The 72089-nt window shown below is 47.7% G+C and overlaps 1 protein-coding gene across 1 annotated transcript; it reads right to left on the bottom strand.

Moving 5' to 3' along the window:
• Positions 1-40011: 40011 nt before the first annotated feature.
• SNRPC (small nuclear ribonucleoprotein polypeptide C) lies at positions 40012-69684 on the bottom strand. Its single transcript, XM_086923212.1, has 6 exons — positions 69515-69684; positions 56290-56332; positions 47395-47503; positions 43513-43614; positions 43007-43111; positions 40012-40547 (listed from the first exon to the last, which is right to left on the bottom strand). The coding sequence occupies exons 1-6, from the start codon at positions 69520-69522 to the stop codon at positions 40423-40425; spliced, it is 492 nt and encodes a 163-aa protein (XP_086779338.1). The 5' UTR covers positions 69523-69684; the 3' UTR covers positions 40012-40422.
• Between the last annotated feature and the right edge of the window lie 2405 nt (positions 69685-72089).

The raw sequence follows: 72089 nt of genomic DNA, 5'->3' as shown, positions 1-72089 counted from the left end.
GATAGAGAACCAAACGAGAACCGCCCCCTTTCTTCTCGACCAGAAAGATATTGCTGGCGAAACCCTGCGGATGATGGGAAGTCTGAACTATGGCTCCTTTGGCTAGAAGAGAAACGATTTCCACGGAAATGACCTATTGATCTCGTTGGGAAAAAACAAGGGGCGAAGGAGGGTGGGTCTGATGCGGACAACTGTAAAATTCTATCTTGTAACCGAGGACAGTCTCCAACATCCATGCATCGCTCGAGATCAGACGCCAATTTGGTAGAAAAAATTATTTCCTGTCCCCCCAGAACAACCTCTGAGACTGGTATCAAGCTCACCTGAATTGGAGGAGTCCTGACGTTCTCCCTGGTTTCCACCCTACCGGCCTTTAGAGAACTGTCCTCGTTCTTTGCGGGAGGGGTAAAAGTTGGGCTTATTACCGGTGTATGCGGTATCCTGACCACCTCCCCTCTGGGACTGATAGCCACGTTGATTGTGCTCGCCGGATCCACTGCTGAACGAGCGTCCCCTGGAACGTCCGGCCCTTCCAAAAACCGGGGAATGCCAGACGGAGAGATGACTGAGCTTTGTCAAGCCCACTGAAAGTGGCGACAAATGTGGTCAACTCCTTAAGGAAGGGTTGGCCAAACAACAAACCCTGAGCTAGGGATCCTGATTCCGATGTAGCCAACTCAGCCAACTTGGGATCCAACTTCAATAGACTAGTGCGATGGCGCTCACCTGAAATTGCACAGTTAGTATTACCTAACTGGCAAATAGCTCTTTGGGACTATCCAATTAACTCGTCAGGATCTATGAAGGCGGCAGACTCTTTGGCCCGAAAGCCTAGATCTAGAATTTTCGTAAGGGGTCCCAGGAGGTCCAAAAGTTTATCTTCACACAGACGCCAAGACCTGTCTATACCTTTTTTGGGATCCTTGGTACATTTTTTAAGATAAGTAACCATAGTGGGATCTACTTCAGGGGTTTCTGCGAACTTGTCCGACAAGTCAGGGTGCGGGCACTCCGACCTAAGACGGGCCCGTACTTCCTGGTCGAATGGTTGGTGTATGTGCGCTTGAACATACTCCGCCACTTTCGAAGAAGGGAGCCAAGACTTCGAATTAGGGTGAATAATATCAGATGGATCAAAGGTAAGTACTTGGGGATGGGAAGGAGTATCCACAAAATGCTCTTTACAAGCCTTCTTTGCAGGAGGAGGGACTTGAGGACCAGACGAGGAGGAGGAAGAAGAAGAATCGTCATCCTCAGAGGACGTGTGAGCAACCTTGGACGCCTTCCCAGAAGAGTTTCCTGAAGACAGCGTGTCTTGGCCAAATTGGCAAAGTCAGAGTGGTGTGGATTCTTTGGAGACTTGGAAGAGCGTTTGGAAGAGGAAGAAGAAGGCAGCCAGCCTTGCTGTGAAGCATATTCAGACAGATGACGCTTTAAGGGCGCAATTTCGCGGACCAGCGCCTTATTAACTGAGTGCTGGACACCCTGCTCCAGAGCTTTCACCAAGTCCTGCTCCATGGAACCAGAGGGTTCCTCATCATAGTAATATTCTTCCTCGTCACAGTAATCACCCATAATTACACAGAGCGTAAAAGATATATGCCCACAAGAGGAAGAGACAAAAAATATTCAAGGAGTCGTGAAAGACAATATCAGGGGGAGTGACCACCCCAAAGCAAGCCAGGAAAGGTAGGTAGCCACCTGACCTCAAAGATATAAAGATGTGGAGGGAGGGCTTGCTTAAGTCAGGCCACTCTAGGCAATGCCTATGTAAATTATACAGCCCAAACACGTAAATAAAGTATTTTGGGCGTAATGTGGGGACTCTCTGCGCAGGCTGTGGGCATGAGCACTAGAAAATGCTGCTCTGACGTGTACACTCCGTGAGAAAACACGGAAAGAACAACAAAATGGCAGCCGCGCATGCGCGGTAACAGCCGCCTACTTAATATGCAGATTTGAGGTCCGCGCTACAAGCAGCGCGCGCAACCTCAGAGTCCCCGGCTCCCACTCCACCAAAGTAACGGTGCGGGCACAAAGCGCCCGATACCAAGGAGGCAAACACGCGCTCCTAATCAGAAGCGGCACCAACACGGGCCAAAACACAACTTAAACTCGGCGAGAAACTGGCACAAATCGGGAAAAGCACAATCGAAAAGCGCAAGCAGCAGGCAGCACAACGCCAATGAAACAGAAGCTTGACAAAGCCAATTAGCATAAATACAATGCAAATAAGGTAAGCAAGTGCAGTAATAGTAGAGAAAAGGCACTTAACTGGCTGCGGAGAAGCAAAGAAAGAGGATTGCCTATTCTCTATGGTCCCTTATATACTGTATATACTCTATGGTTACCCAGAGTATTCATGGGATATGTAGTTCGATTTTTCTTTTCTTCATTGTGATTGGCTGCTGAGTATTTCTTAGTAAAGAAATGAGACCGCATAATCGGAGCCTCCGGTCCTGCCATAGAATTAGTTAACTATGTTTATAGATTAGATTCATTTTTTGCCCCAACAGCATTCAGGAACTTTCTCTCTCCACTCTTCTTTGAAACCAGTTTACAGGTCTACTGGGTGACAAGTGAACAAATTACAAAACAAGTTCAAGAGTAAACTGCAGAGGGGCGTGACCAGCAACATGGCCGGCTAGCTGCATCGATCACCAGCTTTGCAGATTAAAGCGAATCCTGACCTTCCAAAGCCATTCAGTACCCATGTGAGGGCTCTGTCCTACCTGGACCCGTTCCCGCTCTGACCGAAGCACGAAGAAGCGATCTCGGGCCTGACTAGACTGTGGAAAGAGTATTGGGAACTGTGGTGTTGGGTGCCTGTCGCTCACAAAGGAGGGGATCTGGGTGCTGGTGGGTGAGAAATCAAACTAAATGGGCGACGAAGACCCAGCGGGAATCCCTCCCCAGCGAAGCTGCGGGACAACCAGGGCTGTTGTCATTCGTCGGTTGTCTGAAGGAGATCCTTCTGGAAGAGTCTTAAAAATAAGACCCAACACGGATGCCAAGTGATCAAGTTCTACAATGGCTAGAGATAAGAAGTCCAAATCTACGAGGCAGGGAAACTCGACAGGCATACCAAAGTAATGCCCCCACCACAGGAAGTAGAGAGTGGGGCCTCACCTTACCGGACAATGCAGCTAGACTCCAGGCCATCCACGCCTCAAGAGAGGTACTGGAGGAGAAGATGACAGAGGTGCGTGTAGAGGTGAACCTGTTGCGCCAAGACGTATATAAGGTCTGAGAACGAGTAACCCACACCGAGCAATGTATTTCAGAAGTGGAGGATATCTCCCATAGCATGCAGAACAAGCATTAACAATGCAATGGCCTCGTCATTGTTAAAGTTAGAGCTATTGGCATTGCTCATGACATTTTTTTTCTTCAAACCATATAAATAAATGGCATTGTCATTTACAATGCCAATAGCTTAATCTCTCGCAAATTGGAGACCTATTGCATTTGCACCCATACACACAGAGCCACACACAGAGCCACAGAGACAGAGCCACACACACACACACACAGAGCCAGCCACACACACACACAGAGCCAGCCACACACACACACAGAGCCACACACACACACACACAGAGCCCAACACATGCACACACAGAGCCACCCAGTACGTTATATAGACTATACGTGTTTGAGCTAGTTGCTCAATCTAACGTGGTATTTGCACTAAATGAAAGGCAAAGTTTACCAATCCAGAACTGGCCTAAGCATTACCTATGTAGTTAAGTGACTAAGGCACCAAGCGCTAGTATTTGCGCATAAGCAAAGCTAAAATCCAAAAGATGAGGAAAGAGAAATCCGTTATGTGTAAGGTGACCAGACGTCCAGAATTGGCCTGGACACTCCGTACTTAATGATTTTGGCTTCTGAAGAGAATGGCTTGAACCACACAGCTTGTTCCATGTTCAAGGAAGGATTTTAGACAGGTCAGAGCCTGTTATTCTACGCTAATGTGGACACGGCGTTGAATCAGGATCTCATGTGAGTTAGTGTCAAGTTACACTGAGTGGTCCAAAATAATGTGCTTTTCCACTTAGCCGGTACAATGCCCTATTGCAGGGAGAAGAGCGCCTGATAAATGGGAGCAAGAGTGGTCCCTAGCGCCCCCCTAACTTGGGGCGGAAGGGGATCCCACGGGGATCTGGATTTAATTTTGGAGAAAGTTCTTCAGTTCCAGATTGGTGCGGGCTATGACTTGAATTAGTCTGCCCCGTGCAATAGGCAGGGGGGGGGGGACAAAAGTCGTTCTGGGGCACTGTATTATGCATGGAGTTTGGGGGCCCAGTACTTTTTACTACTTTGTCCTAAAAAAAAACTCCGGTAAGAACACAGGGATGCACCTGTCTCAAGTGGAGGTGCGAAATATTTTGGATCTGTGAAATAAGAAGCAATTAAAAAAAAATCCTTTGCATTGTTGGCTTTTGCAACAGCAATAGTCAAATAAAAAAAAACCAGCACAACGAGGGGGCAGAAAGGCAAGCACAACAAGGGGGCAGAAAAGCAAGCACAACGAGGGGGCAGAAAAGCAAGCACAACGAGGGAGCAGAAAAGCAAGCACAACGAGGGAGCAGGGGGCAGAAAAGCAAGCACAACGAGGGGCAGGGGGAAGAAAAGCAAGCACAACGAGGGGGCAGGAAAGTAAGCACTGCGAGGAAACAGGGTGCAGGAAAGCAAGTACAACGAGGAAATACATTTTCTGCTGGTGACTTTGGTAAGCATCGGTCTACATTTTATTTGATCAAGCCAAAATCTGATGAACGTAAGACTTTTCTCCTAGGTCCCCTGCCAAGAAATGCCCCATTTACCTCAACTGAGACATGTTCAAAAATCACTTTTCCCAAATCACCGTAAAATGACGTGCAGAGAGAATGCCCAAAGTTACCAAAGTCCATGTTACATTTATTTTACTACTGTAAGATAAAGCCCAAACAAATAGTGCTAGGACTCAAACCTGTGCCCAATGTATAGACATTTTTTCAGTAACTGTGCAGGGTAAGTGTCCCCCAACGGATTGTGGGGGTTGATCAGGATTAATGCTCCGACTCCGATGCCCTGTAAAAAGAAACACCAAAAAAGTAGGAGACGCCAACAATGACGTCCAACACAGGAGCGGTAAGGGGAGATTGTGGATTCCATTTCAAAGCAGCTAGCATTGTACATTTGCAATCCTCTAAAATAAGCAACCCGTGGTTCCCAAATTTATAGGTGTTCAAGGCTAAATGTAATATATTTGAACCATTACAAACTGATCTTTTCTTTAGTATGATTTAATTGTCTAATGTATAACCGTCAAAGCTGAAGCTCTTCCAAAAAGACAAATGAATTCTGTGCATTTATGGGGACTCCAAAATAATGGATGCACTTCTATTAGTTATCAAAATGTCTTCTTTAACACAAATTACTGCTTCATATGCCCACTGTTCCGGCATCAACATTCTTTACAGCCTAAGTGTTAGGATACACAAACGATGGTAGCACAGACAGACAGAATGTTTGAATGAATAGTATAAATAAAGAGAATACAAAGCAGGTGTTCATTTCCACAAAGTGTGAATATTTTCTGTACACACTGTTTACCAATATATGCCCTGCCCCTTCAGACTCTAGAAAATCTTTAAGACTTTCATTCAATCAAAAAAGCCACAACTTCGGGCACAGAAAGAACATGACCGGTGTGGTAAGGGGCACAGATTTATGAAAATAGGCATATAATAAGAATTGGAGTGGTATTACTTGAAACATGTTTGGCTTGAGGGATCTTGCAATTTGGGATTCTGACACTCTTAAAATGTCCTTAATACTGTTATTGCTAGGTTTAAGTGGCTTTGGGAAATCTATTCATTAGGAAGGAGACATTTCAACTACTACCAGTCATTTTCCAAACTGTGGACGGATACACTGGTGCTTAGGAGTGATAATGTGAAACCTCCCGCCTTGATTATGGCAATAGCTTGTTCGCAGGCATTCCTGCCTATGAAACTCGCCGCCTTCAAGCTATCCAGAATCAGGCTGCCCGTCTCATCTTTCACTTGCCCAAAACCCATCACATCACTCCCGTCCTCAAATCCCTCCACTGGTTACCCATCCTGCAGAGATCTTTGTTCAAACTAGGGTGCCTTGTCTATCGGTCCCTTGATCACTCTGCACCGGCTTTCATCAATTCTCTGGTTTCCCTTCACACCCCTGCCCGCACTCTCCGTTCATCCTCTTCTGCCCTCCTCACTGTTCCCCATTTCCACAAATCTCGCACTGGTGGAACCCGATTCTCTGTTCTTGCACCCCGGTTCTGCAACTCTCTTCCTCTTTCTATGCGTTCGATCCCTATTTTTTCACACTTCCGTAGAGCGCTTAAAACTTTCTTGTTCGCCCTGGCCTACCCCCGCTAAACCTCCTGGCCCTGTCTGTTCTGTTCTTTAGAGCTCTCAGCGCCAGGAAGCCGTTTGGCCATCGTGCGCTCTACAAATAATTTAATTCATTCACTAATTCACAATTCAACCACATAGGTTTAGGTAATTAGGGTTTCTTGTACAATAAATATAGCAGATTGCTGGGGGATGCTCACCTGGCTAGATGGCTCACAAACGGTGCAACTGGAGTTTTAAGTAGCTTTTCTGGAGTGACACACTAATGATCTTACAGGTTCCTCTCCTAAACCACACACTGCTATCTATATATATATATAGAGAGAGAGACTTATTTTTTAACCATTCGTAAGAAATGTGTAACTTAATTCCATTGAAAACAAGTAAAAAATGACAACCAAGCACAAAGTCTGTTAAACATGACCAATTACCAACGTATTAACACCTCATGGTAAAAGGAACAGCTACTTACCATAGTAATTTCGGTATTCTATGTCCACAGTCCAGATTTCCACACATTACCAAAATATTGGAAACCTCAAGAGAGAAGACTGGAAAACGCTTGTACCGTTTTACCATTCCAAGCTTAGGAAGCAATAGTCATCTACTGCCTGCAACTCTGCTCCTTAATACAGGACCGAAATAGCTTTGTCAATTTCACCTAACAAATAATCCGAATGAAAATTGACCACTGGATAGTGAGGCAGGGCGTATTAGAAGCCTGTCAAGGTTGCTGTGGACTAAGAATCCCAGACTTGGGATGAGTAACTTTTTCTATCCTTACGCTTTTCTCTTTAAGATGCTTCAAGTACAATGAGCATCAGCGCTGAAACTACATGACAGCTTGCAGAATCAATGCAAAGTAGACACTGGCTGTATAATAGGTTTCCTATTAAGAATGGGTCTCCGGAAAGCCGCAGTCTATGCTCCTACTTTGTTCGGATATGTATCACTAGCCTACAAAGGCAACAAACTTTTAACAGTTGTAGATGGAAGATACAATGCAGAGGCAAATGGGGGCCAGAGAAAACTGCCTGCTCACTGGGTCATAAAAGCCCTACAGATGACTCTGGACTGGGACGGGTCCAAGATGTTATTGTCTTCCAGGTGGCGGGCTAATTACCTGTTAACTATTTTCTCGATGACCTTTGCCGGGAACGGGATCAGGGAGATGGGCCGAAAGTTCTTAAGGTTCTTGGGGTCCGCCTTGGGCTTCTTGAGGGGGCCTTGATTTCGGCATGCTTCCAGCTTTCCGGGAATGTAGCTGTTTCGAAGGAGATGTGGAAGACCTTCCGTAGTTTGGGTGCAATGGCTGAGTCTGCTTTGTTGAATACGTGGTGTGGGCACGGGTCTGACAAAGATCCTGAGTGGATGGAGGTTATTGTGAGAAGTTGGCCTGATATGCAGTGCTCACTATTCTAGTGATCACTATGTATGATACCAAACGACCCTTATTGATGATTGGTTGTAAGTCAAATTATAGACCAGCTATCCTAGTAGCATGGACAAGAGCAGTCTTTTGGCTAAACTCTAGAGGGCGTGTTAAGCCAGCTGTTATACCATCACATATACCCCTTGAACACCAAGTGAAAGACACCACACAAGTTGTTATGAAAAATAAAAGGATATTTATTTATAACACAACAGCCCTGGACTCTTTATGAGGACAGGGCGCTAAGCACAAAACAAAACTCAAAGAAATACTGAAAGTCACACAATTTACACAAACGCACGAGGGGCACGAAAAACCATATACTCTGGAAGTGGAATGCGAAATTACTAGCAGGTAAGTACTTCTCTCAGAGACTTTAGAAACGCTGGACCTACAATGCTGAACCCTTAGATTAGAAGCAGGAGGCCTAGGGACGTCGTGTGCAGAGTGGAAACTCTCACGCGTAATGCGGGACAAAGTCTATGGATGCTAGTAAATGCAAAGTTAGTGTTCTCGGGCGAACCCGACTAGGTAGGTCAAAAACGAAAGTGGATCTAGACACTTAGAGAGTGGATCTACGCTGGAGCACCGTGGTACTCGGTTTACCTAGCCCAGGGGCTGCGGCTGCATAGGCTTCAAGTGTCGTCGGGAATCCTCGTTGACGAACCAGGAGCCTGAAGTGGAAGTTGCTGGCAGGCGACCAGTGAAGATGTTCCGGGCTGATCCAAGGACTGGATCAGTTGAAGAAGAGTACCTGTAAGCAGAGGGGACCAAGTTCTGAATCACTAGCCAGTGATTAGGTGGGCACCAGAATGGCACCGGACGAGGTCACTCAGCCAGGCAAAGAGGTGACACTGGATTCTGCTGCTGCACGGACCAGGGCGCTGATGTCGACCAGGCTGGAGGTCTGCGAGCTGTCCCACGCCGGAGGTCTGCTGCTGGCGATGCTGGATCCGATGAAGGAGGCAACAAGCCTTGGCTACGGCAAGCCCACGTGGCGACACAAAATGGCGTCTTGAGTGGACCAGGAGGGTCCGAGGAGGGTCCCCTTCAGGAGACTAGGGCCAGTCTAGAGGAGCTAGACCAGCGGTGAAAACAACGTAGGTCATCGTCTGGAGGGTCACTAGCCAACGGGCAAGTGACCGGACAACGTAGCAGCAACCCAGGAGCAAAAGGGCCCCACGCAGATCTGGTGGATGCTGGGGGGCTGGACTTCGGTGCTCGTGCTGCTTGGGGTTGGGGCTTCTCTTACCCCAGTGCACCCACTCGAGGGTCCCTCGGTGGTCGTGCTGGTTCAGTGTTGTGCTGGTTCTGATGATCGCCGGGTCCTCTGGTCTCGTCGCACCTACGGTTCTCAGCTGTGCTGTAGAGGCAGGTTGAGGTCAGGGAGTTCGGGTCTCGTCGAGCTGGGCAGTCTGGTTCCGGAGGAAGGACGTTTCAGCAACCCGCAAGATACTTAGGTGGTGCCTGCTGCTGCAGGGTGACTACTCCTTAGTCACAAGGGAGAAATCTTAAGAAGAAGTCTTGAGTTCCTTTCGTAGAAAGTAGTTTCAGGATTCAAAGATGATCTAATTTGGAAGGGTCCCCGCTCCTATCTTTATTCTAAAGAAAGGGGCTGGTACGCGACTAGGTCCTGCCCATGGGTGGGACCAGGAAGGGGGGTGGTTACACCCCTGTCCCCTGTCCGGACTTTCCCCAGCTCAGGGGCTGGTGTGCCCCTGGAACTGGTTCAAGCGTGCATATGCACAGTGAGCACCGGGGTGCCACTTGCAGTCACCTTCCTATTCAGCCCTGCCTACCTAGGATACACAAAACCCTGTCTGGGATGGTGCTAGCACCGCCCCTGACAGGAAACCCTTTGTCCAAGCTCTCCTCGCTGGAAGGACTCCCAGCAGCAGGAGGTCAGACTTGTGTCTGTGGTGGCAGCATCCATTTTGTGATGCTGAGGCTTGAGTTAACTTTAACCGGGGTTCACAGTTACATACAAGTCGTGTCCCTCTAGAAGGGTGGAATGCTAACCCCGTCACCAGAATTGGTGAGGGGTTAGTATTCCAATTCGTATGACACCTTACTCGACATGTTTTGATAAAGCGATACCAAAGTTGGCAAATAACCGCGAGGATTATAAGGCACTTAAGAGTATATGGTACGCGTTATCATAGAACAGCTATTAGGACTTGGTTCCGCAAGCTGCAGACGGGCTCAGCTCATGCCAGAGCACCATCTCACGTAATTCCAAGCACTCTGCCTTCAGGATTGTCAAGGCCTGCCATAGGAGTGACTGATAGGAATATATGTGTCCATTTTAGGGTTAGATATAGGTATACTATATCTAAAGCAAAGGGTGATTACACCACCTTGCCCCAGCTGCCGTGAAGCCAATTGTGTAGGATTTAGATGGCCAGCCACGGGTGGCATAATTCATGCTGGAGCCCCTGGTAGGCCCTGGGTACACCTATGCCCTGAGTTACAGGGTCTGATAAGGTGGCCCAGTACCAATTGGTAAATGCACCTAAGGTACATGTGTCAATTTAGTGAGAGAACAGCTAGGCTGTGGGTCTGATTAGCAGGCCCACAGTCAGGGAAGTCGTAAACCAGTTAAGCAAAAAGCAAAAATCTGGGGTGATCATAGGATTGCAGACCCTACTCTCCTACAGTTATGACCTTGCATGTCTCGTCGTCGTTTACGTTGGACCAGGTCAGGTGGATGGCGCTGGTGGTGTTCACAGGGGAGGTGGAGTCCGGCGTCCCCACACATAGCGGACGCCTGAGCTGTATAGGGCCACACCACTTGCAGATACCGTGCAAATTGACTCTTACTTACAAATCATAGAGGTCCCCACTCTCTCACAGGAAGACCGGGACACTTTAGAACAAGAGCTGAACCTAGAGGACGTGACAGAGGCTCTAGGCAGACAAAAATCCAGGAAGACTCTGGGCCTTAACGGCCTGCCCTCAAAATGCAAGCCTGCTGGCCCCACACCTTTTATTATGTTTCAGGCTTCCCAAAAAGAGTGAGCACTCCCGCCACATCTGGGGAAAGCCACAGGTGTAGTCATACATAAACCAGGAAAACCACAAACAAACTGTAGGTCTTACTGGCCTATATAGTTACTTAACGTGGAAACCAAAATCTTGCCCACCATACTGGCTACACGCTTCTTGGCAGTGAGAGCGCCTCTCATACACTGGAACCAGTCTGGCTTCATGCCAAAACGTGCCACCCAACTCAACCTTCACCGGCTAGCCAACTGGATGGATACAGTGAAAACCAGATCTCACCCACACATGTTCCCCTCCCTGGATGCCAAGAAGGCCTTTGATAAAGTTCACTGGCCATTCCTACTGCAAACCTGATCAAACTTTGGGTTCAGCCCAGTCTTCATTGCCTGGGTGGAACTTTTATACACTGACCCAGTGGACTAAGTCTGAGTCAATGGAACAACTTTGACGATTTTCCTAACGCAGAGAGGTACTATACAGGGCTACCCCCTGTCCCCCCTGCTGTTCGCATTAGTACTAGAACTGGGGGCTTGCACAACCAGGGAACACCCAGGAATAACTGGCTTCAAAGATGATAGAGAGACCCTTCGAGACAAGCACATATAACAATGCTGATTACATCCTAATGTATGTTACTAACCCAGAAAGGGCACTCCCAGAGGTGTTACGTCTCTTTGAAGAACATGGCGGACAAGCAGGATATAATATCAACTGGGATAAATCTAGTTTGTATGCAGTGGGTAGCCCCCTGAACTCGCAGGTACTCTGAGGGTATTTTTGAGTAGCCCAGAAAAAATTCAACTATCTAGGTCTATACGTCGCCACCAATGATACTGTAAACCTAAACCAAAACAGTAGACGGGTCATCTCAGACTTTTATGATGACGTTGGGAGATGGAGGTGGCTCCCACTAACGAAAATGGGTAGAGGCGGGGGGCATGGCTTAGCGGGCGACGATGGCGGTTGCAGCTTGCTAGAGCTCCCGCCGGCCCAATATTAATCCGGCCAATTATCCTGGCCCCCGAACCCAAACTACAAACCACGCGTGGGGCAAGTGTTGCTGAAGGTGTCTGGAGTCCTCCGGTACAATCAGCGGAGCTTCTGGACTATTTGGTGAGGCTGGGTCGCAGAGAGAGACGTGCGGCCTAGTGCGAGGCGGCGAAGCCGGGGCCTCGATTTTGGCGCCTCCCGGCCGGAGGGCTTCTGCGAGGGTCAGCCGACCCGCCAATCGCCCTGGGCCTTGACTACCCCGAAGGCCGAAGGGTGGCTGGCGTTACCCCAGGAGCCTCGCTGGAGAGTGCAGGGGTGCTTGGTGCAGGGAGCTCGCCCCGAAAGAAGTAGCGGCCTATTGGATCCGGTGCAGCCGGGGCCTCGAGTTTCGTGGTCCCCGCCCATCGGGATCGACGTCGGCCTTTGACCACAGTCGGAATGCAGCGGAGCCTGGGGAGCTGAAAACCCTTGGTGTGTGGCCCCGCCCGGAAGACTGGGCTTCCACTACTGGACCTCTACAGGCGGCAGACCGAGTGTGGCTGAACGGACCTGTGTAGGTCGGGCTGGTACAGGTGCTGCCCTGAGACGGACAATAAACTGTAAGTGCCTCCCCTGGGACCCTGACATTGGAATTATTGGTCGCTGGTTCTGGGAGGCAGGCGGCTGACGCAAACAAGGTCCGCAGCACACGGAGTAGTGGGAAGGATTGGCCAGAAGCGAGTGGGACACGCGGCGGTGGGACCACAGGCCGCCGAAGACTGGGGTGTAGATCCCGGGGCCTACTTTGGATTTCACAAGCCCACGGCCTGGCCGGGGAGCGGTGCCGGATCTGGTGTAGGGGCGTCTGACCCCGCGGTGGGGAAAACTGCTGGGTTGGCCTATATTGAACGTCACAAACGGAGTAAAGATCCTGCACTGGTACACCCGCTTTTATCATTAGTGGCTCACAGGCAGACTGCTGCCATGACCAGAGGAGGCGGTGGTCCCACCAAACAGGGGACCATTGATAAATTTACAGGGCCCAGAGGGGGTCCTGGACCCTCGGGAGGAGGACAAGGAGTGGGGCCGGACAGTGCAGCGCTTATGGCAGCAATCACCCAGTCCAGAGACATGCTAGACGCCAAGATTGGTGCGGTGGGCGCAGATGTCACCCTGTTGCGCCAGGATTTACGGAATGCAGTGGCACGAATTACGGAGACGGAATCTAGAATTTCGGTGGTGGAGGACGACGTCGGTTCCCTGAAGAAGAAAATGGTGGCGATGGAAAATGTTCAAAGGGGCCTGGCGCTCTGTGTGGAAGATGCTGAAGGGCGCGCACGCAGAAATAACCTCTGTTTTATTGGCTTTCCAGAGAGATGTGAGAAGGGGAACATGGAACAGTTTCTCTCACAGTGGCTGGAGAGCTGGCTGCCCCTGGGGGTTCTCTCCAACTGTTTTGTCATTGAGTGTGCTCATCGAGCTCTGACACAGAGGCCACCGGAGGGTGAGCGGCCCAGAGCAGTGATAGCTAGACTCTTGAATTATCAGGATCGGGACGCCATTTTGAAGGAAGCGAGGACCAGGGATTCTATTCTATTCGAGAATCGAAAGATCATGATATTTCCTGACTATACTAAGCTCGTGCAGCAACAGCGCCACTCCTTCATGGCCGCCAAGGCGAAGCTGCGAGGCCTGAAACTCCAATACTCTCTGCTGTATCCGGCCCGCCTGAGGGTGATATTCCAGTCGCGAACACTCTTCTTTGACACTCCAGAAGACGTGCTTAAATGGACAGACGAAACAGTGAGGATCAGGCCGAATGCCCACCCGGGACTGAACCCGGGCTCTTCGAGAGGGTCGTCGCAGGAACGAGGAGACCAGACGGCCAAGAGCAGGAGGAATCGGAGGTCCAAATCACGGAAGCGGTCAGCTTCTGTCAGTGGGACGCAACATAGTGGTAGGACAGAGGACTCAAATCAATCTGGGAAGGATCATTGAAGGCCTTGGGAAATCTCTGCTCCTCAGTTGTTGATACAAGTTCCTGCTACTGGGAGCGGTATGGCTGGGGTTCCATAGTCTGGATGCACAATCACTGCCTCTGTGGCTGATTGAGAATGACTTATCGAACATGTGTGGGATTGTGGGGTGGGGTTTGGGGGGCTGCTTATTAGGGGCTGCCATTCTCCTACTAGTGTGGGAGTCGACTGGGGGGGGGGGGGGGGGGGATGTTTCCACTGTTTTCCGGGGGGTTGGGATCCATTGGCATGGTTGGTCCTGGGTCCTCTGTTTTGGGCCCGAGGCTGCCCATGCCGTGACAGGTACTTCAGAGTTCCATGAGGTATAGGGGAGGGGGGTGTTAGTTGAAGGAAGAGGGGGAGGTGGGTAGAGTTGGGGCTGGATGGGGTCAAGGTGTGTGTGGGTGGGGGGACTGTTGTTGAGGGGGCATTTGTGGTAAGTGGGGGAGAGCGGGAGTTGATCTTGTTGTTGTTGGGGGGTCCTGGGGTAGGTGGGGGGGGACTGCATGTGTTGTTTACAGATGTACTGAAGAAAGTGCAGAGTGGGTGGGATTGGCGCAGAGGGCCTACTTGGTGGGTCCCACTTGACTATGGCTGAAATGTCTCAGAATCCCCGGGGAGTCCCTACGGGTGATCACCTGGAATGTCAGGGGGATGCTTGACAAGATTAAACGTGGAGCGGTCTTGCGCTGGGGGAAGAGGGAGACCGCAGACGTGCTCTTGCTCCAAGAAACACACATGATGGGATCAAAGGTGCTTAGTATGCAGAGGTTTGGCTATCAACAGGTCTTTCACGCCGGATTTTCTAGGGGGTCCAGAGGTGTTGCTATCTTAGTACATCGCAGGGTGGCCTACGTCCACGAGAAGCAGTGGGCAGACCCACAGGGTCGCTATATTTTTGTTAAAGAAATGGTGGACACTGAGCCGGTGGTTTTTGGAAGTGTCTACGCCCCCCCTCTGCAGTGGGCCTAGTCCGAGAAGCTGTTTACAGTGTGGGAAGATATCCCGGAGTCCCTGGCTGTGGTTGGGGGTGATTGGAATGAGGTGATGGATGTATGTATGGACCGTCAGAGGCGTCAGGGGATGCTTGCGGCGCGGCGCCCCCCCTTTCCAAATTACATGCTATGGTTGAGGGAATGGGTTGGGTAGATGTGTGGCGACATATGCACCCCACAGTGCGTGAGTACACGTATGTATCTGCGGTGCATGGCTCCTTCTCAAGACTAGATTATGTGTTTGTGCCCAGTGTCTGCCTGAGCAGGGTGCGGGAGGCCGAGATATTACCGAGGGGGCTGTCTGATCATTCCCCAGTGTCCGTCAGGGTAGAACTCCTTAAGAAACGACAACCATTCTGATGGAGGATGTCCTCGTGGCATCTTCAGCAACCTGGCTATGTCCAACACCTGCGGGAGGCGATTGCCCATTACTGGCGGGAAAACCTGGTAGATATTGACACGGTGGTGGTATGGGAGGCAATGAAGCCCACGATACGGGGGGGTGGACATCGTGCGGTGTGCTGCGGCCCGTCGAAGAAGTCGGGAGACTATCACTGAAGCAGCCGCGCTGGTAGAAACCTTGGAACAGCGAAGCCGGGGAGGGGGAGATGACGTTGCGATACAGTTGCTTCTCCAGGCACAGCAGTCCTATGCATCTATATTGATGGATGAGGCTAAACAGGCGTGGCTGGCCACACGGAGTAGAATATACCAGTGGGGAGATAAGTCCTGTGCAATGCTCCATAGGCTATGTCAACGCAGTCTTCAACCAATCACGCTGCCAGGCCTCATTGCTGAGGACGGAGTGGCAATTACGGACCCGACCGAGCTGGCAGCGAGTTTTGCCAGCTATTCCAAGGCACAATATGCTCCGCGAGATTGTCTATCAGTGGACGAGGTAGCTAAATTCATAGATGACTTGCCGCCTAAGGCGGTCTCCGATGAGACCAGGAAGGCACTCGAAGTTCCCCTTACAGCTGATGAACTGGGGGAGGCACTGGGACAACTTAACGCAGGAAGGCACCCGGGCCGAGCGGCTACCCGTGTGAATTCTTTAAGAAATTCCAACTTCAACTAGGGTCCCATTACCGATGTGCACTTGAGACGGCGCGTGCGCGGGGCAGGTTACCTTCTGACTGGCACCATGCTAAAGTTGTGGTTTTTCAAAAGCCGGGTAGACCCCCTGACAGGCATGACTCATATCGCCCCATCTCTTTGCTCAATATAGAGGCTAAAATACTAGCAAAGGCTCTGGCGAACCGTTTACTCCCATATGTAACGGACCTGGTCCACCCGGATCAGGCCGGCTTTATGCCTCATAGGGCATCACTCCCCAGTGGTTTCGGCAGGTCAACTCTGTTTTAGGCTGCTTCCTGTGGGCTGGGGGAGCTGCCAGGGTGGCGCTGCGGACATGCTTCTTATCCACGTATTGTGGTGGCCTGGCCACCTCAGATCTACTGCCCTATTATCAAGCCTCCCAACTACTAATACTTAATGAATGGTGGTATGGCGACAGAGGGGACCCAGCATATGCCCTGGAGCGCTCACTGATGGGGACAATACGCTGCACATGATCCTTTACTCAGCCCAGCTGCGGCGGACATTGCCATGTGTCACGAAAAATTGTCTTTGCTGTGTGGCGACAGGCGTTACGTTGCATGGGCTGGTGGGGTAGACTAACAGCGGAAACGCCGCTGTGGAACAATGGACGACTCCCCGAGCTGTCCACACTGCCGGGGTTCGATGGCTGGGATGCAATTGGGATCTCGTTGTTGGGACATGTAATGTCCAGGGTTACTCTCAAATCGTTCCAGGAGCTTCGAACTGAGTTCCATATGCCCCAGACCCAGTTCTTTCGCTATCTACAGTTTCGGCATGCACTGGCACCCAGTATTGCTAACCTGGACTCGCTCCCTGAATTTAGCCCAGTTGAAGCGAAGGTCTTCATGGGAGACCTCTGAGATAAGAAGGTCTCCCGTATTTACCAAACGATGGTCACTCACTGCTCCTCCACCCTGCTTCCACTGAGGGCGGCCTGGGAGGCAGATGTTGGTCCCCTAGACGAAGATGATTGGAGGGAAGCCCTGGAATCCCCGCGGGGGACTGCCATTGCAATGCAGCTTAGGTTAATTCAATTCAAATATCTCCATAGGGCCTATTACACCCGAGAGCGGCTGTGGAAGGCAGGACTGATTGGGTCACCGGAATGTCTGCGCTGTGGGGCTGCAACAGGTACGCTACTGCATACGGTATGGTCGTGTCCTAGACTAATTGGTTTCTGGAGGGGTGTATGGAGCTGCCTGTCTGAAGTTCTGGGATGGGACCTTCCTCGCACTCATCGATTAGGGTTGCTCCACATACTTGAGGGTGTTGGTGGGAACATATAAACGCCATTTATTGTTGCTGGGGCTTGTAGTTGCCAAAAGAGACCTGGCCCGAGCATGGAAGGAAGAGCGAGCCCCCCCCCCCTGAGTGCATGGAGGGCCGGACTAGACTATTGTATGGGGCTAGTACGACCAGTGTTTGAAGCGAGAAGATGCCCCCATATGCACTTTAAGACATGGAAGCGGTGGGCAGGGGGCGTGGCTTGGGCGCCGACGGCGATGGTCGCCTGAGAGCTCGGCTCCGGGACTGAGCCCGGGATTATCCTGTAAATCGGAGGCCGTGGGGCACCCTCACCCCCGCAAACTGTTGATCGGACCGGCTGGGACCTGCCTGGGCACCTGGCGCAACCCGAACAGGAGGTGATCCGACGGAAAATCGAAGTTTGTGGATCCGCGGAGTGCGACCCAACATGGCGCCCGGACCTCTTTGTCCCCTTGGACGGGACCATTAGACTGGCGAAGCAGCGCTAGCTATAGCGTACCCTCCACCCTTTCATCTCCCTTCGTTATGAGGGTCTGGGTATCGATCCGATTGGACTCTGGCAACGGGGATCGCGCCTAGTTGGTCGGATGCCCTCACTATAGTGGATCTCGGCACACGGACACTTGGAGGCCCGGGACATGCCGCCGACCCCATAAGGTCTCACTTGGCTGCATCTCCCCGATCGACCCACTCCCATGGGAGGCACAGCCCCTTGGCGCCACAAAGTCTCCGGTGGTGTTGGTGACCCTCGCTCCAGGTCCTCATCAGCCAGACGGGCCTGCCCGACCTGGCGCCGATTGTCTCCGCCTCCGCCTCAGTGCCCTCCGACGAAGTGGTGGTGGCGCGGACCAAAGCTGTGGAGATCCAGCGGGCCCTGGAGGCGAGGACCACCGGCCCTCGACCCGAAGACCAACAACCGAGCGAGACATAGCCGACGCCCGCACTCGGTGGCGCCTCTGCCTGGGTTCTCACTGTGTGATTCCGGCGACATGGGGAAACCAAGGGGAGCCAAGGGGACTACCCCAGCCGCCTCAGACTCGGAGGCCCCGGACAAGGAGGAACGAGGAGACCAGGAGAGTTCTGGTGGTGCGCCATTGCAACAACAATTTGACCGTGTCTTAGAGGCGATTGCGACCACACGCTCGGCCCCCCAGCAGGACATTGCCCAAGTGGCGACGAGCCTGGGCCTCCTCAGAGCGGATCACGGTAAACTTTCGGACAGGGTCAAGGAAGTGGAGGGCTCGGTGAAAACCTTGGAGCCGGCGCAGAGAACCCTGGCCGCGACAATGAAGGATGCCCTCTCCCGGATTACTGCCCTGGAGCAGCGGGCGGAAGATGCGGAAGGCCGTAACAGGCGCAACAACATTCGAGTGGTGGGCCTGCCGGAGAAGATTGAGGATGGCGACATGGTGGCCTACTTGGAAGCCTGGCTCCGAGACACGGTGGCCCCAGAGGGCTTATCCTCCTTCTACACCCTGGAGCGAGCGCATAGAGTCCCAGCGAGGCCTCCACAACAGGGCCGTGCCCCGCGACCGGTGGTAGCACGGTTATTGCACTTTCGGGACAGAGACCTTGTCCTCAATGCCGCCAGGAAAAATGGCCCATTCAAGGTGGCGAACAGCCAGGTGAACATCTTCCCAGATTACACCTATGAGACCCAACGCAGGCGGTTCTCATTCTTGGCGGTCAAACGCGAGCTCCGGAGCGAGGGCATCCAATACTCGCTCCTATTTCCTGCAAGGCTCCGCATAATTGTCGATGACAAGACTCAATTCTTTGATACCCCGGAGGATGTCTGTACTTGGCTTGAACTCTATAGAGCCGGAAAAGATGGTTTTGGCTCCTCATCTCAGCTAGAGGTGGAGCCGGGACAGCGACGGCGGTCCAAGAGGATTCGGAGTCGCCGTGGCCGATCAGGTGGACCCTCAACTGCGGAGACATCGACGGAGCGGAGGGGAGTGCTGGAGGTGTTATCTGCGCTGTCTGGCTCACGGGACGGCACCATCGACGAGGAAGCGGACCCTGGTGACGAGGGGGTGTCATCGGACTCGGAGGAATCGGTGACTGATAGCGTCCACACGCCGGTGATCACACCGAAATCGGTTGAGGACCTTCTGGATGGACAGGGTTGACGGGGTGAGCTGCATCCACTTGGGTGGGGGCCCAAAGCGGGGGTGGCGGGAGCCGGCGATTGATCATGACCCCCGGGGAAGTGGGGGAGGGGTGCCACGCTCGAGCCCCGAGGGTTTCTTGTACTGTTTTGGGCTTGCTTTAGTCCTGGTAGCCAGAGCATCGAGGGCCCACTGCCAACGCCCAGCCCGCACCTGGCCCTTAAGGCCTTCCTACGGTGGCGACCGCAGGATTAGTCGGGGACAGGGTTTTTTTTGAGGGTATGGTTTGGATGGGAACTGGATGGTGCTATTTGGGTCCTGTTCTGGGGAGGGTGGGCAGGGGTTTGGGTTGAATAGGGGTTGTTGAGTTTTGGTTGGGGAAAATGGCCGCCATCAGTGCTGGGTTGATTGTTGCTCTTTCTTTGTTGAGACCCAGATGGGGAGACATTGTACGAACAATATGGGACAATGGCTAATGTGGCTAATGTGAAATGTATTACTTGGAACGTGCGGGGGCTTCACACCATGTCTAGGCGCCACAAAGTCCACGCTTATTTAGTGCGTAGAGGGGTACAAATGGCGCTGCTGCAAGAGACCCATCTGAACAAGGCGGAAGGGGCGGCGCTACAGCGTAGGTGGAGAGGGCAGGTCTTTTGCACTTCGTACTCCGCGTATGCCAGGGGTGCGCTAATTTGGATTAGAGCTGGGGTTCCCTTCCAGGTCACGAAGTCAGTGGTGGATCCAGAGGGGCGGTATGTGGCCGTTTCGGGCACTCTTGGGGGGAGGGACCTAAATGTTTGCTGTGTTTACGCACCCAATGTGGACCAGACTGCCTTCCTTTCCAGGTTATCGGGCTCGTTGGCCCACTTTTTCTCCGGGCCCCTCCTGCTTGGTGGGGATTTCAATTCGGTAGTGGATGTGGAGGCTGACCGCTCGCACCCGCCTCTCCCTGACTCTCCGGTCCGTCGTGTAGCTAAAGGTCGTAGGGACTGGCAGACGCACTGGGGCTTGACGGATATTTGGAGGGCGCAACACCCCGACACTAGAGACTATTCCTACTTCTCGGGCCTGCACGAGTTGCACGTTAGACTGGACGGATTTCTTGGCTCGACTGAACTGGTTTCAGCGGCGGTCCGTTCTGAATATTTGACCAGGACCATCTCAGATCACAATCCCCTCCTACTGGACCTTCGCTGGTTTCCTGGGGTGCCTGCGGTGCCTACCTGGAAGTTGCGTCCCGAGATCCTTGAGGACGGTGTATTCAAAGCGGACCTAGGAGATAAGATCTCAGAATACTTTGCGTCCAACAGGGGTACTGCGAGCTCGAGAGCGCTGGAATGGGACGCTTTTAAGGTGGTGGTGAGGGGTTACTGCATTTCCAAGAAGGTGGGCATGAGGCGAGTTATCCTTGACGACTTAGATACAACTGATCGGAAACTCAGTGAGATGGAACTCCGCCGCCCCGGGCGCCCTGAACTCCAGGAACGCACGGTAGAGGCGAAGGAGGCGGTAGCGGCGGAGGTCGAACGGCTGCGCTGTTTCGACTACAAGGCCTATACGGTTCGGTCCCTCGCAGAGGGGGATAGGTCGAGCGCATTGCTGGCATGGCTGGCTAATCCAACGCGCCAGGCCTCACTGACGACGTCCATGCGCATGGCGGATGGGACTGAAGTATACACTCAGCCTGAGATTCTGAGCTGTTATCTGCACTACTACGAACGTCTGTACTGCAGCCGGTCTGCCAGAGACCCTGACCTGCTCGAGGATTATCTACGACCCCTGGAGCTCCCGACAGTGGAGCCTGACGTGGCGAAAGCCCTGGGGTCCGACATAGAACTGGGGGAGATCCGCAGCGCCATTAAAAAGATGGCGAGGAATAGGACTCCGGGGCTGGACGGCCTTCCTGTTGAATTTTATGCTGCTTATGCTGATCTCCTAGCACCAAGGTTATTGATAGTGTATAGAGAGGCGAAGAGGCTTGGTCGGCTCCCCGAATCGATGCGCGAGGCCTTAGTGGTTCCCCTCCTCAAGCCAGGAAGGGACTCGTCCGACCCGGCGTCCTACCGTCCTTTATCAATGCTGACGGTCGACTATAAAATACTGAGCAGCATCTTGGCTTCGAGGTTGCTAGGTCACATGAGCTCTCTGGTACATGAAGACCAGGCTGGATTCATCCCCAAGCGAAACACGACCATGAACATCCGTAGGTTGTTCCGCTTACTGGGAGAACCGCTCGTGGACGCCCCGTGCCCAGTGGTCCTATCGGTAGACTTGGAGAAGGCTTTTGACAGCCTGGAATGGGACTACCTGCGCACAGTGTTACTGCGGTTCGGCCTCGGCGAGGGTTTCATCAGATGGACCACGGTCCTATATGCCTCGGCATCGGCCAGGGTTCGGGCAGGCCCGCTGATTTCCTCACAATACCCGGTGGAGAGAGGCACGAGACAGGGTTGTTCGTTATCCCCGCTTCTCTTTGCGTTGGCGGTGGAGCCTCTGGCGCTGCTACTCCGATCGGGAGCCCATTATAATGGCTTTTGGACACCTTCGGGCCCACACTACATTTCGCTGTACGCCGATGACCTGTTGCTCTTCCTTGAGGACCCGGTTGCTGCCCTGCATGGGGCCGCGACGGCGCTCACGGCGTTTGGGGAGGTCTCGGGACTTCGTGTGAACTGGGCCAAGACCTGTCTTTTCCCGGTTCGCAGAGGCACACCTAGTCCTGTTATCAGTAGAGAGATTAGATGGGAACCTGATTGCTTTAAGTACCCGGGGGTGTACATTTACCATGAACCATCTGACCTCCTGGATGGGAACATTGCTCGCAGCACTCGAGCGTTACGGGGTAGTATGGACTTCTGGGCTACGCTACCGCTCTCGGTGGCAGGACGGATCGCTTTGCTCAAAATGGTGGCGCTCCCCCGGTTGCTATATTATTTCCGGGCGCTACCGGTCTGGGTCCCGCCGGCCACATTTAGACTATTACGGTCAATGGTGGTCGGATTCCTCTGGGGCTCGGGCCGCAGACGAGTGGCCCTCAAGACCCTGATGAGGCCGAAAGCCGAGGGTGGGCTTGCGGTGCCAGACTTTGAAAAGTACTACTTGGCGGCGCAACTACAGACCCTCACCCAGGAGATCGCCAGGGAATTCCGGGGTCCGGTGGATAGGAGAGGCACGGGGATGGCCAGGCATGTTCTCTCCTTCATAGCGCTGCGACAGCGTTTGGCCTTACAGGACTTGTCGCTGGAGGAGAAGACCATTCGCCTGTGTTGGAACCGAGTCCACGCCCGGGGCCAATTGCGAATACCATATGCGCCCGAAATACCTTTGGGTATGCTGACGGCCTTGCCCCATGGCGGTGATTGGTCACGGTTAGCGGGCTGGGAGGACGCAGGCCTACAATTGGTGGGTGACCTCTACGAGGACGGGACGCTTTTGCCCTTTCAGGAGCTCATTGATCGCTTCGAAGTTCCTCGTGGCGACTTTCTATTGCACTCGGCCCTGGTCCGAGCGATCCAGGCGCACTGGAAGCACGGGCAGGAGGAACCCCCTACATCTCCGGTGTGCCAATACGTCATGATGTCTGCGGGAACGGTGAAGGCGGTCACTTGCCTCTATGGTAGACTGATCACTGAGGGGCTGGCCCCCCTCACTACCTTAAGAACCCGTTGGGAGGAGGACATAGGTAAGGAGATCCCGGAGACGACCTGGTCCCAGCTTGTGCGGCGAGCCTGGAAGGGCACGCGCCACGCCCGCTTTTAATTGGTCCACTACTACGTACTCCATAGAGCATATCTGACCCCGGCGAAAATCCAACAGTATTTTGCTACGGGGTCGGCGGACTGCCCCAGATGCCAGGCGCCGGAGGCAGACCTCCTCCACATGTTGTGGTCTTGCCCAGGATTGTCCTCCTACTGGATGGAAGTGGGGAAGGTGACAGGGAGGTCCTTATCGGTTGACGCGGCGGTGGGACTCCTACACTGGTTTCCACATACCCCCAAAAACAAAATTACTAGTAAATTCATTGATTTGGGGCTTCTCCTTGCTAAACGAGAGGTGACCAGGAACTGGAAGGCACGGGCTGGTCCGACGGGGGGCCGATGGCACGGCGAACTCTTGAAGTGGGCAGCGGGAGAAAGCTCGCTGAGGTACCAGTTAGCCAGGAGACAGCATAACGAGAAGGCACAGGAAGCAGCGCTGGAGTGGGAGACATTAGTGCAGGCTCTCAGGGATTATTGCGCCCCCAGCGACTCCGAAAGCGAGGAAGCAGCTCGCCCCGAGTCCCGATAGGCGATTGCACTTTACAAATCTGTTACTATCCTCATGGGTCCTCTCACACATCCTATTGCGGTTATTGCCGTGCACTGATGGCGGGGTTGGGCAGGGGTTAACTTGATTTATAGTGTTTTGAGGGAGGGGTTTTCTTTTGGTTTTGTAGGCTTGTTTAGAAAAGCAGATGACGGACAGTGGATCATCCGGACCAGCTTCAACTTCCTTCTGTGCCCCCTTTGGATCTCGCCGCCCGACCATTTGGTTGTGGGCTGAATGGCTGTGTAAGGACACATATTGCTGGGGGACGGAGGGTTGCATTCCACTGATTTTGTTGGATCTATAACGCTGGTCGAATATGTAACAATTTGCTAATTCCTGCAATAAAAATATATTAAAAGAAAAAAAAAATGGAAGCGGTGGGCAGATTATAGGGGGTTGACATTGGATCCCCCGGTAGAACAAGAGGAAGATATTTAGGTGGAAGATGCCGTACGGGCCTGTGAACCGCGTCATGCCTATCACACCACGACAGAGTACAGAATGCTTTCTATACACACGTGCACGGGGTTAGGGAGGGATAAGGGGTGGGTAGCAGGGTAGTTCGGTAATGGGAGTTGGTGGGGGTAGGGGTGGGGGAGGGGGTTACTCATTGGTTTTTCTTCTATTCTTGATTGGACATTGGTCTTGCGATGTAAACTGTACCAAGATGCTTGGTGGCGATCTCCTGACTGTGGGGAGCCACATCTCTTATTCTGCTTAAATCAATCAATAAAATTTGTTGTGAAAAAAAAATGGGTGGAGGCGCCCTATACAAAATGATTACGCTTCCAAAAAAACTCTATTAAAGAATACATACTGTTGGATACCAGAGGCCATTTTCACAGCAATAAACACCGACTTACGCACGCTTCTCTAGGATGGGGCCCACCCGAGAGTGGCACTACAAATACTCCAGCAAAACCAATATAATGGAGAACTTGCACTACCTGACATATACAGCAGCCCACCTAGTGGTGGTGAATGAGTAGGGGGATGCAAGGGGTGATCATCCCACATACGCCTAGGAATGCCTACAATTCAGACAGCATACATATCATTAATTATACAGGTGGCAAGGAATCCCGCAGACTATTGCAGGCCACTCAACTAACGATAGAGGCCGGGAGCAGAGAGGCAAATGAAGCGTGATAACTAGCTCACAAAAGAGACCACCCTTTGGGAGGGATAGAGATTGCCTGAAATTAATAGGCTCCAGGGGTTTCGACAGTGGGACCTAATGAGGATTTCAAAACTGGGAGATATCCTAGAGGGGGGGGCAGCCTAGCTTCCTTCGACACAATAAAAGCACATATCAACTATGGGATACCCAAAACTATTCATATCTTCGGCTTTTCCACGCATGGAGGGCGGCAGGGATAGACATCACAGAATTTGCACCCTTAGAAGGCAGATTACTACAAGAAGAACTCTCCGATAAAGCCATTTCATGGATTTACACAACACTAATGAATAACATTTCTGATAAGCTGGGAACCCTTAGGGCAAAATGGGAAAACACCACTGGACCAATTGAAAGAGTTTTGTAAAGCGCTCTAATACCAAGCGGTTTCTTGGCGCTATAGGAAGAAACTGAAGCTGAGGGAAAAGGGGAGAAGAGCCTAAGAGGAATATGCTAGAGAAAAGAGGTGGGCTTTTAAGGCTGCGCGAAAGTCCACATAGGAGGGAGTGGATCTAATCGCAAGTGGGAATGTATTCCAAAACAGGGGGGCGAGGATAGAAAATCTGGAGCCACCAAATTTCTTCCTTCAGAAGCGGGGAACATTCAGGAGGAACTTGGTGGATGAGCGGAGGTTTCTGGCGGGTACATAGGCATTAATCTTAGAACTAACGAAGGCAGAGGCAGTGCCAGCTAAGGACATGAAAATCAGGCAGCCCATCTTGAAAAGCGAACGTTCCCTCATGGGGAGCCAGTGGAGAGTCTTAAGCAGAGGGGTGATGTGACTGGATTTTGGGAGCCTATAGATGAGGCGAGCCGCTGGATTCTGGATGAGCTGTAGGCGGCGGCGTTCATAGGCTGGGATGCCAACATATAGGGCATTGCCATAGTCCAGGCGGGATAAGATCATCGTCAGGACAATGAGTTTGAGGTCTTCAACTGAGAAATACAGCGATATTTTAAGAATAGTCCTGAGGGACAGCAAGCAGGATGAGATCACCGTGCTGATCTGGGGGCGCATGGAGAGGTCTTGACTAATTTTGATGCCCAGGGTTTTCACAGAGGTAGAAGGAGATGGGGGAGAACCAAAAATAGGGTGCCAGAAAACAGGGGACCAAGGACTTATCACTGGTTCTAGGAAACACTCGCATATTTCCCCTGACGTAAAATCCCTGAACTGGCTCCCTTTTGAAGCCAGAATACAGCTGAAAATTGCCTGTATGACACACATGGCTATACACCACAAGTCTCCCAGCTACCTCACTCAAAAGCTGACTTTCTCAGGAGGCTCGAGAAACAACAGAAGCACAAAGAATCTCCTCCTGAAACCTCGAAGATTTCGGAAGGAAAAAACTTACAAGCGCTCCTTCTCAGGAATGGCACCCAGGATTTGGAATGCCCTCCCTCCCGAAACCAGGCTTATCTCCTCCACTGCACTCTTTAAGAAAGAAGCAAAAGCCACCCTTATGGCTAGTTGCACTTGAACACTTTTTTGGTTGTACCGAAGACTGTGCACAGACTTTGTATTATTGCTTATTCTGATTGTCTATTGTACGAAGTTGTTTATCAGATTTTTACTCTAGTTTGTTACACACCTACTACCCACTACTATCTTGTACCCAAAAGTTTGCTTTTGCCGGTCTATCTTATTGTCTATTCGTTCACAAGTTGTTTATCTGGTTACCATCCTAGTTTGCTACCCACCTACTACCCATTACTATCTTGTACCCACAAGTTTGCTTAATCTCCCGCTTGTTTCCCTTACCCCGTGTTTACTGTAAAGCGCTCTGATATCTGCAAAGATCTTGTCCGCGCTATATAAAACTTTGAAAATAAAAAAATAAAATAAATTGAGAACAAGCTCCGTTTTATCGGGATTCAACTTCAATTGGTTAAGGTTCATCCAGTTATAGATTAAAGTAAGGGTGGAATGAACTGTAGAAATTGAATCAGAAGAGGAGAGGTTGAAAATAAGCTGGAGGTCATCAGCGTAATTGAACGCCGTGACCTCCATGTCCTGTAAAGCAACAATAAGGGGATGTATGTAAAGGTTAAACAGAAGAGGGGACAGAGAAGAACCCTGGGGTACCCCACAGGAAACAGAACGGGAAGGGGCTAGAACACCCTCCAGCCGGACAGTCTGCGTACGGCCTGCTAAAAAGGAAGTAAGCCAGGCTAGGGCCGTCCCCCGCAGACCGGCACCCCTGACACGGTGGAGAAGGATGGAATGGTCGACCATGTCAAAGGCGGCGGATAGGTCGAGAAGGACTAAGGCCTGAGGTGAATTAGTATCGGCGCTACGTCTGAGCTCATCGACCACAGAGAGGACAACGGATTCCGTGGAATGTGTGGGTCGGAAGCCAGCCTGGTGGGCAGCCAAAAGGTGATTGGCCTCAATGTAGGTAGAGAGCGAAGAGGTGATGTGGCTCTCTAAGATCTTGCTCATGAGCGGGAGTAGCGAGATGGGCCTGAAATTAGAAGGAGCAGTGGGGTCGGCACCGGGTTTTTTTAGGATGGGGATTACCGTGGCTGATTTGAACGAATCAGGTACAGTACCCAGGGTGATAGAGGTATTGAGGAGAGTGGAGGTGCTGGGCAGAAAGAAAATCTCCCTCAATATGTGGGCCGGGCAAAAATCAGCGGGAGAGCCAGTTTTTACTTTGCCCAGGAGAATACAGAAAAACTCTTCAGAGATCAGAGGGAATTGGTCAAGAGAGGAGAGGGGCAAAGGGAGCGGAGGGCATGAAAAGAGAGGTGGGGCCGAGGGAATATTCTGTTTAATGGTAGTAATCTTCTCAATGAAGAAATCATTGAGAACGTTAGAGGGATTGAGAAGGAATGGGCTTGGGAGCAACTCTGTCGAGGGCAGCTAGCTCGTGCACAATCGTGAAGATCTCCTTGGGTTTATTGGCTGCCTGATGAATTTTCTGGGAAAAATATTCCAATTTGGCGGTGAGTATAGCGTTTTTATAGTCCCAAAGGAGAATCAGGTATTGAGTCTTAAGATCGGGGCAGTATCTAGCGCGCCAATGGCGCTCAGCCTGCCCGAGTGCTAATTTCTGGGATTTAAGGGCATCGGTGAACCATCTATTGGCGTCGTGGGGACGGCGCGTTCTGACCAGTCTGAATGGTGCAACTTGATTGCAGGCCTCTGAGAGCCAGTTGCTAATGGTGGCTACCTGCCTGTTGGGAGAAATGTCAGTCAGAGTAGGAGCGGAAAGAGCTAGAGAGTGGCCTAAAGCGACCAAGTCCACCCTATTCCAGTTGCGAGCCCAGATGTTCTTGGGGAGGGAGGGAGAGTTGACCTCCCTCAAAGAGGCAGAAAAGGTGATCAGGAAGTGGTCGGACCAAGCACAAGGGGATATAGTGGGGGACCAATGGAAGACATTGACTGGGAGGCAGCCCTAATGCACCCAAGGGAAGTAGCCATTAAACTGAGACGATGCCTCATACAATTTAAGATCCTCCACAGAGTATATTTTGAAAGAGCACGCAGGCATGCCATGGGTAGAGCAGAAACATCCTCTGCTTGCACAGTAAAACACAAGGTAATTGTATTCATATGCTCTGGGACTGTAGCCACATCAAAATATATTGGAATCAGATATTGGGGGGAACTAAATAGAGTAATGGAAGCGCAATTAATTATGGAGCCCAGTTATGTCCTGTTGGGCATCCCCACTGAGGTAGATCTACCATGCAGCAAACTCCTGCTATGCAATTTAGGGCTGATAGAGGCCAAGAGGGACATCGGGGAGCCCTGGATCCACCCACACTCACCGAATGGAAGACACACATGGACCTCTATATGGTGGCAGAAAGGGTGACATAAGGCCTGAGGTTGCCCCCCAAAATTCCGTAGGATCTGGACCCCTGGCTGAAACACTACGGATTAGAGATGGGAGATGGAGAGTATACACCTGGTATTGTGTGATAAGGCCTGGAGAGGAAGAGAGCCCCCCTTTACCCCATCCATGTTATTTGGCTTTTGATTTGTATTTTCCTGCAATTCACCACTTTGTAATAATGATCAATACAGAGGACGGCCCTGAGAGGGCTCAACCGGCGGTAGCCCTATTTATGTTAATGCAATCTTTTCTCAAGTTCTATGTATCATTGTAATGTCATGCTGTTATTCATGCGTCCCTGATATGTATCGCACCTGCATTTATAACAATAAAAACAATTTACAAAAAAAAAGTGTAAGCTGTCAATACTTTACTGAGCAAACCTCTTTTCTTTGAAGTTTAGAAAACATTAGTCGTTCTAAAATATTCAAAAGTGTAGGAAATACAGCTCAAGTAAACGTTAAGAACGTTCCAGTTAAAGGACAGGCAAAAACATTCACTTTCAAGTATACATAATGAAAAACCATTAGAAATAAACAATGCTTTAATAAGGGATATTCTACTACCTGACTTAGTGCACGTGTTATCAACCACCGGAAGATTGAAAGCAGTCAATTCACAGAGGATGTTCATCTTTTAGGTTAGACAGCTCTCTGCAACTAGTGCTCAACCCACCAAGTTCTCTTCCACTGCTTAAAACTGAACATTTAAGCAACACAGGGGAGTGGTGTTAAAATGGAACAGTGGAAAAGAGGGAAAATGTCAAATGAAACCAGCATACAATAAAGGGAGATGGGGAAAAACCACATGCGCTCTCTTGGAATGCTCAAGAAAAAAAAATGTCAGATATCAGCTGTGGAAGGACAATAGTCAGCCACTCAAAAAGATAGTAAATAAACTATATTCCAAGGGAAGGGCAAAGAATAAATCGAAGAGGAAGAAAAGCAGTCAAATAAGAAGCAAGCAAATGTGTGACAAAAGCAGCAACCAATGATAATCATTGGCCTGGCACAGAGCCTGCTGTACGTTTTTGGTATGGGCTAGGAGGGGTCTTTCTGAAACACAACAAGTATTTGCACTGCAATAGGCCTTCGTATTAGTGAAAGCTTGAGCTATTGGCGTTGAACATTATAATGTTTGCTAGATTTATTTAAAATATCCCAGCAGTAGCATAAATAAAAGAAATTTCACAAAGCAAGGAATGGGTGCAGTGCAACAGGCTGTTACTAGATGTCCCCGTGGAGTCGTAAAGGGACCTCTATTAGCCACATATGTACTGCACCCTTAATGTAATTAAAAAGAGAAAGATTACATCGGAGCATACGTTTCCATTTGAAGTGAAATTTTTGTTTACTTGTGTTTTAAAAATGTACCGTTGCTGTGAAGTTAGCATCTCTCTTCCAAAATTCCAACATTGATTTGCAATACCAATAGCTCAAACTGTCACTAATGCAAGACCTATTGCATCGCAAATGTTTGCTGTACTTGGGTCTTCCTACACTGCAAGGGCAGCATCTGGTGTGATGATGCATAATTAGAGCGACAGCCTAGGAAAGGACTTTGATCGTGTGTATTGATTTTCAAATACGTTATCATTCTGAATGTGATCTGAAACAGCCCATGGCTGCTTCTTCATGTGCTGGGTTTGTAATAAACAAAGACCCTGCCTCCTGTGTATCCTACAGCTGCTGCCTGTGCCTTTTGCAAAAACTAACATAGAAAGCTTGTGCAGTAATATATAGAGCAGGAAAGGCTGCCCTGGAGCCGAAGAATGCTTATTTAAATACTGCTGTATTTGGCAAGACTTTAAAACGCCATGTTTTCTTTAAATTCATAGGTTGAATTGTGTTGAGCAGAAATTATCTCGCTTGACGAAATTTTCAATGTGGAAATATTGGCAATTATAAATGCTATTATTCAGAGTGCTTCCGATTCCAAGTCTCAACATAATTGTAGTGAAAGGAAAACAAGCTGGTTTGTTTCCAACTATAAAGCTTCATGCCAGACTAAAAATATTTTCAAAGGATGTCTTTACTGCTGCCTCTGCAAAAAGAACAATTGATGGACAGAATGCAGAACAAGGTCATACATTCAACCCAGTACAGAGATCTGAAACCATCGTTTTTATGCTCACCTTTCCATTCCAGTTTGAATCCAGCCATATGCAAATCAGTCTTGACCCTGTGGCCAATGGGAACAGTCCAGCCCGAATTGCCAGGCCAGGTCCTCCCTGGACTGGAAACAAGCATCCTAGGACTGGTTTCTAACTGGAATCTCATGGGGAGCAAATAAACGATGGATTTAGGCCCAGATCTCTGTACTGGGGTGAATGTATGAGACTGTTTTGCATTCTGTCCATCAATTGTTCTTTTTGCATTTGCCACCCCTAGTGGGACGGGTATGCCCAGATGTGGGTCCCATGCTCTCAATGCCACTGGAGTCAAGCTATCCTGGCTTATATGGGATGAAACCCTGAAACCGGTCATAGGTGCTTTTTTCCAGTCCAGGGATGACCTAGCCTGGCAGTTCGGACTGGACTGCTCCCAATAGGCGCAGTTTCAAGACTGATTTGCATATGGCTGGGTTCAAACTGGAATGGCATGGGGATCAAAAAATGATGGATTTAGGCCCAGATCTCTGTTCTGGGGTGAATGGATGACATTGTTCGGCATTCTGTCGATCAATTGACTTTTTGCATTTACTGCACCCTCTGCATTTTAAGTAAGCTGTGTGCGCCCCCTCAAAGTGATTAGAACTTTGGAACTGTAATTACAGGTGACTGTCTCGGTACTAGAGATGCTCAGTTTAGTAATACTAAAAACAATGAACCGTGCTGCAAATCACTGTGCAGTTGGAAAGAGGAGGCAGGCTCATTAGTTGTCAATTACGAGCTTCATGTGAAATTGTGTATGTGTTCACAAAAATGTCTTTTTTTGGAGAAACCATAATGAAAAGTTTACTCATGTTGTGGATATCTTGACTTACTTCTTTTAGGGAATCCAAAGTGTCTGGCGCAGGCAGCATGCACCATGAGAACCGTGTCCTCAAGCCATTGAGTTCATTGGAGACAGTGCCTTTTTTGTTACCCATCCCTGTGATAGATAACAAATTGGAGAATGGCGGTCATTAATGTACTCCTTAAATTTGACCTCTTAGAGGGAGCTCTCATTCTCTGGCTCATGTTAACTTGAGCTCTTTAGAAGTACATAAAATCAAATGTCTGTGATGTTGCAATCATATTTTATCCAAAAGAACGGGAAGGTCGCTGGGGGAGGGTAGGAGCATACGAGAGGCACTCTGAGTAATGTAGTTCAGTTGCAGCCCGTGATGAAGATAGACAGATAGGGATTCAGGTGCCATAGGCATTTCATCCAGCAAGTTAGTCATGCTGATGTTGAAAAAACAAAATAGCATGTTCGCTGGACGCAATTGCGAGGGTGCAGTACCATAGGCTGACACTAGGGCGTCCCATCGGACCTCATTTGTCCATATATGGCACTGCACCCTGCAACATGGCTAGGGGAAGGATAAGGCTCAGTGTTAGGAGTTGCCGAGTGGGAAGCTGGGGATCCGTGTTACGGTCTGGTGTCGGCTCAACGTTGAGGCATGGATAGGTGCCCTATAGAAATAAAAGCACTAATTTAAAATAGCAAAAAAAGTAAAAGCAGAGATCTTAGGGCCCACAAGCAGTGTTATGCAAGGGGGTAGGGCTAGACTGCGCAAATCAACAGAACAAGCAAAACAGCAGTGGCCTCAGAGCATTAGTGGGGGCCTGTGAGCAATTTTGTGAGAGTGATGAGGGGGAGGCGCACGAGATCAGAGACTAAGTAGTGATGTGGGTGTGGCGAGGCAAGCAAATCAAACGACCAAAGTTGTACTACACAAGCAAACAAAAGAGTTCAGGAGCATAGAGGCAGGCCAACTAAGAGTTCTATCTAAGTATAAATAACCTGAACAGCAATAACATATGCTAAAGGACCAGTCTGTCCTCGTGGAATCCTCTTGGATTCAAAATTCCAAGAGGGACTACTAAGTGCATTTCTAAAGGACCGCAAGAAGAACGGATAAAAAAAGATGGGTTTTTTCAAGCCCATATCCTTGATACATGCAAAAACCACAGTTGATGGACAGAATGCAGAACAATACCATCTCCAATCCCACTTCCCCTCCTACTCTCAGCCCCTACTATCCTCCTTACACCCCCACCACGGCTACCAGTCTCCCAGCCTACACGTTGTCCCCCCCGCCTACCGCCAATGCCCCCACCCATAACACCAACTTCCTCCCTACCTCATCCACTCCCCTCCCGTCCAGAACCTCTCGCCTCCCTAACCCCATCCCGCGCTCCAACACAACGCAGACCTGCCCGAACACCAGCCCTCCCTCCCACCTGCACACGAATTCCCTGGCCAGCCACTCACCCCTGACTGCCACTCCCACCCCCACCACCTACCCTACGATGGAATACATCACGGCCACCCTCACTCAGATCAAAGAAGACATTCACGTCATCAAAGAACTACTCTCCACACGCCCCATACACCGTCCACCCACCTCCACACCCCTTCCCAACCTGTCTCCTACTCCGCCGGCGGACCCCCACCCTCATCACGCCCCACACCAGGCGTCAATCCCTGCTCATAGGCGCAGCAACTGCCCTCGTCCCCAGCATCGCCCCTGCAACGCCTCACACATCCACACCTCCCCGCCAAACTTGTCCCCCACCCCTCAGACTAACTCTCGCACTCAGCTATCCCCCAATCTGACATCAATCCCAGCTCTTAATCGCAACAACCGCCCTCGCCGCACCCACAACTCTTCTTCTGACCTCGACACACTCACCCTTCTCCGCTCCTATGACCCAGCCCCCCAAACTCACACAAGCACCCCACACCGCAACATTCCCACGATACACCCAAATCCCCTTAGACCACCCACACTAAACAGCAGATCCTCCATCCCCAATAACCTTAGAAAAGTCCCTCTCTCGCTAGAACAATCTAACACCCTCTACACACCCCGTCTCAAATGCGCTCTTCTCAACTGCAGATCGGCCACGAAACACTCAGCAGCCATTGCTGAACTCCTCTTATCGCAGGACCTTGACCTAATCATCCTGACTGAAACGTGGCTAACTGAATCCTCGACACCCATAATGGACATTCTGGTTCCTCCCAACTACCACATTATCAGGCTCGACAGAACAGGCCAAATAGGTGGCGGAATCGCATGCATATACAAGAACAACCTCTCTGTTCAGAAAGTCAATTCCACATCCCTACCATCCCCAACATCCTGGGAATACATCTGCCTCGACATTATTAGTGAGGGCAAACCGATATGCTCTCTGCACAGCATTTACCACCCACCCAGGGACAACCTCACCTTCTCCCAACAAATCATGGATATGATCTCAACCAATTCCGGACGCCAGCTCACCCAAATATACCTTGGTGACTTCAACCTCCACTGGAATGACCGCAACGACGCGGTGGTAAATAGTCTCAAAAATTTCCTCGATGCCCTGAACCTCACCCAAATATGCAACAGTCCGACCCACAAGAAAGGCTCTACCATCGACCTGATCATCTCCAAAGAGCACTCTATCCAACTCGAATCCATCCAACCCTGTGACTGGTCAGATCATCATATTATCACATTCTTTATCAACGAAAAAGTCAAAATCAACCCGGTGCAACTCTCCAAGCCCAAAGTCTGGAAAAGAGACTCGAAAAAGCTCAACCCTGGCTCTCTGCCCCCTAACAGCTGCAACTCCTACTCCCTCCTGCAGGCGCCTCGGACGTCCAAACTCTGACTGACCACTATCTCAACACTATGACCTCTATAATTAATGAGGCTGCACCTATGCAACTAAAAAGAGTCTCTACTAAAATCTCCAAACCATGGTACGACGGGAGTCTCAACGAAGATAGAAGAGACATGCGAATGGCAGAACGGACCTGGAGATCAGCCCCCTCTGCAATGCACCTAAAAGATTTGAAGAAGAAGAGAAACGCCTACTTCAGGAAAATAAAACGCTCAAAATCGGACTTCTTCCGCCTCCAACTTAACTAAGCAAAGAACCGCCCCAGAAAACTGTTTGAGCTAATCAAATCGCAATCCAAGGAGCAACCAATATAGTGGTTGCCAATGCTGCTATAAAATCCTCCAACACTGGCCACCCTTATCCTCAAACATCTGTATCTGGTAACAAATCCACCCTCTCATCCTTTCCACCGATCACTAACACAGAGCTCCTCTCACTCTGCAGCCACATTAAATCCGGGTCACCTAATGACCTTATTCCAACCAAAATGGTCGGCCCCATGATCCCTATTTTGGGTCCGCACATGTTGGATGTGATTAACATCTCCCTAACTAAAGGCCAGGTCCCTGCAGATTGGAAAAGGGCAGTGGTGAACCCGATCAGAAAAAAGGCATCCTCTCCTTGGACTGACCTCTCCAATTTACGACCGATCTCCCTCCTGCCTCACCTGGGTAAGGTTACAGAGAGACATGTGAACACCTTTCTTTCTCAACATCTGGAAGCGACGGAAGGCCTGGACCACTCACAATCTGGTTTCAGGCCTAACCACAGCACAGAATCAGCCCTTCAGACAGTGACCAACAACATCAGAATGGCACTGGATGAGGGCAGCTCCCTGATTCTGGTGCTGTTGGATCTTTCCGCCGCTTTCGATACGGTGTCTCACACGGTGCTCCTTGACCGCCTAGGTGAGGTGGGTGTGGAGGGAGAGGCTCTGACCTGGATGAAGAGCTTTCTGACTGGTCGTGTCCAAGAAGTTAGGCTGGGCTCCCACAAATCCACACTAAGGGAGCTCAATAAGGGAGTGCCACAAGGCTCATGCCTTAGTCCTACACTCTTCAACGTGTATGTGGCACCCCTAGCCAACTTGGCTAGATCTTTCGGGTTCACCCCGGTGTCGTACGCTGACGACACCCAACTCCTTTTCCCGTTTAAAACTCTCACAGCTGCAATAAAAAGAACTTTTGCAGATGGTATGAGAGCCATTGCAGACTGGATGTCAACTAACTGTCTGCAGTGCAACGTGGGGAAAACGGAGGTAATGTGTTTCGGGCAAGCAGCGACATATTGGTCATCTGACTGGTGGCCCGCGGAGCTTGGCCCTGTCCCCACCCCTAAGAGTTCCGTCAGGAACCTGGGAGTACTTTTTGACCAGCAACTTACCTTCAAGGGACATGTCAATCAGGTGGCTGGTACCTGTTTCCAGGCTATCGGGATGCTGAGACGAGTCTTCCCCTATATACCAGACCATCATAGAAAAACGCTCGTGCAGGCTCTGGTCATCAGCAGGGTGGATTACTGCAATGGACTGCTCCTCGGAGCAAACGAGGAGCAGCTCAGTAAATTGCAAGTAATCCAAAACACAGCAGCAAGGATTGTCCTGAATGTTCCAGCTAGGACTCCTTCAAACCCCCTGCTGAAGAGACTCCACTGGCTTCCAGTGAGGAAGCGAGTCCAATTTAAGACTATGCACAATCCATAAGAGCAGGATAGGAGAGGGCCCGAAGTACATGACAAAGATCTTTCAGCCCTACATCCCGGGGCGTTCTTTGCGCTCTACTCATCAGCAGCTCTTACAGACACCAAGAATAAAAAAAACCAGACAAGGTGGACGTGCATTAGCTTATGCCGGCCCAATACTCTGGAATTCTTTGCCCCCAGAACTCAGATCAATCTCCAGTCATCTGTGTTTCCGGAAGAATTTAAAGACTTACCTATATCCCGATAAATAAATTACCTTCAGTTTCGGCACTCCTTAAACTATCATGCTCTCGTAACCTGCACAATCTCGTGGCACAGCAATAGCGCAGAGATACCCCTTCGGGAGTCTAGTCTGGCGCTTTATAAGAATATAAAATAAATAAATAAATAAACCACAACCACTCAACACGGGGCGTGAGGCACCCTCATGTGAAGACTTCGCTGCTTTCTTTATCCAAAAAACTGACAAAATAAAAAGCGATCTCCTCATTGACGCAAGCCTCTACTCCAAACCCAAATGCCCAGCACCCGCTGAACCAAAAAACAATGCTACATGGTCAACCTTTGACACATATTCGGAAGAAGAAATTGGCAAATTACTCAGCACCCTGAAACCATCCAATCACCTCACGGACCCCCTCGCTGCCTTCGCAATAAAAGACTTTACCCCTCTGCTTCTCCCTCTCTGGACTAAAATCATCAACAGCTCTCTCCAACAAGGAAGCATACCTGACTCCCTCAAAGTTGGTCAGGTCACACCTCTACTAAAGAAACCAACAGCCGACCCCTCTGATCTCAACAACTACCGTCCCATCACCAATATCCCCACTCTCGCCAAACTGCTGGAAAAATGCGCACAACTACAATTGACTAAACACATTGAGCAATTCGATCTCCTCAACCCTCACCAGTCAGGCTTCAGAGCAGGACACAGCACAGAAACTGCTATGACTCACATAATTGACGACGCACTTCAAATGCTAGACCAAAATGACACCTGCCTCCTCATCCTACTTGATCTCTCCTCCGCATTCGACACCGTTAAACATGAGAATCTACTAGAACTACTTAACACAAGAATGGCCTTATCTGGAACTGTCCTCAAATGGTTCACCTCCTTTCTCCGCAACAGGTCGCAGAAATTCAAGAGCAACAACCTGATGTCCACGCCAGTACCTGTAACGCTAGGCGTCCCCCAAGGATCCTCTCTATCCCCAACTTTGTTCAACCTAGTCATGGAACCTCTCACCACCTTGCTACAAGCATCCAATGTACACTTTCACATGTATGCCGATGACACCCAACTTTACCTCAAACTGCAATCACCCAATGACATCCTGCTCCTGAACTCAACGATCAGATGCACCCAATCCTGGCTTGCCGACAATCACCTCAAACTCAATGCCCTGAAAACAGAGTTCCTTCTGATCTCACCTCCAGCGAAGATATCCACCACTCAACATTGGCTTAAACTCCTAACCGCACTCAATGTCCAACCCACCATCGTGGACTCAGCAAAATCTTTAGGCATAACACTCGACACCAATCTCAACATGCAGCAACATATCAGCAAAGCAACAAAGGGAGCGAACTTCCAGATCAATACTCTGAGGAAACTTAAACCCTACCTCCCAGCCAAAGACTTCCAAACTGCGGTGCAAGCACTAGTCATCCCACGAATTGAATACGGCAGTACCGCCCTCTGCGGACTCCCACTGACTACAACCGCACCACTAAAAGCATCTCTAAATGCTGCAGCGAGACTCATCACTGGGTCAAAAAAGCACTCCCACATTACCCCTGACTTGAAATCCCTGAATTGGTTGCCGTTTGAAGCCAGAATACATCTGAAAATCGCCTGCATGACACACAAGGCGGTACACCTAAACTCACCCGGCTACCTTGCTCAGAAACTGACAATCTCTGGGGGAATCAGAAACACGAGAGGCGCAAACAATCTTCTGCTGAAACCTCGAAGATTCCGGAAGGAAAAAACATACAAGTGCTCTTTCTCAGGAATGGCGCCTAGGATTTGGAACTCACTCCCTCCCGAAACCAGGCTTATCTCCTTCACTACACTCTTCAAAAAAGAAGTAAAAGCTATCCTCATGGCTAAATTCACTTGTACTACTATCTCGAACCCTATTAACACCCTGCAATGATCTGTATTACTTGCTTGACCCCCTTATCTATTTGTACGAGTTGTCTTATCACCCACTTGATTGCTTTGCAGTCACCCATTTGTATTATTTGTACTGTATGATCTACTGATTTACTTATTTAACTTGTTCCCTCATTTACCCTTCTGTACTGTGTGAACTATTGATTTACCTATTTGACTTTGTTCCCTCATGTACCCGTCTATGTAAAGCGCTCTGATATCTGCGAAGATCTTGTTCGCGCTATATAAAACTCTGAAATAAAATAAATAAATGTCATACATTCACCCCAGTACAGAGATCTAGGCCTAAATCCATCGTTTTTTTGCACTCTACACCACCTCAGTTCAGACATGGCCATATGCAAATCAGTCTGACCCTGTGCCTCATGGGAACAGTCCAGCCCAAACTGCCAAGCCATGCCTTCCCTGGACCGGAAACAAGCTTCAGAGGACCGGTTTCTGGCATTCCAGCCGTCTTCAGCCCAGCTTGCTTGAATCCAGTGGTGTGGAGAGCATGGGACTCACGTCTGAGTATACCCATCCCACTCGGGGTGACAAATACAAAAACCACAGTTGATGGACAGAATGCAGAACAATGTCATACATTCACCCCAGTACAGAGATCTGGGCCTAAATCCATCGTTTTTTTGCACTCCCCACTACCCCAGTTCAGAAATGGCCATAAGCAAATCAGTCTGACCCTATGCCTCATGGGAACAGTCCAGCCCGAACTGTCAAGCCATGGTGGTGTGTAGTGCAAAAAAAACGATGGATTTAGGCCCAGATCTCTGTACTGGGATGAATGTATGACCTTGTTCTGCATTCTGTCCATCTACTGTGGTTTTTGCACATATCCTTGATACAGCATGTCTCGAATAGATAGCCCATGCCTAGACGAGACCTAAAAAGAACATGCACCGAGACCTCTGGGCATTAACATATTTAGGATCAACGAAAAATTTCTGGATGTGCCAGGCTCCACAGACAGTAACTAATGATCCTTTAAAATACCCTCTCAAATTTATATACCTCAACTTTTCCCTCTTGAACATTAATTCTGTGGTGGAGGTAGTTATTCCCTCCGGAACAAGTAATTCCTTTTTAAATGTGCAGTTTCAGGATGTAGGTGCTGAGAAATGGAAAGGCGTGTACTCTAAAAAAAAAAATGCATGCTTTTGAGAGGTTTTGGACTCGACTCTGGGTAACTTCGAAGCCTTTTCAAAATGCAGGTAGTTTCGGTTAAGACACCAGTATGATGAGCATTCATTTGACTGCGTGGAACATAGCCCAAGACTAATTGGTCATTAAAAGAAACAATCTTAAAATCACAAGATTTCACCAGAGACCATGCAGTCTGTAAAAGCAGTCCATGTACAGGACAACTAAGACAAGGGCACCCTTGTCTCTGCAGACTAGAAGGACATTGTGTGATTCTAATCACCTTTAGGAGTGAAAACACAAATAGAATCTCTTGAACTTGAAGCTGAGCACAGCTCCATGGTATGGCTACTTGAGGTGACAATCTCAATCTCATGATTAATAAAGATTTTAATTCATGACACCCCAACATCGTACACTGGAATACTTTTGTCTTCATATATCAGTGTACTCCAGCTGCTAATTGATGTTCCCTCTAGTCTTATATAGAATACAACATGGAAGAGAGTGCACAGTCAATACACAAAAAATAGTTTCCAACCCGCAAGAGCAACAAGATTAAAGGTGTTTTTATTTTTAAAAAAACATATCTAATCAAGGCCATAGTTCAAAACAAATGCCTTTCATTGTTGCAAAAAAAATTGGAAAATGCATCAACTTGAATAAAAAAAAAAAAACTAAAACATCAGGACAATGTAAAATAAACACCTGTTTAAAAAACTGTTGGGGCAAGATGTAGGAAGAGCTGGCAAGATGTAGGTGGCTTCCACCAACTCCACTCTGTGGCAATTCACTTCAAAGACGCAAGAGCAGTTGTACAGATGAGGGGGCAAGACTTGCCATCATACATCAGTTCCACAGCTCTCCGAGAAGTTCTTAACTGTGACAAACTCTCCTGTCAAGAAGTAATCTTGCAGCGATTACAGCAAACGAAAACAGAAATGAGATGGAACTTTGTCTGTGACTATCTGTCGGGCCTGGCCATTCCGGGTCTGGCTTGAAGCATCATAGGCCGTGAAGGAGGACGCATCATATGAGGGCCTGGTATCATCTGCATGTGCCCTCCCATTGGCGGCCGCATTCCTGGTCCTAAGTGAGAAAGAGAACACAAAATTAGTATGACTTACATGCAATGTGCAGAATAAGAAATATTCTGGTATCCAGTAGTCATCTGAGAGCACCAGAACTGGGAGTGAATTGCAACCCTGATTACTTTAAAGGCAGACTAGCTTTAGAGAAAATGCGGATTATAATCAAAATGTCACGTAACTCCAGAAAGACTCCTTATAGACAATGGAGCCAATCGCTCATCTAAGTGATTGTAACAGGAGGTGAGACAAAAGAAAACCTTCACAGAAAGCCGAATCACACTAAAACACAGGCTAAAATAACTGGTAATATATGGACAAACTATATTTACCCTGGCTTAAAGTTCACAATGTTAGTAGCTGGGCTGCTCCTGACCCAGCAACAGTTCATAGCGGTTGAATAAAGTAAGTTATTTGATGTGATTAATTATTAAAAGTACCAGGATCACAAGAGGTGCTGACATTCTATGTCAGTCACAAATATATATATATATATTTAAGGAGCTTTGTCAGTTGTCAATTGAGAGAGGGTAGCTGTTCTATGGTCTGAAGTATTAGACCGTGAACTAATTCTGTGCAGAGTTCTAAAGGTTCATTGAAATATTTAGGAAAGACTTTAGTTCAGACAATCCTAAAAATAGAAGGATGCTGGTAAAATGAAAGGTGGTTGATGCCACTATTCTGTATGGCTCCTGTCGAGAGCCTCTATTGTTTATTCCAGTTTCTAAATCTCAAAACCCACTGCTATTTTATTTATTTATTTAAAAGGTTTTATATGGCGCTGGCAAGACCCGGAGGAATCAGAGCGCTTTACATGGGTAGCAGACAAATTGCAGGTTACAGCTTTACAAAGGTTACCCAGTTATTAGAGCATGGTAATTTTAGTTACAAGTAACGTTTAGACAAACAAAAAGGAACATATAGGTATGGAAAAAAGCTGGCAAGAGGAGATATTCTGGGTAAAGAGGGGGGGGGGGGGTAAGAGCAGGGGAAGTAGACAGAGTGGAAGAATGTAAGAGGAGGGGAGGATTAAAGACACAGCAAGGCAAGAGGAGGGGGAGGGTGACGGGGACACAAACCGGTAGGCGAGTCAAAGCTGCACACAAAGTCCAGTAAGCTGTGAACCATGGGGGAGTAGTATAATTTCCCCATCTCTGTTGCGAGAGGCTCCCTAAGCGCAGTGGACTGTCTCAGAGGGGTCTCTGAGACTCCAAGGCCTACTTTACTGGATCCTGCCCCAAAAAGGGGAGAGAGAGTGCTTTGGCAAGGGGTGCCATACAATACCTCAATTGTGAGTGGCTCCCTTGGCGCTGTGGACTCTCTCAGCGGGTATGTTGAGACTCCAGCGTATATATCTTGGATCTTTCCCCAAAAAGGGGAGAAGGAGTGCTTAGACATAGCAACAGTTGATAACAAAACCAGTTACCCACGGCTATGTCAACGGCCTTCCTAAGAGCATGTCAGTGTAGCTCTGCTTGCCTGCGTTAACTGAAAGCACATCTGAAGGAGGGGGAGGGAAGCACTGAATGTGGAAAGGGCTGGTCAAGGTTTTTTTTATTTACTTTTGGGACAGGGGTACATAACAGAGGTTTTGTTATGTATGGTTTCCCCTACTGCCACCACATAGCAGCAAAAGCAGGGGCAGGTGATTGAAGGGACATACATATAGACAGCTCAAGCATTGCTTTTGTGGTCTATTTCAGGTCACTCTGAACCCTTCGGTGAAATACATCCCTGTATTTCACTTATAGCCATCTATAATACTATGCGTTATGCATGGCTTCCATAGGAAGCCTGTATTGTTTACACCAGATTCTAAATATGGTAATTTCACTGCTATAACCTAACAGTTTACAACAAAAGAGGTTATCCCCTGTCGCTATGTCATAATGGCTTTCCAGGCTGTGTTGCCAGGCCTCTCTGAGAGCCTGTCCGTGCAGTACTGATTGTCTGCTTTCCCCGAAAGCAGAAACTCATCTCCAGGAAGGGGGAAAGGAGGTGGGGATTGACCTAGGAAAGCAGATAAGCATATTTTTTTTCTTCACATCTGGACTGTGAGCAGAAGCCAGATTATGTATGGCTCCTCCCCTACTTCTCTGCCTTGCTAGAAGTCTGAGGCAGGAAAAGATGATTTTGGGGGCTATACATAAAGTTATACATGGGTAAAAAAGGAATTATGGAAGATGTTTTTCACCTAGGGTTTCGAGTGAAAACAGAAAACCCAGGATTTCCTTTTGTTGCCTAGTTGACAGAACCTTTTGGTGAAAAACCTCGCCGTAAAAACCGTTACCCATTTATGATTCTATATTTCATAAACCATGTACAGTAAAGGCTAATCTGAAAACAAAGCACCCTCATTTTGAAGCAGCTTTCCCTTTTCAAATGATTAAATAAGATTTTTTTTTTAAACATTGTTTAATTCCTTGTAGAACTATTTTATAAAATGTGATCATGACTTACCAGGTCCGACCTGCATCATCCCATGCGGCGGCGGCCCCATCATTGGCATCATTGGAGGACCTGCCATAGGGGGTGCTGGCATCATTCCAGGCCGTGGAGGACCACCTGGCAAAACAAAATAGCAGTATAAATACAAGAATTCAAACAGCTAGGCTTGTATTGCTGGAAAAAGTCTTGGTAAGAGAAGAACTAGTGCATTCCAATTTGCTTAGGACTACAGAGCCACATTTTTACTATCCAAGAAAGAAGTGCAATGCCAAAAGGCTGTACTGGAGAGTAAGACTGAGTGCCACAGATTCAGAGAGAATCGACAATCAGTCGGCAAGAACACTTAAATATGAATTTCAATTACTTATACAATTTTTGGCAGACACTTCCCCTGAACCTCAGGCCCAAAATAGAACTACAATCACATCAGAAAAATCTGCATGAATTCACATTTACAAGTCTCTTTAAAACATATTATTGGTGGAGTAAGTAATATGGCGAGAAGAACATAACCAAACCTGGAAACTCTCGAAGATTTGGTGGTGGTGGTATAATACTTCCTGCTGGGGGAGGAGCGGCGAAGGGAGTAGGTGGGATCTTTCCTTGTTGAAAGGCAGCGGCTGAAGATGGAGAAAACAAAGAAAGTAAGATATCAGTGCACAGAAAAGTAAACAGAATCCTGAACTGAAGCCAGTACAAGCTTGATCACCTGAGTTATCGCTAATAATACACATCCCAACTACAGAACTACTTGGTAGCATATTTTACTCAACAAAAACTGACTTTTTTGTTAACTGAACCACAATGATTTAAATGCATTGAGCACACCAGTCAGTCATGATCTCCTCTACCTCCTTCCAACTAGCTGTCCTCCCAAGTCCCTGTAGTTAATTCTGTCAAAGCATGCTTTTGATGCCTACTTTTAAGAAATACAAATCATATCACTTTTAAGGTAGAGCCTACAAGCCAGAGCAGCACGTGCACTGTCTGTTGAGACATCGTGGGCATACCAAAAACATACAGGAGACTTGAACCTGCCCATTGCTTACAATTGGTTGGCTATTCGGTCACTCATTTCCCTACTTCTTATTCGTGTCCCAGCTGGTCAACCCTGTGTTTGATCCTACAATGGAGCATAGCTTGTAACATCGCTTGATTTGCTTGCATCTGTGTTACCTCTGCTTGCTTTTCAAGCACTACTTTTTTCTTTTGAAGAGCGATCCATGGGAGTGGATGTGTTTTCCAGCAATTTCCGCTGTGCAGTTCCCTCACCCTGAGTGCTACCCCACGCCATGCCTTCTTGATGTGCTTACCTGTGTGTACTCCCTGATGCTTACTCCCAAAACCACTCCACGCTGATCTCTCGTCCGTTGCCTCTGATCCCACCCCACCTTACCCCTTTGGGTTGCCTTCTCTCATCTGCATCCTTTGTCCCCAAGGTGAGAACTATTTGCCTGCCAATATTTGTTCCAATACAAACATGAGGACCAATCAAAGTCCAACAGACTAATATAGTATTTTGCCCTTTAACACTTCACTGTATACAGAATCATGTAGGGGGTAGGAAAATCCAATGTTCCAGTTTTAAAGCAGGGAATATTGCAACGTGTGCAATGAAGTCCTTGAACTTGGTATGTAATGCTTGAAACAAAATCAGAACAGCAACTATGGATATCTCGAATACTGGACTCTCCGCTTCTCTCCCTAAAACCCAAATATAAAGATAGTCTAGTGCTACAGAGGAACTGGTTCCAAATGCCAAGTAAGAGAAATAAACTAAAGAAATATGCAAAGCAATCCAAATTGGACATGTATGAAATTCCACAGATGGGGCCAGGCTCTGCATGAATACACTTTAAAGGAGCTGCTTCCATAACTGGAGAGCAAACTGTGAAGGAAAAAAGGTCTGTGTGCTCTTATTGGTCTTCAGATGTTTTTTAGCGGAATCATTCTTATGAAATAGTCCTGTAGCTCTTAAAAACAGCAAAAAAACTTACCGGAGGCCAATCAAGTAAGGGGTGGTACCGCAGAAAAAGCATTCACTACACTTAACATCCTGTAGGATGCAAGTTCTAAATCCTGTAAGCCCACTCATATGTCAAGAATTAAGGGGACACGATGATGTTGTGAAATGCCGATAACTGCCTAATGCAGTTCAACAATATAGTTATTTGCAGTAGAAATCAATTTTTAAGATAATTAAAATACAACTTCCTTCAGGTCAACTATGTGGTTTTACTTCATTGTTCGAGTCTGAAATTAAAGTTAAATAATAGTAAACTCTCTCCCGGATGAACAATACACTTTTTGTTCGAATGAGAGGTCAGCTAGCAAAAGAACAGCTTAATGATTTGCAAACGTAGGGAGAGGTGGAATAGCATGATGTGGCCAGGCTTGGATATACTAAATCTAATAGAATGCTTCTATTTATCAGCAAGAGATTTTGAAAACTGGAATAGAGCAACGCTAAACTCTCCTTGCAGAGAAGCAGTTTGAGGGAGAGACATCCTGAGGTGCAAAGGTTTCACAGGTAGACCACCTAGTGGATATATGATGAGTATTTATGGAGCACAAACTCACTCAAACAAGAGCATCCTGGTGTTATGCGAAGCTATTGCATGTTCCAGAGAAAAGGCTAAAAGAGTTAAATTAAACTACAATGTGAGTCTACAGCTCTGAAGTTTTAAGTTCATTTTTGAAAGTTGTTTCAGATCCAATGGAGTGTACATTGCTAGGAAGAAGGTTCCATGCTTTGGAGCATAAAACTGCAAATGAATTTCCACCTTGAGATGCCCATTTGTCTTTTAGTTCTCCAAGACGAAACACTATGTTTACGACAAGCTGTACCACGGAATGCAACAAAAACACCCTCCAGTTTCGGACATGTGATGGTGGAAAGGTCTGCAAGTGTTTGATTCCTCAAAGTTCTTAAAAATTTTGTATAAAAAAAAAGTCGGAGGGTAAATTGCTTTCTGCAGTGGTAAGATTACATTTAAAAAGCCAGAATCTTGACGCATGAAGCACAGTTGAGGGCCTCCCTACACTGCAGATTCCCATCTGGGTCGCAAAGGGATATGGAGCCTTCGCCTTCCAGTATTTAGATATCACTGTCAATTGAACAGAATTTGTTTGGAGAGTTAGGTTAAGATAACCACAGATTAATTCCACTAAAATGTTAAGTCCCGGTATACTACGTGTCTTTAGGGATAGTCTCAATGTGCACTCTCCTTTAATCGTGAACCCGGTTTACTATTTACCCCCGCCCCCCCCCCCCCCCCCCTTCCCCCCCACACACACACACACACACACACTTTACAAAGGATGTCACAGTTGTACAGAAGATTCTTGCTTTAGGGCATCGTAGGTACACAGTAATTCTCTGGGGCACCTACCCTATGTTTGGCCCTATCAAGGCACCAAAGCCCTGTGTGCCAAATGACAAGACATGAATATTGAAATGAAAAAAAACGGAATAGCCACCATTCTGAAAACGCTAGAAGGGAGTTGTAATGTACAACCTTTCAACAAGATTCAGACCTTGAATTTTTTTTTTTATCTGAAGCACAACCAGCAACTTTGTATAATACAATCAACAAGAATGATTAAAGCTCTTCTGGGGAATCGGAGCTAGACAGACCAAGCGTCTTCCACCTGACAATCAGTGCAAAAGTTATGAGCAAGAAACCATAAGTGCATTTCCAATGCAGGTCCAGTCTCGTTTTTATCTACTGTCCACAGTATTATGAAAATCATGGACGTAATATGCTATTAACATTTTTGAGTGTGGGAGCAAGAGCCATGTCTCAAAAGAGGTGAAGCCTCTGACTGGGCACGATTCCCCTCCCTCTCAATGGTAATGAATAGCAAAATTACAATCAGTAAGTACTGATTATGACATTCTGATTTACTAGTTGGGATAAACTAGAATCCTAGATATTTAACCTGAGGAAGAGAGCTAAATCTCTACAGTGATATTTAATCACCAAAAAATCAGGGATCTAAAAATCACATTATACAAGCTGTGCAAGTTATTGGCCCGTATCAGACAGTACTCCATGTTCACATTAGCTAGTATGGATCAATCAAATTAGTACACTTCCAGTAATTGATGCATTTATTTCCAGTGGAGAAAACAGCGATTTGCTAGTACAAAGCAGAGTCGCCAAGTCATTCTTCCACTTCTGACCACTCTTGGCCTATTTATGAATTAAGCTATGCAAGTAGGCCATGATTAGTTCAAGACTGCAGTATGAATGAGCCCCAATCTGCTCCATAAAACAACTGTTCAGTCCACATCAAGATAAAGATGAAGGCATTTTTTCCTTCTTAGGGGTTTAGATGTGGAAGATACAACCATTACCATCTCTGGCGTATCAGGGAGTGGGCAAACTGGATCTTACTTGTTTTATCAATAAGGCTCTGTGCTTGCTCCTCCATCCATTTTTGGTAGTAATCCTTCACGTTTTCCTTATGTTTTCTGCCACTGCAATGAGTCTTCCTCACCGACGGCTGAAAGAAGAAACACGGGTGAACAAAATGTGCATTACATATTTAGCTATGACTGTAGTCCTGATCGGTCGAAGAACAGTGAGTGGACATGTGCAGTGTGTATCAGCAACATAACATTTTACAATTTTACGGACTGCAAAAATGTAGAAAGTCTGAGCACAATACAATGTTAACAGACATGGACTATAACGAACCGTACACAAGTTAAGCTTTTCTCAATTGCCTGGGCGCCTGGCAGATACCCAGTAAGCATGTTAAAGCGGTGTAGAACTCTGCAGGTTAAAAAAGAACCCTTAAACCCAGTGGCACTGGAATGACATGGCAGGAGAGGAGCAAATGATGCAACAGGGTTGATCAATTAATGTGGCTAGAAAAGGCAAATGATGTGGCAAAATGCAGCACATTTAATGACCGTATTATTGTGTCACTTTTATTCATGGTAACTGTTAAACGTGGGAGTGTGACTTCTGTAACGCGCGTGCATCTTGTTTACGTTTGTATATCTAATAGTTATGAGTGGGACAACCCTGTCATGCTAGAGCCTATTTCAGAAGATGCTTGCTATCTCAAAGAGCTATGCTCGTGTTGGTTCAAGGGCTGTGGGAAATATATATATGTTACACACACATATATATGTTACACACATATAAATATATCATTGAAAAAACCATAGGTTATAGACCATATATAGTTAGAATTTTCAAGGTTTTGTAAATGCTAATTCCTAACTATATATGGTCTATAACCTATGGTTTTTTCAGTGAATTTTCAAGGTTTTGTAAATGCTAATTCCTAACTATATATGGTCTATAGCCTATGGTTTTTTCAGTGAATATATATATATATATACATACATATATAAACATATATCATCTGTATATCTATATAAATACAAACATAAATGAATGCATACATATACTTATATGCATACAGATGCATGTTATTTACATGAAAGTTGAAAAAACACTAATAAAAGCAAAGCTAAAAAGCAACCTCATTACAAACAGAATGGCTTTAACTTAAACGAGGGCGAGATCTATTGCATTTTCAATGCTTGTTTACTTTGGTTCCATCAAGAAGGCATTCAGATGTGTCACACATTTGGCATAAATTCTGAATGTTAGCACTCTAGTTGCACATTAGATCACTGTAGTAAAGCTACTGCTCACCAGGGACGTCTGCTGCTGGTATTCAAAGTGCATGTTTCAGTCTGCATGTCAGAATTTGTTTAATGAAATAGAAGAGGATTTGAGAAGTCACTCAAAATGATCCCTAATTTTTCTTTCTGAAGCACTAATCATACTTTCTATGGCAAAATAAACCCCCTCATGTTGTTCCTTTTTAAATTGAGTGTTTTCAGACTTACCACTTCATTCCAATCAAGATGGCTTCTGGTGTGCCATACTTTTGTCATAAGTAAGACTGTTAGCGCTCTAGTTGTTCATTAGAACACTCTGGGACATTCTGTCATTGGGCTATACTTGGGGTACATCTGGGTGATATTTGGGCTACATTTAGGCTCTTTTGTCTCTGGTGGCCATCTTGGGAGACTGTATGTCAGAATGTTTTAATGAAATTGAAGAGGGTTTGAGAAGTCACTCAAAATGTGCCCTAATTTTTCTTTCTGCAGCACTAATCATAATTCATATGGCAAAATATACCCCCTCATTTTGTTCCTTTTTAAATTAAATGTTTTACGAGTTACCACTTTATTCCAATCAAGATGGCTTCAGGTGTGCCATACCTTTGTAATAAGTAGGACTGTTAGCGCTTTAGTTGTTCTTTAGAACACTCTGGGACATTCTGTCATTGGGCTATACTTGGGCTACATCTGGGTGATATTTGGGCTACATTTGGGCTCTTTTGTCTCTGGTGGCCATTTTGGGAGACTGCATGTCAGAATGTTTTAATGAAATAGAAAAGGATTTGAGAAGTCACTCAAAATGTGCCCTACTTTTTCATTCTGCAGCACTAATCATACTTTCTATGGCAAAATATACCCCCTCATGTTGTTTCTTTTTAAATTAAATGTTTTAAGAGTTACCACTTTATTCCAATCAAGATGGCTTCAGGTGTGCCATACCTTTGTAATAAGTATGTATGTATGTTTGTATGTATGTTTGGATTTATATAGCGCTTATAACCCAGGGGTCTCTAAGCGCTTGCCTTGGGAACCCGTCCTGGCTTTTCCCTGTGAGATAGCCCCTACAGGGCATCCCCAAGGTGAAAGCCAGGCCTCCCGCCGCGGGGGGCCATTGTGGAGATTAAGCAAGCTTAATGCCCAGAGTTGCAGAGTGTGAACCCATGATTAGGTCAGGCACCGAAGCGAGAATTATCGAGTCCGTGGACATTTGAGCTCAAGACCCTGCCGCGTCGGGAATTGAACCCTGGTCCCGGGTCTGACCTCTGCTTCAGGGTCTGCCTGCTCTAACCAGTGAACTCTAGGAGGCTGCAGTAGAACACAAAGGAATCAACTGACAGTCTCTGTCCTTGTTGGATGTACATGTTTTACTGAGAATGTCAGACTTCATTTTCACATGACTGAGAAAGATAATGTGAATTTACAGAAAATATGCTTTCAGTTTAGCTTATAGATCCCCTTCCAAACCACAGTGGAAAAATCATGAGATATTAGTTTTCTTTCAAACAATATTCATGATATCACAGCAGAAGGTTTTTTCACATGGTAAAATCACCTTAGAACCCACCACAATTCCTACAACGAGTATGGTACCATCAACAAATGATTTATAATGTAACTAAAGTCCTGATACCCTCTATTAACTGCAATGCTTTTTATTGAGGTGCTATCATGTATATTGGTCCCAAGATGGCTGCCAACACTTCTTGGATGAAGTGCTGACAGCCAATCAGATCAGATGTGTGGTTAGGCTCCGCCCAGATATATATCTTTTTTTGAACCTAAATTACTCAAAATCCACTGGAGCACATATATTGAGACCTAGCAAAGGCACATCGGGCTAACAGTCCCTACAATTTTGCCAAGTTTCGTGCAAATCCATTCAGTCGTTCGAGCTAAAAGTGAGGCCAACCGCCCTATGGAAATTAACATGGGAAAAACGCGTTTTGGGACCCCCCCTTTTTTCTCGGCCCCCCCTTGATGAAACCCCCCCAAATTGTCAGGAGCTGCTCAGAAACAAAATGTTCCATTTTCCTGAAAATTTCAGCCAATTCCGTCCGCAAACGCCAAAGTTATTAGACATAGAATTTTTCAAAAATCCCATAGAGAAAAAATCCTAACTATATATACCTACTGGCGACCGCCAGTAGGTAATATATATATATATATATATATATATATATATATATATATATATATATATATATATATATATATATATATATATATATATATATATATATATATAGTCGATTGGCAGTTGTTGAGGCATTACAATCTTGGATCTCCTTATACATTGTTACAGCCTTCAGTGAATAAGCCTAAAGATAACTTCTCTCGGCTCCAATCGTGTTTTATTACACTTACCTACATCTCCTACAGTAACATTGTCTGGGAAAATATTTCTCCCCGTTAGTACCAGTTTGACAACCAAATACAGCAATAAGTAAATAAAACACGAGTCAACTTTGTGAAGATCCTTTAATTCACTTTTTTTGCTACATTCTGCAGATTATGCTGCAGGTGGTGAATTATGAGGCAAATGCTTCAAATCTAGGATTATGGACAAAACAGCTGTCTCAAAATTGCATAATTCCAGTGGCTCTGATTATGCCCAATTCTAGAGGTTTCTTCAATCCACCCTTCTTTCCATAGTAGGAGGATACCAAAAACATTGCTTAAGAATGCCAGTAGTAAGATGGGTCCAAGAGATTGATTGCCAAGTAATTGGCAGCAAGTGACAAAAGGGGAAAGAGGTCACATTGAGAGTAAAATGGTCTGGCCACAGAACTTAACATTTTGTCGGGAAGGCCTTAAAGCACTCATAAGTGGTCCCTGACAATTCGAATCTTGGTAGGAAAATAATCTACAATTGAATCACCAATAGGAGTATCAATATTTAGATTTCTGAAGATGGAGAGGCAATCTACAAAATTCCAGAAAACAATTGAACAAGAGACAGGCAAACATTCTGTGACTGCCTTTCAGTTAAGGTTGCAAGCAAACGTTTCAGTCAGAGAAACTCTGGGGTAAAGCAGCATGGCAAATGACGCTTTTATGTTGTTTTTTGTGGAAATTATGATTATACAACCCAATGTAAGCATTAGCTGGGTGGTGTGGTTCAAGTGTGCATGTCAGGAAATGTTTTGGCTATTGCTTTGCTAAAGGGCCATGAGGTTTTGAACCGTGCCCTGGCCCTTCTGGCACCTGTCTCTGGTGCATTGCTGATTTTGTCACTGGCGATTTGTAAGCTGGCTGTGGGCAAACATACCTTTGATGGTTTGGACCAGGCAAAGGAAGCAATTCCCTTTTTTGATCCAAATTAGCTTACGCTCTAGAACTTTACGATTACTACACAATCAGAATTTTAAAATGGTATACTACTGCCTACAGCTGGCCAATTACTTTCAACTAGCACATCGAAACATGGCTGTTCTAGAAACGTCTGTAGCTCCTCCATTGCATCCTAGCTTAGGTTTATTGCTTTCATCTTCCTCCAGCTAACTTTCGGGATAATACAATGGCAATGTCATGCAAGTCACAAAAGGAGTTATTCTAATTTATCCAGGGATAATTCCAAGGTAGCAAATCATTGATAATGTATACAGAATCAATACAAGTCCAACATGCATTCCTTCCATTCATTAGGTAGGTGATACAGAAACAATCGAACTTTCCATTGACCATTTCTCACATTATTAGTATGAAACTTTGAGGGCATTGTAGTTTACTGGCAAGGCAATAAATACAAGCATCTGGGAAGGTGGTATTTTACAAAAGATTTAAGGTGATTACACCTCCTTTGGAAAAGTGTTGGTGCGCTATCTGAATATTGAGTTTTCAATATTAACATACCAAAATAACAATAATGTATATTGTCAAGCACAGATTTACAATTATTCCCACAATATTCTTACTTTAACAATATAGAGGTAGTCAAAATTCTGCCGAGGATATTTTTGTAGAATTCTTTTTTGTAGATATTCGAATACAAGACCCTCCTAATGTCCAATTGTGTAGATGTTTTGGTTTGATGGTCTTAGAGTACAATTTCTTCCATATTTTCATTAATTTATTGGAGGTCATCATAACAAACAGCTATATGCTTTCTCATTATTAAGTAAGACTCCCATTAAGGAACTTAAAATATATTTGATTCTGCCTCATGGTATTGAATGGCCTTTCATTTTAATTATCACAATTTGCTAATATTTTACAACAAGCATTTACAATGCAATGGTCTCGTCTTAGATAAAGTTAGAGCTATTGGCATTGCAAATGTCATTTTTTCATTTGTTTTTTTAAACCGATAAATATATAGTAGTTATTTTCAATGGCTATAGGTAAGCATTAGAGAGTAGTAGAGAGGAATAGCTTAATCTCTCGCAAATGTGAGATCTATTGCATTTGCACCCCCACACACACAGAGCCCCCCCCCGACACACAGCCAGAGCCCCCCACCCACACACAGAGCCCTACACAAACACACAGAGCCCCCCCCCCACACACACACAGAGCCCTACACACACACACACACAAACACAGAGAGCCACACACACACAGAGCCACACACACACACACACACACAGAGCCCTACACACACACACAGAGCCCTACACACACACACACAGAGCCCCACACACACAGAGCCCCACACACACAGAGCCCCACACACACAGAGCCCCAAACACACACACACACACAGAGCCCCACACACACACAGAGCCCCACACACACACAGAGCCCCACACACACACAGAGCCCCACACACACACAGAGCCCCACACACACACAGAGCCCCACACACTTAAAAAGCTTAAATCATGAGAAAATGGGTAATATAATTTGCATAGAGCCGTACACAGCCTAGCACCGCCCGTTCAAGAAATCCTGAATACTTTTTATAATTTATATTATTTTTCGGATCCTATTAATCAAATAGCACGTTACTAATTTCTGAAATACCTCAACGCTTCTTCCCATTAACTGTTTCAATCAAAATACCCTAGATTTCTAGACGAACGCGAGGCGCTGACAGATACTGTCGACAAACAAAACTATGTTACTGCTCAGTGGTTGGGCATCAGTAACCTAGAAGCGGCAGATATGAATCACCACTCTGAATGATTCCACATTTCAACTAATCAGTACGTATAAGATGAATACCTTCGAGATGGATAATAACACGCATTTTACGAACGCCAAACCAGTTTGATGTGTACGCCGAAATAGGGTCAATGCTTTGCTATTAATATTCAACAGCGAGCACAATTAATTTTCATTGTCTTTAACGCCAGTGTCTGCATTTCAAGTAGTATTAAGAAACTCGTTTATCAAATTTGGAACGTAAAAAGAAACATGCATTTATAACAATCTGTTCAAGCAAACAGTAGGGAAAGCAAATATTTTGAGCGTTACACGATAAAAAAAACATGGTACGGGAATTTGTAGTAAACAATTCCTTCAAATAGGAGCCCCGCCCACATTTCCTCGATATGTTTTACAAAGCAGGATCTGATGATCTGATCATGTGATCACACCACCAGGCATTGTATCACAGCGGCCAACATGGTTACGTAGGGGTATCGCTGGTTGCACGTGTTAGGTAGGGATTGTCTGAGGAGGGGGGCTCTCCAGACGAACGCAAAACACAGAATTCTATTATTAATGGATCCCAAATGAGAAAGGGCCCCAGTCCCGGTTTGTTCCATTACTGTGTTCACCGGGCATCGGAAAACTAATCTTCCACAAATGCAATCCACAGATGCAGAGCCTTAGACGTCCGCCAGCCCCTGCAGGCTGCTCATGTGAAGTGGTCCTGACAAAGCGCACGAGGTCCGTTTACAAGAAACTGTTGAACGGAGTGATCTGGGGGGTATGACCCCCCCGACAAATGACAGCCAACCAGGCTGCACCTGACACTTGTGCAGCCTGTCACTCAAATGCAAAAACACAACAATCGTATACAACTGCCAAACACATGCTTGTGTTATTTGTCAAATACATTGGATAGGCATGCCATAAATGCATGCATGTTGATTATATTGCATTATAAAATACAGAGACCAGTGTTTTTGAAAGAGGCAAGTTTGGAGTTAATACGAATCATGTGTTTTGCGGACATTGGCAGCTGCAGCAAAGATGGAGAACCTTTGCGGCTGGGTGAAGTATCCCGGATCCCGAATGGAAACATTGTGTGCTCAGCACTTGGCATGCTGTGCATCAGCCTGGCACAGTGACATCGCCATCCCTGGAATACTGAGCTAGGCAAGGATAATAATAATGGCTGCTGTGGCGGTGGTTCTCTGGGTTTGCATGCGAGAGGTTTGGGGGTGCACAATTTATGGAACGAGCAAGTCAAGGCAACTAAGGCACTTCAGCACAATCCAAGGCCTACCTATGTATTTCCGAGCCTGCTACCCGTCTGCACTTAGTCATGGGCAGTAGGCTTTATTTGTCAATACCAACCATCAGGCACAGCTTAACACACTTCCGCGTTGGCATTGCGAATAAATACATGCAGAAGACTAAAACCGTAGTGGGTGTACAGCTATTTCCAAAACTATAAAATATGTAAAAAATGGTTGATGTTACTTTTTCCGGGGCTGATATCAGGGTTGTAAAATGCACCAAGTGGAAAAGGGGTTAAGTTCCCAAAGAGAAGGTGCACATGCCCCCTCGTGCACAATGCATTCCAGTGGACTTTCACAGGACGCCCTGCATGCTTTTGCAATGCTTTCTGAAGGGGGTTAACCAAACATGCTTGGTGATGCAGGGGGGCAGCCGCCCACCCCACGAAGGGCCGTAGAGCCCCCGTCCTGCAGCGATAGGGGCAAAGGGTGTCAAACTCACTGCCCTGGTTGCAGCCTCGGCTCGGGGAAGAAGGTGGGGTCGGAGCCAGAATCCCGACAGACTCTGACTTCCTCGACAAAGAGACGGGTCACCCGTACTGAGCCCAGAGAGCTCCGCAGTCTCACGGTTGCCACGGGCCAGGGCTCAGGTGGAATAAGTGGGACGGTGATAGTCACTCAGGCAAGAGCCACGGAGCCCCGCCCACCGACTTGACGTACAGCAGGCACACCGTGCTGGGGCACGTGCACTCTCGGTGACATCGCAGAGCAGCCAATGAACAACAGGCAAGCTCGCCTCAGCCAATCTTAGAACCGTAGCGCTCAACAGCCAATGAACAATGAGGAGTTCCAAGAAACCTCCTTGACAAGCCTTATGAAGCGATAAGGAACAAGCGCTCGCCATTTGCCCCAAGCCCCCCCCCTTTAAGCCCCGTCCTTTTCAGATTGGTGCGTGTTTTGCAATGATGACGTCACAGAGAGAAAAGGACAGGAAAAAACACGCCCTCAATCCAAAACGGACGGGCCTTAAAGTGACAGACAAAGCTCTTCTCCAATGGCTGGCCACCGTTTAGGAAGCCAGTCAACGGAGAAGAGCTGGCTTGTTTAAGCCCCATACTAGAAAACATAAAATCTCGACAGCGAGACTGCGCAAGTGCAGCCTACGTTAGCCGAGATCTAAAAAGGAGGTACCAGGAAAACCATAATTTAAAAAGAAAAATATCTTAACAGCATCATTGGCAATGAAAACATACTTGCTGGAGAAATATAAACAACAAAGAATGGTATGTACATACCGAGTCATGGGTGAGGTAGGTATCGCAGTAATCACAGTAAAATCTGTGGAGAAAGGACAATGTTAAAGGCAGCTGCAGGACTTTCCCTAAAAACACAGCCCCAAACGAATCTTAACTTTCAATCAGTGCAGCATGCGAAAATGGCAACAAAATTTGCACATTATATCAAATAGGACCCACTGCATACGGATTCTTGGTACCCGGGCTGGGGCAAAAATACTATACTTTGAGAAGACACTGCAACCTTACTTACAGTCAATACCTTGTCAAACACTAATATATGTATAGCTGCTGAGACAAACTAGGATCAACCAATGGTGAATAGTCTTTATTAATAGTGAACACTGATATGATTATAGCATTCACTATTCAGTATCATTCACAGTTTGACACTAGTTCAAATGCTCCTACATAAAAATGTACAAAAACATGTTTTTAGGTTTCTTAACATTTCAATTAGGAAAAATAAGTCAAAACAATGTGAGATGTGTACTACATTCCAACATTAAAACCATTTTGGCACATTCCTTCACTCATATCTTATCTTAATCATACAACCTCCATAGCATCAGTCACACACATACCATAATATCTCATTCACTCGGAACAATACAGACTGTTAAAACATGGGTCTTCTAATCTTTTTGTTGCATATATTGTAAGGCTTTGTTCATTACTTCAAAGCTTACATTTATACAAATTTCAAAATATGTCTTACATACACACTATACAATACGTCTGTGGCTCAATGATCACTTCAATTCAAATCTAGGAGTTTTGGTGGTTAAGGACCGCCTTCATCAGGATTGCCAAAGGAAAAGAGCCGAGGACACTTCTGCATCCACAAGAGGGAATCTGCCCAACTATGTAGCAAAACCAGCGAGTCCTCTTCAATATTTTTTAGATCTGTTGTACAAATGAGACTTATCGTACGGGCCTACTTCTTTATTTTTAATCAAATAATCCAAATTTCAGTTGGGAAGGATAACTACATTTGCAGAAACAGTTTTACTGATCACACTATACATCACGGAAATTATATGTGAAAATTGGGTTTTATATTTATAGTTGGTGCATCACCAAGTAAAACAGTCTTCCTTGAACATTTTTACTCTGAGCCCCCTGCCCCAATGCAAATGTTTTTTAAGTTGGACCACCACCACCCAAAAAAACATTTTTACTGCAAGGATTAGGGGAGCAAGAGGTGAGATTGGAGGGGATGGGATTATCAGATCAATTATGGGGTGTTTTTCTGGAACTTGTAATCGAAACTAAACATGAGACTTGTAAGCCATATGTCCCCTTCTGAAAAGGGTAAGAGCTCCCCGTCTTTTTCAGCAAGAGTGCCACCTGCCCTAATATTAGCAAAGAAAGTAAGCCTGGATTTTCACTTTTTAAATCAACACACTCATAATTGTGATACAGTGGGCCCTTAGGCACCAGTGATACTGCAACTGCTCCGCTAATGTCTTGCAAAGGAAGTGGTCTTTTTTGCCCTTCGTTAACAGCAAGGGCTCCCATCTCACGCCAGTCTTCCTCCCATTGCTAAGATGCCCAAATCGAGGAGTCTCATTGGCTTCATTTTTCCCCTCACTTGGGCCATTCCTCTGAGGGCGAAAGCAATACTGCAAGCATGACCTGACCGGGGGTTCTACCGCAATAAAGGAAGGAGAATATAACAGGCATAGGTCTACAGCACCAATGATGGCCTGCTTCTTAAGGTTGTAGGTATCTCCTCTGCCCCCTCAGTGGGGCCATCAGTTCTGGGCCAGACACGGAAATCAGACTTTCAGCTGCTTTGTTTGCATAAACAAAAAAGAAGGACATCGGGGCCTGTTCATGCGCAGCAATGGTGGACTGGGAGCTAATGCTACAAAGGAAAAAGCCACAGCCCCTTTTCATAGGGCGAGAGCCATAACTGGGGCCCAGTGGCAACTCGCTGAGTGAAAGGGGGCATCTTGCTGTGAAACAGAGAGGGACGGAGCAAAAGAAAAAAACATGTCTTTTCAACAGGGTGCCTGCCACCTGAAAGAAACGCAAATGTGTTTAACGGGTTACTCACTAAACTTGGTATTAGAGGGAAAGCATTAAAATGGTTGGAGCAATTTCTCCTGCACCGCACTTATCAGGTTTTCCCCAAAGGCAACCGGTCTGAAGTACATACGTCCCCCTATGGAGTACCCCAGGGCTCTATATTGAGCCCCCTCCTTTTCAATGTGTATGTCACGCCCCTAGCTAACATAGCAGAAGAGATGGATCTTACCATCTATTCATATGCCGACGACACACAACTTGTGTTCTCCCTCACATCTTCAGAAAAATCGGACATCTCTCCCCTTCGATCAGGACTACTCAAAATGGCCAATTGGCTCCACTCTAAAAAACTAAAACTGAATGGGGAAAAAACGGGGCTGTTTTTGGCAATCAAAAGAATCTCTGGGGCCCAACGCACTGGCCCGCGGAAATGGGCGCCACCCCTACCGCTGTTCAATCCGCACGTAATCTAGGGATTATAATTGATGACAAACTGTCCATGCAGACACATACAGCCAAAACGGCCTCCACATGTTCTCATCCTTAAATGGCTGAGAAAAATATTGTGGCAATTGCCAGAGGGGGCCCAGAGGATTGTTATACAGGCATTGATTACGTCTAGATTAGACTACGGTAATGTACTATTTTTAGGAGCTACGAAGAGAACCCTGAACCAACTACAAGTAGTACAAAATTCCGCAGCCAGAATGCTCCTCAATCTCCCAGGACGTACGAGGATGACAGACCATCTTAGAAATCTACACTGGCTGAGAGTGTCCAGCAGAACAAAATTCAAGGCACTGTGCTATATGCACAGAATTAGCTTAGGAACAGCCCAGGAGTACCTATGTAAAATGGTCCAGAAATACCTACCTGCGCGTAACCTGCGCTCAATGAACCAAGCCAAATGTATTGTGCCCAAGATAAAAAGGGCTCGACTAGGAGGTCGCTCTTTCTCCTTTTTGGCGCCGACATTATGGAATTCACTACCACTCCAACTACGGCTAGAACCATGTTATTTACACTTTCGCAAGGGAGTGAAATCATGGCTGTTCGATCAATAACTGTCCCCTGTCTCCTTTCAGTAACATTGATCCAGGGCGCCGGGAAACCCTCAAGGTAGCCGTCGCGCCATATATAAATGCAATAAATAATAATAATAATTTGACACCCAGATTTCTCAAGTTCTTTAGGCCACCAACCAAGCAACCAGATTGATTTGGTGCCACCAAAGATCAAAATCTGTATTTGTCAGAGTTTAATGCCAAAAAACTTGTTTTTATCCATTGAACAATCAATCAAAGACATTTATAGAGCGCACTACTTACCCGTAGGGTCTCAAGGCGCTTGGGGGGGGGGGGGCACCGTTACTGCTCGAACAGCCAGGTCTTGAGCTTCTTCCTGAAGGAGAGGTGGTCTTGGGTCAGGCGCAGGTCGGGAGGGGAGTTCCAGGTCTTGGCGGCCAGGTAGGAGAAGGACCTTCCTCCTGTTGTCGCTCTTCGGGTGCGGGGGACGGCGGCGAGGGCGTGGCTGGCTGATCGGAGGAGGCGTTTGGGGGCGTAGAAGTTGATTCGGTTGTTGAGGTAGCTCGGGCCTTGATCGTGTAGGGCTTTGTGTGCGTGGGTGAGGAGACGGAAGGTGATTCTTTTGTTGACGGGGAGCCAATGCAGGTCTCTCAGATGGCCGGAGATGTGGCTGTTTCGTGGGATGTCGAGGATGAGTCTGGCTGAGGCGTTCTGGATCCGCTGGAGTCTCTTCTGGAGCTTGGCGGTGGTTCCGGCGTAGAGGGCGTTGCCGTAGTCCAGTCGGCTGGTGACGAGGGCCTGGGTGACCGTCTTCCTGGTCTCGGTGGGATCCACCAGAAGATCTTCCGTAGCATGCGCAGGATGTTGAAGCACGACGAGGAGACGGCGTTGACTTGTCTGGTCATGGAGAGGGAGGAGTCCAGGATGAAGCCCAGGTTGCGTGCGTGGTCCGTCGGTTTGGGTGCGGTGCCCAGGGCGGGGGGCCACCAGGAGTCGTCCCAGGCGGAGGGCGAGGAGCCCAGGATGAGGACCTCCGTCTTGTCTGAGTTCAGTTTCAGGCGGCTGGTCGTCATCCACTCGGCTACATCTTTCATCCCTTCGTGCAGGTTGGCTCTGGCGGCGGCGGGGTCGTTGGCCAGGGAGAGGATCAGCTGGGTTTTGGCGGCGTAGGAGATGATGTTGAGGTTGTGTTGGCGTGCGATGGCCGCGAGGGGGCTCATGTAGACGTTGAAGAGGGTGGGGCTCAGCGAGGATCCTTGAGGGACGCCGCAGATGACTTCGGTGGCCTCTGACTTGTACGGTGGTAGGCGGACTCTGTGTTCTTCCGTCGAGGAAGGAGATGATCCATTCCAGTGCCTTCTCCTGGATTCCGAAGTTGCTGAGGCGCTGCACTAGGGTGCGGTGGCAGACAGTGTCGAATGCCGCGGAGAGGTCTAGGAGGATGAGGGCCGCTGTATCTCCGTTGTCCATCAGGGCTCGGATGTCGTCGGTGGCAGCGATGAGGACGGTCTCGGTGCTGTGGTTGGCTCTGAAGCCAGACTGAGGGGGTCGAGGGATCCATTCATCTCGAGGAAGGCGGCCAGCTGTTTGTTGACGGTCTTCTCGATGACTTTGGCTGGAAATGGGAGGAGCGAGATGGGGCGGTAATTCTTGAGTTCGGTGGGGTCCGCTGTAGGTTTCTTGAGTAGAGCGCTGAGTTCGGCGTGCTTCCAGCTCTCAGGGAAGGTGGCGGTGTCGAAGGAGGTGTTGATAATGTCCCGCAGGTGGGGTGCGATGGCAGCGTCGGCCTTGTTGAAGACGTGGTGAGGGCAGGGGTCGGTCGGAGATCCGGAGTGGACGGAGTTCATCATGCGGACGGTGTCTTCGGTGCTGATCGGAGTCCAGGCGCGGAGGGTGGTGGTGGGCGGCGTTGCTGCGGTCGTGGCGTGCGTCGGTTGAATGCTGAAGCTGTTGTGTATGTCCGCGATCTTGTTGTGGAAGTAGAAGGCGAGGGAGTTGCAGAGGTCTTGCGATGGGGTGATGTCGTTGTTTCCGGCGTTGGGGTTGGAGAGCTCTTTCACGATGTTGAAGAGTTCCTTGCAGTTGTGTGCGTTGATGTCCAGCCGGTCCTTGAATGCAGTTTTCTTGGCGGCACGGATCAGTTGGTGGTGCTTCCGGGTGGCAAGCTTGAGGGTGGTCATGTTGTCCGGTGTTGGTTCCCTTCTCCAGACTTGCGAGGGCTCGGCAGTTCTTCTTGGAGCTCTTGAGCTCGTCGGTGAACCATCGGGCTTTCTTGCTGCCGGGTCTGCTGGGCGGGGTCCTCAGGGGGGCGAGTTAGTCTGCGCAGTAGTTGATCCACTTCGTGAGGTTGGTGGCGGCCTGGCTGGGGTTCGCTGAGCTGGCAGGAGGGTGCTGGCTCAGGGAAGCGGCGAGCTGGTCGGCTGTGATCTTGTTCCAGCTTCTTCGGGCAACCTGTTGCTGGTGGTGGTGGATCGTCGTTCTTTTGAAGGTGAAGTGGACGCAGCTGTGGTCCGTCCAGTGGAGTCTTGTGGCGTGGCTGAAGGCGATGTCTTTGCTGGATGAGAAGACGGCGTCGAGTGTGTGTCCGGCGAGGTGGGTGGGGGTGGACACCAGCTGCTTGAGTCCGAGGTTGGCGAGGTTGTCGAGCAGGGTGATGGTGTTGCGGTCGTTGTTGTTCTCCAGGTGGAAGTTGAGGTCCCCCAGGAGGATGTAGTCAGAGGAGGGGAGGGCATGCGGGCTGACTAAGTCGGCGATGTCCTCGCTGAATTGTGTGAGAGGTCCCGGGGGTCGGTAGATCAGGGTGCCTCAGAGGGTGGTCTTCGGGTCGGTGTGGATCTGGAAGTGCCGGTGTTCGGCGGTGGTTAGGGTGTCGTCGGTCTTGGTCGTGATGCGGATGGTGTCCCTGTGGATGACGGCGATGCCTCCTCCCATCTGGTTGGCGGTGCGGTCCCTCCGGATGATCTTGTAGCCCTCTGGGATGGCGATGTCGGGCGCTGAAGAGGCGTTCATCCAGGTCTCCGTGAGGAAGGCAACGTCAGGGGCTGTGGTGTCGAGGAGGTTCCAGAGTTCGATGGCGTGTCTGTGGACGGAGCGGGTGTTGAGCAGGCTGCACTTGAGGTGGTTGCTGCTGGTGTTCGGCTTGGCGGGTGCTGGTGCTGGGCAGGTCCGGATGCAGGTGAACTTGCAGGCGTGGCAGCTGAAGGGTCCGCGGGTGCGTCGTGGGGTGGCTCGGTAGCATCCTGGGATTCGGCCGGTGTTGAGTGCGCTGAGGGTGGCGGCGGTGTACGTCAGGCGGTTGGGCAGGGGCCCTCGAGGACCAGGGATTCCGGCACTGGGCGCGGTCCAGGCGCAGACGGGCTTACCTTTGGCGCGCCCGTTGCGCGTGACCGCTGCGCGTTCGCACGGTCGCCATATATGGCGAAGTGCGGGGGGGGGGGGGCGGAGCAGCTGGGAGGCGGGAAGGGTACAGAAGGGAAAAAGGGGCGGGGTTAGCGGCTGTGGCGGGAAGCGGGGAGGGAATACGATGGGCAACTACAAAACAGGCACAACAGAAGCAAAAATTACAATACAATAACAACAATAAAAACAGGGGCACAGGGCAAGAAGCGGCGCCCAGGAGCCTGCAGGTCAGGCGAGCACGGACCACGCCGCTCGCAGGCAGGGGGCGTGGTCACGCGGCGGCAGCCGGGACAGCGAGGCAGTCAGGCGGGGAGGCACACGCAGCAGCTGGTGGCCGTGCGGCGCGGGGGTGTCCTAAACTTGGTCACCCGAGTGAGCAAACAATCCGAGTGAGGCATAGTTAAAAGGCACCAAGAAAACTGCAGGATTTTTTTTTAACAATGTAGGACTTCACAGTATATCATCAGCATACTAAACCACCTAAGGCCATAGGGCCAAATTATTATAGCTAAAGGGGGCAGGTAGACATTAAATAACATTGGATCAATGAAGAGCCACTTGGCTCTCCAACTGTTTGGCTTCTTTTGGTATGGAAAGATTTTATCCAGCTGCGAGCCACCCTATCAACCCCCACACTTCAAGTTGTGTATTCACGATTGAGTGCAGCACTGTGTCAAATGCACTGGAGAAGTCCAACCCCGATCTCTTGACTGGGGGTGTTTAAAAAGTTTTAGCACTCCATCCATGATCTTGTTATGTTTGCCCCAACACGTGGGTCCCTTGCTTGCTGTGCCACTGGATTCAAGCTAGCCTGGCTGATGAGGTGTGATACCCCGAAACCGGTCCCAGGATTCTTGTTTCCTGGCCAGAGAGGACCTGGCAGATCGAGCTGGACTGTTCCCATGAGGAGAAGGGTCAAGACTAAATTGCATGTGGCTGGGTCCAAGCTGGGGTGGCATGGTGAGCAAAAGAATGATGGGTTTAACCCAGATAAAAACTGGAGGGGGTGGTGCATGTGTTTCAAATGATTAAGCACTCCTTGTTGTTTTTGCTATGTTCGCCCTACGTGGCATGTATACCCAGATGTAGGTCCTTTGTCTGCTGTAAAATTGGATTCACGTTAATTAGGGGTGATACCCTGAAACAGGTCCCAGGATGCTTGTTTCCAGTCCAGGGAGGACCTGGCTTGGCAGTTCAGGCTGGACTGTTCCCATGGGGAGCAGGGTCAAGACTGATTTGCATATGGCTGGGTTTAAAGTGGGGTGGCGTAGTGACCAAAAGAACAATGGATTTAACCCAAATCTCTTGACTGGGGGGGGGGGGGGGAGTATTTGAAGTTTCAGCACTCCGCCCATCATCTTGTGTTTGTTTGCTAAGTTCAACAGCACCAGAGTGACTATAATCCAAGCTGAACTTAATACATTTAGTAACTTCGAGCAGTGTCTTTTCCATATGGTGATTTGGACACCACGTCCTTGTGGAACATGTTAGAAATGGTCGACACAGAAAACATAGGCGATTGGTGGTTATGCACAGTAGACGTTACCGCCCTGTATACCTCGATTCCCCATAATGGGATTTGCGGCGGCACCATCCTATGCGAATATTTTCATGTCTAGATTTGAATCTGAACACATTCTTCAGAATCCAGAGTGGACATAGGATTTATTGTTATTCAAAAGATATCAATGACATATTTATCATCTGGAAAGGGGAAAAAATATGCTGCAAAAGAATGTCGCTCGCTTGTATTCACATGAAAGTATCAAGTTTACCCATCAAACGGATAAACAACAAATAGCTCTCTCGGACGTCTTGGTATCAATTGACAATAACACAGTTAAAACCAAAGCGTACGTTAAAACAACGGATCGCAACACTTGTCTGCATTTTAAAAGAATCCACCAAGAATCCCTTAAAAAGCATCTGCCTCTGTCTCAATGTATTAGAATAAAGCGTATAACCTGATCCCACAGAGGTGGCAGCAACGATCGATAATGAGGCCATGAAATATATGAGACGAGGTTACCCAAGGAATATCATTGAAGAATCAATTGTAAGAGTGGGAAAGCTGAACAGAGAAAAATTACTCACACCTAGTGTCCCTAATGAGAAATCACCAACTGTCTGTGTCCTTAGATATTCCATGCAAGCTCACAAAAATCAAAAACATCATTAAGAAACAGTGGCCATTGATTCAATTGGAATCAGATATAAAAAGTTTATTTGATGACAGAATCACGTTTGTGTTCCATAGGTCAAAGAACATTAAAGAGTTTTTGAATAGCAAAACAGTAAAAAGACATATCAAAAGGCATGCAAAGATGCGAGAACTTTGTCCATTGCAACAACATAATTGTAGGCAATGAATTTATACATCTCACGAAAGGCAATAAAATACCATCATTTCACTCCAGCACGTATGATACAAAAAATGCTGAGTACGCCATCAAGTGCCCATGTGGCAAAATTTATGTCGGACAGACCGAAAGAAATATCAAGATCAGAATAACATAAAAGTAATGTTAGAATGAAGAATATGAAGTCTACCGTAGCTACACATTGGCAGGAGGTTGGTAATAAAATTACACAAATCAGGTTTACCATTTTGGAAGCTGTTTATCAACGTTGTGTCATGGAGCCCATAAACAATTGTTAAGAGCAAAATTCTTTTGGATCAGGAAATTGCATTCCATGCAACTCTATGGAATGAATGACCGAGTGGAACTAGCGTGCCTTTTCTAAAGAGAGCCAAGAGACTTGAATTTGTTTTGTTTATTTTTATTTATTTATTGCTTTTTTGGACACTGCACAACATATCAAATATCTGTGTTTTCCCACAGATCGGTATATGCTATTGTAATATTGTTATGCTTATTTACCAAATGTACTTAGGAGATCTTATCTAGTTATATTGAGGTGGGGATAAAACTGTAAGCGATTGCCACACGCTAGAGTTTAGCACAGAAGGTCAACGATGTAGATAGGATAGAAGTGTGAGCACGCACTGGATCATGTGCAGAGGGAGAGTGGATTGATGAAAGCTGATTGGGTTACATCATCACGTGAGAGAGTTCAGTCCTGAAGTGGCGCTCTCACATCATGTGACTTGTTAAACATGAAAGGTTAAAAACTTGATTGGCTAATATAAAACTTTGAAAGCACGAACACGGAAGTGCTGCCTTGACGATATTTCGCCGGGTTTTCGACCGGCATGCACACTTACGCTTGGAAGTAAGTAAGCAGGGGGTAGTGGAGGTACGGGGCTAACTGAGGTCAGTTACCATCAGGCTTTAGCGCAGAGCGTTATACTCTTAAAAGAACATCGCTCAGCTGTTAGCGGGATAGTTAACCTTTGCACAGTGGTCTGTAAAATCGTAACAATCTTTGTAATGTAAATCTGCAGATGCTCCGTGTGCTCTAGCACGTGCGTTTCTTCGCATTATTCTGGTGCACAGTGCACTCGACCTAGGTATTTCAATGATGTGGCTGCAATAGGATTTGAGAGATCATAAGATTAATTTGTATAAATCTGCTGATGCTGCATGTGCTCTAGCATTTGTATTGCACTTGACCTATGTATTTCAATGATATGGCTATTTTAGGCATGACTGACTAGAGTTTGATCTGGTTTTTTGTATTGTTTTCCTAGATCACTGAAGAAGGGTCGATATTTGACCCGAAACGCATTGGGTATCATGAAAAGCGTTCTTTTGTCTATACCATATTGGAATCATTGTTCCATGATTTTATGGATGAACTAATAAATGAATGAAGTAATTGAATTCTCAGAAACATTGGAATTATTTGTCGATGAAAGTGGAACTAGTATAAGAAACGTAATCTATACTACTATTATAAAGGAAGAACTTTGAACCTTTGAGGCGGGTAAACTCGGGAACCACAGCGCCAATCCATACACCTGATACATCGTTGTAATCGTCAGGGTCTGCAGATGGACATAGGCTATATAAACTTAATAAATCTACGTAATTTCAAAAATTTACCCCAAAAAAAGTAGTCCCTTGGAAGAAGCGCCGGCCACGACGTGCGTGCTGACGTTAGGAGAGCGGGGAGGGTCCGGCAATGAGGAGCGGCGGACAGGCGGTGAGGAGCGGGGGACAGGCGGTGAGGAGCGGGGGACAGGCGGTAAGGAGCGGGGGACAGGCGGTAAGGAGCGGGGGACAGGCGGTAAGGAGCGGGGGACAGGCGGTAAGGAGCGGGGGACAGGCGGTAAGGAGCGGGGGACAGGCGGTAAGGAGCGGGGGACAGGCGGTAAGGAGCGGGGGACAGGCGGTAAGGAGCGGCGGACAGGCGGTAAGGAGCGGCGGACAGGCGGTAAGGAGCGGCGGACAGGCGGCGGACAGGCGGGGAGTAGCGGTGAGGTAGGTTATTTATTTATTTAGGAGCGGTGAGCGGCGGCAAAATACAAAAGCAAACGTTACATTAAATGAAGCAAAAATGACAATTGTGAGCCGGATGGGGGCCCTGAAGCCTTATTGCTCCCGGACAACGTCAGGACGGGCTGCTAGTGTTTCAATAAAAATGCACATATCCTAGGGACTGGTTCGCCTGACCCATGTAGTTCAGTATTATATAGGGCACTGATAGCCACAGTGCAACGGATGTAGTAGCACACCACGAACGAGCAAAGCTTTTGTCATTATAGTTAGAAGTCGGAGAGCACTGAGAAACAAAACTGTGATTTAGCTCAACACGACGATTCAGAAAAGGGGGTGGTGATGAACAGTGCACCATCCCAGCTCAGAACCTGGCTCAACACGACAGCACAAGTCGAAGCAATGAGCACAGCCTGCTTCCACACCCTATGTATGCTACTGAAGATTTTCAAGTGGCTGCCGCTTGAAAATCTGTTGCAGAAGCACTCATTACATGCAGACTCTACTACGACAAAGCACTCCATGTCAAAACCTCCAAGCAGCTCCTACAGACCACCCGACCACAGAAGCAAGACTCATACTCAATCTCCTATGCCACACCCACATGTCACCCCACTTCTGAGGGGTCCATGAGCTCCCCATCCACAAGCAGTCAATTCAAACTCCTCACACACACACATACGAAGCCTTGCACAACACTGGGCCAGCATACCAAGCAGCCGCATACACTTTCACCAGACTATCAGCCACTCCGCCTTCACAAAAGCAGAGCAGGAGGTCCCTTGATCCCCTACATAGCATCCAAATCATGGAACAACCTCCGACAGAATATTAGTCTCCTGCTCGCTTCGGGGATTCCACATGAAGCTGAAGACCTGTCTCTTTGAATAACTATGTGATAACCACATGCCTATTCAAGCGCCTGAATACCCTCAATGGTGATTGTGCGCTATAAAAAAAACATACTGTCCTGGTAGGATTCTTGGAACACGGGCCAAACAAAAGAGATTCACCAAGGAAGCAGTTGTGTGGAAAATAGATTGTCATTATACCCGTTTTCCTGCAAAAGAGCCTCAGACATGCTAGCACTGGATTAAAAAGGCAGAGGGTTTACGCCATGATTTTACTTCATATTTCCTGGCGAACAAAGCCAAATCTGCGATGTATTTCTTATTCAGAATTTCCAACTAATCATAAATTGTGTGTAGTGTGAAGCATGAAAGCATACGAGGATAGTACCAGAGATTATGACACGATAGTAAAGGCCAATACGTTATTGAAACCCTTTTGGATGTGGACGAGTGCATGTTTTAAGTGTAATTCGCATATACTATATGTTTTAAAGATTTAGGCTCGTGGTGACAATTATTTTGTAAATGATGTCAGTTTAACGGGCTGCAAATAAACGCTATAAAAGTGAGTGCAGGCCGATTTCTACTGTTTTGCGATGTACACAATTAGTTTACAATAAGCCGTAGTTAAAAAAAAATGCCTTATTTGAAAAATAACTTGGGAGTTTACAGCGTTATGGCTCGCGAGTTACTGTCTCTTGTGTGAAAGCTTCACTACAGCCCTCGAGGAAGAACAGATGCTTGCGGGCATACACAAATCACAACTACTTCAGAGAGCTTTGACCCAACAGCAAGCGCCACACAGCAAAGCATAGTGCGTAAGGACGCACAGATCATTAGAATAGTCCAGTAGTTATCACAGTGTTAATCTAGCAGAGGCAATTAGGGCTTCCGCCCTGTAGTAGAAGTTCACGGGAACGACCGCTAAGTTTATGGTCGTTAGACGAGACGTATCTTCAATGGCGTTCCTTTGGATGTGCGCTAACCGATGGGAAGCTAGAGACAACCGATCGTCCAGGAACTACAAACAGCAGAGGTTTCCATTAGAGCACAGCACTGGTGGCCAAATCCTCGTTCAGTCAATTCGGGTTTTCGCTATGAATTTTGCAGAGTGAGGATATTGACCGAATGGGGATGCCACCTTTGAGATTTTCTCAAGAAATGTTTTAAACAGGTGGACGTGGTCTGTTTTATTTGGGGAAATTAAGTCAGCCGAGGAAAGCTAAAATAATATCAATGGACCGTTCACCTTTGTCGAGCGAACGACTAAGACAGGAAAACTTAGACAACATTCGGATAACTAAAGCTATCATTGTAGTCTCGCTATCGCCCACACAAAGACTGAGGCTGCTCGCCCATACAGGGGTTCCGTGTTAATCTCCACTGTGCTGTGCAAGGCCTCCCACTGGCACTCCATATAAAAAGGTAACTCACGTGTACAAGCCCACTATCCAGGATTTGCCTTAAGCACAGCCAGGCTGCCCTACCCTCCCGTCCCCTGATTTCCATCTCTCACTTGGGCATGGCTTCGTTTCTCCCGAAATCCTGGGCTTCGCTCCACGGATCACCGCGCTCTCTCCGCCACCTAACAGTCGCCGCCGGAAGTGACGTCACTATCCCGCGACTGTCTGCACAGCCTGCTGCAGATTCTACGTCGTAGAGAGAGAAGAAAGACCCGCTAGATTCAAACCCGCATCAGAACGAAGCTATCGTAGTCTTGAAATAGTGTTACTTTGTTTTTTCGTTTGAAAGATAAAAGTAAATCTCAACAAGTAATGTATAACGGTTAATTTTTTTAATAATATATTTTTCAGTTTTAAATAGCGCGACCTCTACGCAAGAGCATTGGAGGGCTTTACCTAAGAGCCAGTAAACAAACAATTCTACCTATATTTAAGGACACGGAGTTGAGGATTATGCTTCTCTTTCTTTTACTACTGAAAACACAGCAACCACTGAAAACAATATACAGAAATAGAAACTACATTTCCTATGAGCCCTTTAGTCCCGCCCCCATACTGCTCCACCAATAACGTCCCCTTAGTCCATATATCACACCTTCGTTTTAGGTCTCGGGCTGCGTTGCTGCGCACATGCGTAGCTTGCTCCGCAAGATTTAACGTTTCTGAGGAGTTTCAGTAAAGGGCTTTAAGCCCCGCCCCTCTTTCCCATTGGCTGGCATCATCGTTTATGCTAAATGGTTACCAGCCATTAGAAAAGAGCTCTTTATGACATATACTTCAGGCTTTTTCGGCTGGACCACTTGAACAGGCTCGCCTGTTTTCCGTGCGTCGCAAAAAGGTTTCTTATCTTTATGGGGCCCTGTGTTTCAAACACATTGCCCCATAAAGACAAGCTCCGCCGCATGTTTATTTTTGCATCTCGCTTTCATTTTAAAGTGAAAGCAAGATGCAAAAATAAACCACGGCTGCCTGGCGAGCGCTTGCTCTGGTTATCAAACTGTGTTATCCTGAACACATCTTGTTATCTTTCTCTGCTCCTCGTTTAGCTTTAGTTGGCAAATAGAATGCACCTTAGAAACGAACTACATGCCAGCACAAAAACAGTGCATTGAAAGTTGGACATGCAGAAACGTTACTTATTTATACATGTTGGGATCTTTGGAAACATTAACTACAGGCATTTATTTTTGTATAGGTGTTTTTTTAGCATAAACTCAATGATTCTGAATTACAGCGTTGGGCGTCATGTGTGTGCGGGAGGATTGATTGGGTACCAGAATTAGCTGATAAAACAATGCCCGCCCCGCCTGCTGCTTCCCAGACTAGATTTAATCTTATTGTGTGCTGAGGAAGCTAGGGAGCAGCGTTGAGCGCGAGGGGCAGTGGATCCTGCTGAGTTAAGATGAGGAGGGACCCTGGGATTAGGAATCCCATAAGGGGGGATCTCCGGTTTAGCCCTCACATGGAGCCAGACTGCGCTTAAATCTAGCCTCTAGCTACACATTCAGAAGCATGGGAGCCGTGCTCAAAACTAAAGCGCACTAAGGACAGGCGCCAACTCTGAGCCAACCTCTACTCGGGAGCAGCGCTTCTCAGAAGCAGACTGCACCCAGGAGCTATGCGCACTCATAACTGAGCCCACTCAAGACTGCCCTCCCCCCCCGGAATCTGATCAATTGGCCTGCACCGCCTCTTTATTTGTTCTTCTCTTCTCGACACTTTCATATGCAATTCACCAGCACTTAAAATGTTCCACGAAGTCACTCTGATCGATCCTGAAGGGGGAGAGCAGAGGTAAGGGGGCGTTGATGAAAGGAGGAGACAATAGGAAAAGTGAGGGTAGAGGGCAAGGTCTAGAAAGGAGGAACCGTTGCCCAGGGCTGAGAAAGGAGAGCTGGTATATGAACAATGGAACAGAGGAGGGGCGAGATCAAAGAAAGACAAATGAGGCGGGCGAGAGGAAGGGAGGCACGGAAAGAGGGGACCAGGAGAGGGAGTCAGGGAGACGGAAATGCGGAGTGATGGTCGGGAGAGGCAGGAGGAGGGAGAACAAAGATGGACAGAAAGAAGATCCCTCAAGTAAGGGTAAGAGGGGGACAGAGTAAGGAAGCAGCAAGGAAAAAATGAGAGGGTAAAAAAGCTTTAGGAAAAGGATGAACTGGAGAGGTGGGAGACCATGGATTCAAGATACGAAAAGGACTGAGACAGACAGGCTGAGGAGAGGTGGGTCATGTCCGGTGAAAGAGGCAGTGCAGCAGCGTGTTGATTCCTGCACTCTGGCTACCCACCTCTTCCGTTTGTCATGTTTTTCACCTGTCACTCCAGCAGTATGTCTCTCTTGCATCCGCCGTGGAACCTGCCTTCTCTCAGTGTGCCACTTTTAGTTGCCCGCATGCCCATATTAATGAACTCACCCATATCAATTTGCCTGTATTCGTTTGTCCCCTCTATTTATTTCTATTTATTTTAAGTTTGAGTCATTGAGCTTGCAAAAGAGCAACTCGCTAAATCGAAGTAGGCAGAACTGACCCAGGGCTTTAGGACCAGGCGCAATGTCAGGATGTCTGGGGTAGCTGGCAGAAGAGGTGACCTTTCGCCCTCGGGGAGTTTAGTGTGGTTCTCCTCACG

Source organism: Lissotriton vulgaris, chromosome 5 (assembly GCF_964263255.1).
Source record: "Lissotriton vulgaris chromosome 5, aLisVul1.2, whole genome shotgun sequence".
Taxonomy (NCBI): Eukaryota; Metazoa; Chordata; class Amphibia; order Caudata; family Salamandridae; genus Lissotriton; species Lissotriton vulgaris.
Note: the sequence above shows the minus strand (reverse complement) of the source record. Positions and strands in the feature narration are given on the sequence as shown.

What these genes read in the sequence shown, in the direction of transcription:
- SNRPC (XM_086923212.1), bottom strand. An exon ending in GAGCCTTATTGATAAAACAA is followed by an intron (nt 43,615 to 47,394) that starts GTAAGATCCAGT and finishes CTCCATCTTCAG; the next exon opens with CCGCTGCCTTTCAACAAGGA. An exon ending in AAATCTTCGAGAGTTTCCAG is followed by an intron (nt 43,112 to 43,512) that starts GTTTGGTTATGT and finishes TTGTTTTGCCAG; the next exon opens with GTGGTCCTCCACGGCCTGGA.